We start from the raw sequence: 72,089 nt of genomic DNA, 5'->3' as shown, positions 1-72,089 counted from the left end.
GCACAGCGTAGCGCTAACCGTTGCACCACCGCTCCCCACACACAATACACACACTGATAGTGACACACACACACTGATACTGACACACACACACTGATAGTGACACACACACACGCACAAGCATCACTCATAGACTGACACACGACAATTAATGTCGTGTGTCAGTCAGCTGCACGCAAGCCTGCTGCTGATGATGATAATACTGCTGATGATGGTGAAGATGATTCTAATCTGATGATAAAGTTACTGATGATGCTGCTGCTGATGATGATGCTGACGATGATGCTGTTGGTAATAATGCTGATGAATACGATCCTGACGATGATGATGCTGCTGATGATGCTGCTTCTGATGATAATGCTGTTTTTTCTGCTGATGACGATAATGATGCTGCGACTGATGGTGCGGCTGGTGATGCTGATGTTGGTCCTGATGATGATGTTGATGTTGCTACTGCTGATACTGCTGTTGATGATGTTGCTGCTGATGATGATAATGCTGCAGATGATGATGTTGATCCTGATGATGGTGTTCCTTCTGATGATGTTGCTGATGATGATGATGCTGCTGATGATGATCATGCTGATGATAATGATGCTGATGATGATGCTGCTGATGATAATGATAATGCTGATGATGATGCTCATGCTGATGATGATGCTGATGCTGATGATGCTGCTGATGATGCTGCTGATGATGCTGATGATTATGCTGAAGATGTTGCTGCTGATGATGATGATGCTGCTGCTGATGATGTTGCTGATGATGATGTTGCTGCTGCTGAAGATAATGTTGCTCCTGCTGATGATGATGATGATGATGTTGCTGCTGCTGATGATGATACTGCTGCTGATGATGATAATGATGCTGCTGCTGACGATTATGATGATGTTGATGCTGCTGCTGATGATGATGATGGTGATGATTATGTTGCTGCTGATGATGATGCTGCTGCTGATGGTGCTGATGATGAAGCTGCTGCTGCTCTTGCTGATGCTGATAATGATGTTGCTGCTGATGATGATGATGCTGATGATGATGTTGCTGCTGCTGCTGCTGCTGATGATGATGATGATAATGCTGATGATGATGTTGCTGCTGCTGATGTTGCTGATGATGATGTTGCTGCTGATGATGTTGATAATGATGATGCTGATGATGATGTTGCTGATGATGATGTTGCTGATGATGCTGCTGATGATGATGCTGCTGCTGATGATGATGTTGCTGCTGATGATGATGATACTGCTGCTGATGGTGCTGATGATGATGCTGCTGCTCATGCTGATGCTGATAATGATGTTGCTGCTGATGATGATGATGCTGATGATGATGTTGCTGCTGCTGATGATGATGATTATGCTGCTGATGATGATGCTGATGATTATGATGTTGCTGCTGATGATGTTGATGATGATGATGCTGATGATGATGCTGATGATGATGATGATGTTTCTGCTGATGATGTTGATGATGATGATGTTGATGCTGCTGATGATGATGTTGCCAATGATGATGTTGCTGCTGAGGATGCTGCTGATGATGCTGCTGATGATGATGTTGCTGCTGATGATGCTGCTGATGATGCTGCTGATGATGCTGATAATGATGCTGATGATGATGTTGCTGATGATGCTGCTGATGATAATGCTGCTGATGATGATGTTGATGATGATGATGTTGCTGCTGATGATGTTGATGATGATGATGTTGATGCTGCTGATGATGATGTTGCTGATGATGCTGCTGATGATGATGCTGCTGATGATGATGTTGCTGCTGATGATGCTGCTGATGATGCTGCTGATGATGATGCTGATGATGTTGCTGATGATGATGTTGCTGATGATGCTGCTGATGATAATGCTGCTGATGATGATGATGTTGCTGATGGTGATGTTGCTGATGATGCTGGCCACTGTGGCTCGGCACGGCGCGTCCCGCTCTCTGCACCGGTACTGGATGTTCGGGTAAGGGGGGAGGGGTGAAGGGGGGAGGGGTGAAGGGGGGAGGGGGCGAGGGGGCGACGGGGGAGGGGTGATGGTGCTGAACCGCAGCTAATTCCACAAGCACGGAATGTCCTGGACACTGCCACACAGTCGGGGCTATTACATTAATCCCAGTGTGAGCCACCCCCTACCCACCCACCCGCCACCACCTCCTCCCACTTCCTCCCCATGTCCAACCTCCCACCTCCCCTCCCCCAACACCACCACCTCCCACCACAAGCATCCCCCACCACCACCATCTTCCACCACTACCATCATCTCCAACCAGCATCCCCCACCACCAACATTACCACCATCTCCCACCACCACCATCTCCCACCACCACCACCACCATCTCCAACCACCAACTCCCACCACCACCACCATCTCCAACCACCACCATCTCCCACCACCATCTCCCACCACCACCACCATCTCCCACCACCATCTCCCACCACCACCACCATCTCCCACCACCATCTCCCACCACCATCTCCCACCACCATCTCCCACCACCACCATCTTCCACCCCCTATTTCCCACCCCTTCCCTTCCACCACCATCGTTGACCCACATAGCCCACCGTGCTCATCGGAGGTGCCGGGTAAAGACAATAAACTAACACGCGCAAACATCTATTGGAAAGAAATTGGTGTTTAATCTAGATTATTTAAAAGTGAATACATCCAGTGGCTTACTAAGATCGGAAGGAAGAGCGTTCCAGACGGCCGCAGAAGCGCATCTGAAAGCGCGCGATGTGGTGACCACCGCATTTGTTCGATGGCCAGCAGCCAAAAGCCTCTGCTACTGCGAGGATGAGAGGAGTTGGCGTGATGGATTATTCTCTTCAGACATCTGTACAATCATCGTAACTTCAAATAATTAGGCTTTGCCCTTTCTGGCAATAAAACAGGAGGTGTTAAGATGGTCATACACCAAATAGACACCCATTGCAAGGCATCATCAAGTCTGCATTAACCACGCTTACCTGTGCGGCAAAACATGCGAACAAACATGGCAATATACGCGTTGTCTTTGAAACTGATTGGACGACACCAGAGACATCCTTCTGGTTGGCCTCCCTTGTCTCTGCACCAGTGTGAGACCGGAGAACGTCAAAAGGCGAACAGTGCAAAGGCAATGGAAGTATCAGAGCATTGATGGCTCGGGTTGAGCAGTGATATCCTTGGAACATTTTTTGCCAGAATCAAAAATGATGAAGGAATAAGAATAGGCTTCGCAGTTGCAAAGATAATTTATGTGTAATTAATTATCAGAGCACGTTTGTTTGTATGTTTTGCCACAAGTACGTGTGGTCAATGCAGAGACGCGATGCCTTGCAACAAAGGTGTGTGTCTGTTTGGAATTTGTTTACATCTTAGCACACCTCCCTGTGTTATTGCCAGAAAGGGTTTAAACCCAATCTTTCTTTTTTTTTTTACACTGGCAAAACAAAAATAGAGATTATTTCACTATCAACGATACTCACCTGACGTGGCGGACACCACGTGACACGGAAGATGATTGGTACCTAACGGGCCTGAAAGGGGATTGGTTCGAGAGGTGGTTGTGAACCTGGGGTGCACGCACCCCCTGGAGGTGCGAGATGCGGGCAGATTTTTTCAGAAAGTAAATCATCGAGAAGGTAAATCATCGAAACACAAATTAAGCACTGGCAACGTTAAGTACAACTTTGTTTCATAAAACCCCCGATGCAGTTATTAACACTATACATCTGTAACGAATGAAAACCAAAGGGGTGCAAAGGCTGCAGTAAAGGTTAAGAACCACTGGGTTATAGGCAGGGAAATTGAAGGTGGTTGGAGGTAAAACACGTAGGAGGCTTTCGCGACCAATATCATCCATAATAGAGGTTGTTGGGTTAGATTGCGTAAATATATACATGTGTCGTTAAAACCCGCCACCACCCCACACAGCCAACTAGTAAGGGTTGTCACGTGAACAGAACGTGGCCAATTCGTCACTAGTACAGCACACCGGTGTGTTGGCAGAGCCAAGCCACAACATTTACAATCTGAGTACGACGTTTCGTCAGTAATTACAACTAGCTTCATCAGGCGACAGCCAGATTTGTGGAGAAGTCTATAAGGAACGAAACAGTAAGACTTTAATGTGAGAGTCAATTTAATGTTAGAGTGAGTTTAATGTGAGAGTGAGTTTAATGTGAAAGTGAGTTTAATGTGAGAGTGAGTTTAACGTGAGAGTGAGTTTAATGTGAAAGTGAGTTTAACGTGAGCTGTCATGATGTATTTTGAGGGGTGGGGGCATGGGTTATCTTTTCCCCTCACATAAGAAATTGCGGGTGCATATAATGAATGAATGTTAAATCTTAATTATAAACTACTAAAAATAAAGTAATAAATGTGAGGCCATAAATAGGACTGGCTAACGTAACGTCACTTAACTCGTGAACAGATTCGTGTGTGGAATTAGACGCAAACACCGTGTCCACGGCTGCGTGTGAACAGCTAATGTCAGCATATCCGATCGTCACGTACTCCATTTGTGCATGAGGTTGTATCTGTTGTTTGTTTAATATATTTATAGAGCTTCGCATCTCCAACCTTTCCGCACACACACACAGTATATAACCGCTATTTGCGATCATCACCACGTGCCACGGGCAGAGAAATCCACGTTTTGTGTCAGCTGTGACATTTCGTCATTTGTTGTTTTCCACTTTCCTCTCTGTCTGCTCGTGTCAATGCCCTCAAGTCGTGGCCACGTCTTTCTGGCACCGATCTCTTGTGATGTCGTCGTCAAGCCACTCGCTGTTAGAAGTCTTCCTCTCTTTGCGGTGCCTTCCATTTTTCCGAACAATAACAACGACAGCAACACACGTTTTAATTTTAGCTGTTGTTGTCCGTCCTACCACACGTGTCCAAATAGTACCACTTACCTACTCATCACTGCCTGCATCATCAGCATCATCATCATCATCAGGTTGTCTTCCTGCTATGTGCAATCTTTTTATTACTTCTTGTTTGCGATAGATGGTTCGGAGGTGCTACCTTTCCACACACAGTAAATGTTATTTTGTCAATAGGTGTTCGCATATCCGACCTTTCCACAAACGTGTGTAGCTTATTTTCTCTAGGTTTGTGCATATCCGCCTAGACATCAATCCGCAGTCCATTGTAAAGCCAATTGAGCTGGACTAGTTTCGCGTCTTCATTGTGCAGCCCCAGGAGTAACGGCGTTGCCAACACCGAATGAATGAAACTCTCTGTCTCTCTCCCACATCCTCGCTCTCCATCTGCTTCAACGTCACACTCCACTGATGGTGAATTCACTCTGTTCACCGGTGGAATCTGCCCTCTGAGCGAATGCAATCACCCTCCCGGAGCTGTACATTTGTTTTTAACGGAGTTCCAGATTGATAAAACATTCGTTTGGCTATAATTGAAGGCGAAATTTCAGCTTTTCAAGCCCCTAACTGAATGTCATTAAAGATCGCATCAGCCAGCCACGATCATCGACGCCAGTGATCCTTAACCTGGGGATGAACGCTGCACCCCCTGGGCGTGCGAGATGCCCTTTCTGGGGGTGCGAGACACGGGCAGATTATTTTTGAAGGTAAATCGTCGAGCACACAAATTAACCACGGGCACGTAAGTACAACTTACTTTGTTTCACCAAACCGGATGAAATGTTCGTAACATTCTACGTTTTTTTACGATTGGGGTGCAAGGCTGCAGTAAAGGTTAAGAACCACTGGTCCACACGGACGCATCACATTAACCACTCGCTGGTCACGTTAAGCTCTGAGTGAGTCCACATCACCAAACAATGTTCTCTCGAGGTGAAATATACGTTCAAAACGAATGTTCGTTGTGCCCCAAGCGAATTTTAAAGTGGTTACGGGCACACCTACTCGTCTCGTGTTCTATTCCACTGGAGTAAAGTGATGGAAATTCCACATTCCTATGGCAGTACGAACGCGGAGAGAACGTGGGATTTCCGTTGGACGGTCGGACTGGATAATAAAAAGCAAAGTAGCGGAGAGTTAGAAGGTTGTTGAAGTTTAATACGTAGGCTTTCGCGACCAATATTATCCATAATAGGTTCATCACACCGGTCTGCTGGAGAGTAATTGTAAATGTTGTGGGTTTGCTCTCCAACACACCGGTGTGGTCAGCTCGTAACGAATTGGCATGTTTTGTTTACGTGACAGATCTTACTAATTAGCTGTGTCGGGTGGCGGTGGGTTTAACGACACATTCATATTTACACGATCTAACCCAAACAACCCTCACTTATCCTGTTTAAATCATTGGGTCCTACCGCCTGCTGTGATGCGGGTGTTCAGAAACAGCTGGGCAGTAACAACACAACAACAACATCATCATCGTCAACAACAACGTGGATCAGGATCTGCAAAGTGCACACGTAAACATGAAGAGACGCACTCTCGGGATTACCTCCTTGAGAGAGAGAGAGAGGAGGACCTGGATTAGAGAACGTGAACAGAGGTTGAGACGTCGTAATATCGGTCGTTAACCAGCAGTGGATATGCCATGGTGATCATGGTAAAAGCATGGGGAGACGCACGTTCGGGATATCCTCCTTGAGAGAGTAGCACGTTCATCAGAGAACGCACACGCGGGGGTGAAGGGGGGTTGACCGCCCCTGCTTGGTCACCGCGGATGGGTGAGGGGGGTGGGGGGGGGGCTCATGCAAGAAGGACCTGTTTAGATATCAATCGCCACTGATGTTAGCCGTGTCCGTGAATCGAACTCGGGGTCACCGGGTTCGTCACACTGCATGCTAACCGCAGCTCCACCCTTATACTCTCGCTATATACACACACACATACAAACATCCCCCATGTAGCCTTCATATACTGAGAATAGGTTTTCCCATTTTTTCTGGCAACAAAACAGGTGTTAAGATGTTAAAACACTGAACTGAAACCTTTTACAAGTGTAGAGGTGTTACGGGAGGGCGAACAAACACACCAGGGGTGGTTAAGCCCGAACGCGGAAGGATGCTTACATCCACGTCCGAACCGTTTAGCCTGGGGGGCTGAAACGGCGCTGTGATCCCCCACGGCCCCACCCCTCGGTGGGGGAGTTGCTATATAAGGCGGTGAGCCGGTGGGCTCGGGGGTCAGTGTTTAGCTTAAACCAGCGAAGAAGGAAGACCGGCTAGATAGGCCCTGGGACTCCCCTGGATCGCTGTCCTTCTAAGGACCGACCAGGGCAAGCCAGTGGCGTGGCCCTGAGAGCCCAGAACCGATGTTCTTGTAAGAGCCGCTCTGGGGACTCAGGGTGCCGTAATCCCAGCTTGACCAGAGCTGGGTCAGCTAGCCTCCCTTAGCTCTGTAGTGGAGGACCTGGGAGTAGGCTAGCCGAGATAGAGGTTGTGGGATCTCCCTGTTAGACGGGTGAAGGGGCCGATACCCCTTCGAGTGTTGTATACCGTGGCCTGTATATAGTGGAACGTTTAATAAATAAGTATGCCTCCGACTACGTCGTCCAAGTCTCGTTGAACCTACTACACAAGGAATCATGTCTGCATTAACCACAATACTTGTGGTCAGAATGCAAACAAAAAACATACTCAGATAATATATGCATTGTCTTTGCATCTTAACACCTGTTTTGTTGCCAGAAAAAAGGGGAAAACCTATTCTCATATTTTGGTACTGGCAAAGGAGGTCCCATGATGCCTTCATTATACTGTTGGGGCAAGTGTTGGGTGACAAGTGTAGTGAGTCCAACTGAGTCGCGGACGTTGTTCCTGTTTAGAGGCAACACATTTATTTGTAACATGTAACACAAAGGAGTAATTGCCCCTTCACCAGATACAGCCTAGGATAGTGACCACCCAGCTAATTACACTATACAGAGGAGTCATTGCTACGAAAGATCGGGTCCCTACTCGGGTCCGCGACCACGTGTTTGCCTCGTAGGACGTAGAGCTTCCAGCATGAGACGTGGAGCTCCAGCTGGTGGACGTGGAGCTACAGCTGGTGGACGTGGAGCTCCAGCGTGAGACGTGGAGTTCCAGCTGGTGGACGTGGAGCTACAGCTGGTGGACGTGGAGCTCCAGTTGGTGACGTGGAGCTCCAGCTGATGACATGGAGCTCCAGCTTGAGACGTGGAGCTCCAGCTGGTGGACGGGGAGCTCCAGCTGGTGACGTGGAGCTCCAGCTGGTGACATGGAGCTACAGCTGGTGGATGTGGAGCTCCAGCTGGTGGACGTGGAGCTCCAGCTGGTGACGTGAAGCTCCAGCTTGAGACGTAGAGCTCCAGCTGGTGGATGTGGAGCAACAGCTGGTGGACGTGGAGCTCCAGCTGGTGACGTGGAGCTCCAGCTGGTGACATGGAGCTACAGCTGGTGGATGTGGAGCTCCAGCTGGTGGACGTGGAGCTCCAGCTGGTGACGTGAAGCTCCAGCTTGAGACGTAGAGCTCCAGCTGGTGGATGTGGAGCAACAGCTGGTGGACGTGGAGCTCCAGCTGGTGACGTGGAGCTCCAGCTGATGACGTGGAGCTCCAGCTTGAGACGTGGAGCTTCAGCTGGTGAATGTGGAGCTCCAGCTGGTGAACATGGAGCTCCAGCTGGTGAACATGGAGCTCCAGCTGGTGACGTGGAGCTCCAGCTGGTGGACGTGGAGCTCCAGCTGGTGACGTGGAGCTCCAGCTGGTGGACGTGGAGCGCCAGCTGGTGACGTGGAGCTCCAGCTGGTGGACGTGGAGCTTCAGCTGGTGGAGGTAGAGCTTCAGCTGGTGATGTGGAGCTCCAGCTGGTGACGTGGAGCTCCAGCTTGTGGAGGTGGAGCTTCAGCTGGTGGAGGTAGAGCTTCAGCTGATGATGTGGAGCTCCAGCTGGTGGACGTGGAGCTTCAGCTGGTGGACGTGGAGCTCCACCTGGAGGACGTGGAGCTTCAGCTTGAGACGTGGAGCTCCAGCTGGTAGACGTGGAGCTCCAGCTTGTCAAATGCAGCGACCCCGATTCCTCTCAGGGACCCGCCTTATATCCCCCCACGGGTCGGGGCCGCCCCGCCCCTGGCCCCGCCCCTGGCCCCCGTGTATAATAGGTGACGTTTTGGGCAATTGCCCTTCTTCAGAGCTGGTAAAGAGAAAGAGAGACCTGGGGTTGGAGACCAATTTGATAAGAACAGAGAGAGAGACTATTGTGTGATCAAACGTCCATGGACGTGGTCGGAGTACCCAAACTTTGCCCCACCGCACCGCGACCTGCCGCTCGACTGAGTGCCTGCTGTGTCCCCAGTTCTACTGCTGGATCTACAGAGGTGGCCGGGGGGGTGGTGGCGGTGAAGGAGGAGGGTGGAGGGAGGGGGGTTACAGAAGACGCTTGCTCCATCGCTTCGACTGTGCCGGCTCCCTTGGATATGGAATGGAAATGGCGGCCCTGTGGGTTACGAGTCGAGCAAAGTTGCGACGAACCGCACGGAGACTGCGGCAGTCCAACGCGAGAGTGAGCGCCAACGTGTAGCGGTAGACTGTGCTGTGCACATGAGTGGTAGTGCAGCGGTAGTACAGTGGTAGACTGAGCTGTGCACGTGAGTGGTAGTGCAGCGGTAGACTGAGCTGTGCACGTGAGTGGTAGTGCAGCGGTAGACTGAGCTGTGCACGTGAGTGGTGAGTGGTAGTGCAGCGGTAGACTGTGCTGTGCACGTGAGTGGTAGTGCAGCGGTAGACTGTGCTGTGCACGTGAGTGGTAGTGCAGCGGTATACTGAGCTGTGCACATGAGTGGTGAGTGGTAGTGCAGCGGTGGACTGTGCTGTGCACGTGAGTGGTGAGCGGTAGTGCAGCGGTTTGTGCGCTGCGCTACAAAACTCGCATTCTGAGTTCGATTCCCGCTCACGGCCACCGACACGCGTGACGATTTGTCTGAAACGGTCTTGCATCCTCTGCTAGGTCGACTCAGCCTCAAATGAGTACCTGGTGCGGTGTGTAAGGCATCGCCACGCGGGGGACAAAGGTGGCCGGGTATAGGTGCTGGCCACCCACCCCCTCGTGTTCCGTGCCGGTCTTCATAGATGCTACTCGCGAACAGCACTTTGCTCCAACATATATTAAGGATGTTACGGGGGATCTTTGTCTGTGCTATACGTGCGAATATCGTATACTCGGGGGAAATAGCTGCTGAGCTTTTTTTCCTTTCGCACATTAGCCATCTCCATTGGTCTTTAATGATCGTTGTAATAATGAACACGAAGCTCTCTCTCTCTCTCTCTGCGGAGGAACAATCCCAGCAGCCGCGCCAGGCAGATTACCTTGTTGGTGAAACATAAAGACCCACTTTGAAATGGCCCAACTGGTCCTTTGTGAATAATAAAACATGATTTTAAAGGGAATGTTATACTTTGAAATGCCGCTGTACGGGCATGGAATGTTATACACGTTCACCCACATATTCACGTTGCTTCACGAGTATTATTGTTATCATCGTCATCGTCGTTGTCACCATCATCATCATGGTCGTGAAAATGGAGCACATCAAACAACGTGAGTTAAACAAATGTGCGAATGATTTGATAGTTGAGTGTTCGGGTGAGAGAGGGAAATTAACACGCGAACGATACATCATCAATTGCTCGCCCGCGATGAGATTGTAAATGCATTTTTAAATGTGGTAGGTCATATGTTTTAAAGAGAAAGGTACAGAGCTCAGTGGCCGCCTGCTTCCAGCAACGATGTGTCGGCTGTAGCATTTCTTTGATGCTGTTTGGTGCGGCCCGTGAGAGATGTGTGGACCGGGGACCGGTTCAGACGTCACCCCTCACCGGTGTTGGCTGCGACCCAGGACTCGAACTCGGGTCGCCGGTTCACGGCGCCAGTGCGAACAAGATGGCCGCCTGAGGCGCGCGCTCCCGGGGCTGGTGGGGCAGTTTGTGAGGGGGTCGGGGGGCCGACGGAGAGAGCCGATGGAGCCGAGGGGGGCCGACGGAGCCGGAGGGGGGGGCCGACGGAGCCGGGGGGGGGGTCTGCTGTTGGAGCCGGGGGGGGGCCGACGGAGCCGGGGAGGAGCCGATGAAGCCAGGGGGGGGCCATCGGAGCCAGGGGGGGAGTGACGGAGCCGGGGGGGGCGATGGAGCCGGGGGGGGGGGCCGATGGAGCCGGAGGGGGCCAACGGAGCCGGGGGAGGGGTCAACAGAGCCGGGGGGGGGCCGTGACGGGAAAAAAAGATGGCCGCCTGAGGCGCGCGCTCCCAGCGGCTGGCGGGGCCGCTTGTGGTGGGAAAGAGGCGCGAGCAGAAGGAGCCGACACTGAACTCACTCACACATCATACACTCACTCACACATGATACACTCACTCACACTACCACTGACTCACTCACACATCATACACTGGGAGTGTCATGCTGCCAGCTATGGCTGCAAGTTTGGTCGTACGTGCTGTGTATTTTGTTTTTTGTTAAATTTTGAATCACAGTTCCTATGATTACTGTTGTTACATTGTTTTTATAGCTTTATTTTGGTGATGGTTAATCTAAATTGTCTTATGGTTGTTATTGTTGACTTGCACCGCATTGGGATTTTTGCACATAGCGTTTTAATACGTTTTTTTAATATTTGCTGGTTTATTCCAGGATGTTTCTGTTACGCGTTGTCGCTTTGGGATGTTCTGTGTTCATATTTTGTTTGGTGCGGTTGCACCCGACTTAAGAGCCACATGGCTCACAGTGCTATACCTAATAAATGAACTTGAATGTTTGTGTTCACACCTCTGGTTAACCTTACTATATAGCCACTGTTTTGGTAATGACTACCGTATTTGCCGGATTATAAGACGGACCGGAGAGTAATACGCACCCCCATCGGCCCCAACGCATTTGTCAATAGCAATGTGGCCTTGAATAGAAAACTAAATATTAAATAGGGAAATATATATACTTAGCATGTAAAATACTTAAATCTTACCTATAAAAGTAATTTTTGTCTGTGTGTGTGTCCCTCAGTTTGCACGTCTGTCTGTGGACGCAACTTGCGAAGGATTTGGCTCGCAAACCGTGGGGTTTATGTTTTAAAAAAAGTAGCCAAGTACCACGCCATAAGCCCCGTGGTGAGCCAGCGCTATTCCGTTTTCCCATCCGTCAACTTTAAAGTAGTTAAATACGCAATTTAGCGCTATTTATTATTTTATTATTTCCTCACGCCGCTCCGCGAGCGACACAGCACGCATTTGCGCATGCGCGAAAATGCCCCTAGCAACCCACACACGATTGGGAAAAATTCTCAATCGCGTTCAAAATGCTATCAAAATACACTAAATGCCGAGGTAAATTCTTCACAGTGTGATGTCCTCCCCACCCCACCCCAATGTGTGCAGTTACAACTATCCATATGTGTGTGTGTGTAGGTCGATGTGTGCGTGAGTCGATGTATGTGTGTGTGAGTCGATGTATGTGTAGAGGTGATACGCGCTGGGATTAAGGATCGTATGCACAGTGCGTGATGATTGGCTGTGTAGGTGGTGACGCGCGCTGACGGTGGAGGATCAGGGGTCAGCGCGGGGTCGTGGGTTACGGGGTACCGATTGGCTGTGGGCGGTGACGCGCTGAGAGGGAGTGATCAGGTGGCAGCGCAGTGTGATTGGTGGAGTAATGTTAACACGCGCTGGGGAAAGCGGATCGTAGAGAGAGTGCGTCGTGATTGGGTCATTAAGGAACGACGCTCACGTCGACGCCGCATCAGCTCCGTCCCTCGCGAGCAGGGGCTATAAAAGGGGATGCACACAGGCGTAAGGGCAGTGTGTAACCAGCGAAGAAGGAAGACGGGGATGAAGACCTAGAGCCCTGCGGTACCTAGCCCCGCTGTCCTAAGGGGACCGGGACTCTGTGTAACCCAGAGGCGAGTGTAGTGGGTGTAGCCATAGGTCTACACGAGCCGAATGTACTATGTGTAGCCAGGGCATAGGGCTTACACGAGTCGAGTGTATTGTGTAGCCAGAGGCATAGGGCTTACACGAGTCGAGTGTATTGTGTAGCCAGAGGCATAGGGTCTACACGAGTCAAGTGTATCGGGTGTAGCCAGAGGCCTAGAGCTTACACGAGATTAGTGGAGTGTGTCGGAGGAAGAAGAGAGACCACACGTTGTATTGTGATACCTAAAGGATTTAATAAAAGTGTGTTACCCGTCAAGAAGTTCCTGCCGTCAATTCCCATACTTCAACTGGCGTCAGAAGTGAAACGGTCTTCCAAGCATGGATACAAGGGGGAGCCGTCGGACCCACGGGATTGACCACGGGGACAACCTCGACGACGCGGGCCAGCTGGCATCGGGGGGTGAGGAAGAGGAGTTGCCCACGGGGCAGGATCCGCCGACGGCGCCGGACGAGCGACGGGGGACTGACGCCGTGCTTCGCGAAGCGCTCTCCCGTCTGGCGGAGCTGCTGCTCGCCGCCGCGTCCATCCTGGCGGAGATCAGCTCGTCGGGAGGAGCGGGGACGGCGGCCGACGTTCTACAGGGTCGCCCTGCAGATTCCCGCCAAAACGATTTGGCGATTCCCGCCATTTCATCTGCACCGACTTTTGGCGGGAACGGCCATCACCACGTGGCAGCGGTTCTCCATGTGCGCCCGCTGACGTCACCAACGCGCGCGGCGGACCGCCATCACACACCCGCCGCTGGGGCCGCCATCTTACACACCGACGGGGCGGCAGAGAGGAAGCACGAGGAGGAGGACGACTTCATCTTTCAGCAGCGCCTTCCCACGTTGTCAGCATTCAAGGCGGAAGGCGGGGATTGGAGCCAATTTCAGCGCAGATTTTTGGCGCATCAAGAGATGTCCGCCTGGTCCGACGCTACGGCACTGCGGGCACTGCCTGCCATGCTGGACGACAACGCGCTCGCGGCCTTCACGTCCGCACGCAGGTCGGACCGCTCCACGCTCAAGGATGCGCTGGCTCTCATGGCAAAAGTCTACGGTCCTCCCTCGGCGTGCCGCCATCATTTCTACGCAAGACGGAAGGCGGACACGGAGACCGTGCTCGCCTACCGCACGGCGTTGCTCGCTCTCGCTGACGCCGCGTTCCCTCGTATGGACGAGGAGGGCCAAGATGCGATGGTTTTGGAGCAGCTGCTCAAGTTGGCGCAGGACCTGGGGGTCCCCATCAACACGGCCGACGAGACCGATATTTCTTCATTACGGGTCGCCACGAGCATGCAAGCGCACGAGGTCCTTCAACGAAAGCAGGGGGTCGTCTGCAACGCTGCCGTGGCCTCAACTCCGGGTCCGGTTGACACCGTGCCCCAAGTCGTCAGCCCACGAGAGGACGCGTTCATCGCGGGACGAGCGGGGGACTGGAGGTCGGGGGGTCGTTCGCCTCTGCGAGCGGCCCGCAAGCTGGAGCAACCGAGATCTCCGACTACTGTCATCACCTGCTATAACTGCGGCCTTCGTGGCCACGTGGCCTCCGGTTGCCGCGCCCCACATCAGCGCGCCATGGGACCTCGGCTGGACGACGACCAAGGCCCCAAGTCGTCCCTGCAAACCCCGGCAAGTCGCGGCACCTCACATGCTTGGCCCGCATACTCGACACATATGGGTCGTCGCGTCGCGGCGGGGGAGAGCCGAGTAGAGTTCGGGGATTCGGTTCGGCGAGGGGGGTTCGGCCGGGTCCGGGGAGACGTTAAATGGTCGGAGTTGGGGCACAGAATAGTGGCTGCCAGAGCGGGTTCATCCGTCGTTACGGGATCTATTGATGGGGTCGAGGTCAGGGTGTTAGTGGACACGGGGGCATCGGCGACTATTATATCGGATCTCATTTACAACATTCTCCCTGTACAATGTCGTCCGCTGCTTCCAGTGGATGTGCCATTTTACGCCGCTAATGGGGGATCGTTGGGCATTATCGGTCAGATTAGGGCGTCTATTTGCATTGGGGATATCAAATTGTCGGGACCCGTTTTCGTTTCGTCCTCCCTGGCGGTTCCTTGTCTATTGGGCACAGATTTTTTGGCAAAAATGCCCATCAAAATTCTCATTGATCAGCGTTGCATTGAACTACCATCGGGTCGCCGTATTTCATTTTTGACGAACCCTACTGAAATTCGGACGGCGTGCGCTACGATACAAGCGTTAGCAACACAGACCGTGCACGTGCCCCCGGGTTCACAAATGTTAATTCCCCTCCGGTTGCGGAAACCAGGGGAGAGGGAGACCTCGGATCAAGGCACGCTTTTGGGTCCTTCTAATAGGGCTGTTGGAGGTCTCGATTTGTCGGTGGCTCACACTTTGGTTGGGGCTGACAGGGATCTGGTTGTCAGGGGTTTAAACGCTGGGTCGCGGCCGGCCGTCATTCAGCAGGGCACCGTGCTAGCTCACGCGGCGCAGGTCCCTGCGGAAGAGCGGCTGGTTGCGCAGGCTGGTCCGAGCCCCACGCAAAACGTTAATCCGAAGGAGGACCTCGAATGGGTCGATTCGCTGTGCGCGCGACACACAAATGCTGATGCTCTGTCGCGATTGTTGCCTTGTCACAAATGTGCGTGCTTATCGGGATCGGCGCGCTGTAGACCGCCAGTTACGGAAGGCGAGGGGGCATTGGTTGCGACCGCGGGCACACCAATTGGGGATGGTCCCGCTACCCCAGGGGGTCACGACTCGCTGCTCTCACTGTCGCTGATTGAGTGGGGCCGTCTCCAAATGGCGGACAGCTCTCTGCTAGCATTGCGCCGAAGGACGGGGGGTTCCGAAGGCGACCATGAACGAACTGGCTCCTACGTACTTAAGCAAGGCCTGTTAATGAGATGGGACAGTTTGTCCCGGCGGCACGCGATTGTGGTGCCTTCTGCTGTGAAGGGGAAAATTGTCTTGGCCGCACACGAACGCCTCTTGCATTTGGGAGTTAGCAAAACGCTTGCCCTGCTTCAGCGTGACTATTATTGGCCGGGAATGGGGGGTGACGTGGTGATTATTCTGAAGGGTTGTGTTGAGTGCGCCAGACGGAAACCACCGCCCGTGGCAGCTAATCCACCGCTGCAATCCATCCAGGTCTCGCGCACTAACGAGCTCGTTGCACTCGATATTCTGGGGCCTTTTCCGGTCACGCCTAGGGGTAATAAGTACCTGTTGGTGGGGGTCGAATATTTTACCCGGTGGCCTATGGCGTGGCCACTCGCCAACCAGTCGGCGGCGGCTGTGACGGACGCCTTTGTCCAGGGCTACGTCCTGGACAAGGGGGCTCCCGAACGCTTGCTGACTGACCAAGGGAAAAATTTTTCGAGTAAATTACTGCAAGAGGTGTGCGACCTGTTGGGTACCAAGAAGGTGCGTACCTCCCCGTACCACCCGCAGACGGACGGGATGGTGGAGAGGCTTAACAGGACATTGACTTCTATGTTGTGCCAGCAGGTGTGTGGGGCACATGTTGATTGGGACCTGCAGGTCCCTGGGGTCCTCGCCGCGTATAGAGTGGCCCCCCATGCAGCTACGGGATTTTCCCCGTTTTATCTGATGTACGGTCGGGAAGCCGACCCGCCCATGGAAACGCAGCTGGGTCTGCCCGCACCACGAACTAATTCGAAATTGGCAGAGCATATTAAATTCAATATTCATAAGCTGACAGAGGCAAGGGAGGCCGCACGGCTTAATTCACGGGCTCGCCAAATTGCAAACGAGCGGTTGCGGGCACGGAAGGTGTCCGTGCACAATTGGGAACCAGGTGACAGGGCCTGGCTGCATTGCCCTCAGGCACCTTTGGCTACGTCACCTAAATTGTTGAAGCCGTGGCGGGGACCCGTGGAGGTCGTGCGGGTTGCACGCCCCCAGTGCGTTCAGATAAAATGGGGAAAACGCCGTTGGTACGTCCACCCCTCCCGACTGAAACCGTTCTCGCCTCCATATGGCCTCCCCTTGTGTCGTGAGGGCCGAGCATGTGACGTGACCGACGACCCTAAGGGGGAAAGGTCTTTGCTTGATCCTCACATGTCTCCGCCTGATCCGCTCCCAGGTGTCTCGGAACTGACAGCTGCCGACCACCGGCGGCCGGATCTTCACGGCGGGGCCGGTCCTTCCAGGCCCGACCCGTGCCGTCTAGAGCTGCCGGAGACACCGGACGGTCGCCAACGTCCCGTTCCATACGACGGACCGGCCAGACGGACTCGCGCTAGGTCGCGCTACTTTGTGTAACCTACCACGTGCGGAGTCGAGGCAGCCGGAGCGCCTCGGCACTGCGTGGGTCACAGTGACACTTGGCGCGTTCGTTTTACGGTGTTCGCTTTTATTGTGTTGTTCGTCGGGCTGTATATTGCTTCATATTTAAGGTTGTGTTATGTTGTTGTTGTTGTGTTACGGGGCACACTGGGATGTGGAGTTCTTTATTACTGCGTTGCGTTATGTTGTGTTGTAGGTTAACAGCCGGGCCGGCTGCAAGCTATGTGGGAGGGGGTGATGTAGAGGTGATACGCGCTGGGATTAAGGATCGTATGCACAGTGCGTGATGATTGGCTGTGTAGGTGGTGACGCGCGCTGACGGTGGAGGATCAGGGGTCAGCGCGGGGTCGTGGGTTACGGGGTACCGATTGGCTGTGGGCGGTGACGCGCTGAGAGGGAGTGATCAGGTGGCAGCGCAGTGTGATTGGTGGAGTAATGTTAACACGCGCTGGGGAAAGCGGATCGTAGAGAGAGTGCGTCGTGATTGGGTCATTAAGGAACGACGCTCACGTCGACGCCGCATCAGCTCCGTCCCTCGCGAGCAGGGGCTATAAAAGGGGATGCACACAGGCGTAAGGGCAGTGTGTAACCAGCGAAGAAGGAAGACGGGGATGAAGACCTAGAGCCCTGCGGTACCTAGCCCCGCTGTCCTAAGGGGACCGGGACTCTGTGTAACCCAGAGGCGAGTGTAGTGGGTGTAGCCATAGGTCTACACGAGCCGAATGTACTATGTGTAGCCAGGGCATAGGGCTTACACGAGTCGAGTGTATTGTGTAGCCAGAGGCATAGGGCTTACACGAGTCGAGTGTATTGTGTAGCCAGAGGCATAGGGTCTACACGAGTCAAGTGTATCGGGTGTAGCCAGAGGCCTAGAGCTTACACGAGATTAGTGGAGTGTGTCGGAGGAAGAAGAGAGACCACACGTTGTATTGTGATACCTAAAGGATTTAATAAAAGTGTGTTACCCGTCAAGAAGTTCCTGCCGTCAATTCCCATACTTCATATGTGTAAGTCGATGTGTGTGCGTGAGTGCCTGTGTGTGTGTAAGTCTATATGTGTGTGTCTTAGTCGATATGTGTGTGTGTGTAGTCCATATGTATGTGTAGGTCTATATGTGTGTGAGTCTATGTATGTGTGTGAGTCGATGTGTGTGTGTATAAGTCGATGTGTGTATGTAAGTCGATGTGTGTGTGTTAATCCATATGTGTCTGTGTAGGTCGACGTGTGTGTGACTCTATGTATGTGTGTGTGTGTGAGTCGATGTGTGTGTGTAATTCCCTGTGTATGTGTATGTCGATGTCTGTGTGTTTCAGTCCATATGTTTGCGTGTGTAAGTTGCTGTGTTTGTGTGTAATTCCATGTGTATATGTGTGTGAGTCGATGTGTGTGTGTAAGTCCATGTATGTGTGTGTACGTCCATGTGTGTGTGTAAGTCGCTGTGTGTGTTAGTCGATCTGTGTGTGTAAGTGGATATGGGTGTGTAAGTCGATGTGTGTGTTTAAGTCGATGTGTGTGTGTACGTCCATGTGTGTGTGTGTGTATATAAGTCAAGGCCGTAATTATAATATATATTGGGGGGGGGGGGACACATCCCCCCCCCCCCCAATATTCAAATATGCTCAAAATGTCACCCCTAATATTTTGGTATAAAAATTTTTATTGATATGCTATGTAAATAAATAGAACAATTTGCTATACCTTGGCCACAATATCTGGACTTGTCTTCATATTACTCAATGCATAGATTTCTGTTTATATGATTGTGGTTATGGTTGTACTTTATTAATCCCTAATCTCTGCCATTACATACAAAGAAACAAGAAATGGTAAAAAAGTAAAAACAGAGCAATGTAATACAATACACTATTCGACATTATTGTAAATAAAATAAAAAGTCCATCCCATGTGTTAGTGAATTTTTAATATTTTAGGCAGGAAATTATTTTTCAAATTTATGTTTATTTCTGGGTTGGGACCCCCAGACACCCTGGAAGATTTGGTCCCCCCCAATGTTGACTCCATGGCTACGGCCTTGATATAAGTCGATGTTCTGTGTGTAAGTCGATGTGTGTGTGTGAGTGGTAGTGTAGCGGTTAGCGCGCTGCGCTATGAACCCAACGACCCGGGTTCAATTCCCGTTCACGGCCAATACCAGTGACGATTATCTGAACCGGTTCTGGGCCTCCCCTAGGTCGACTCAGCATTAAATGAGTACCTTGTACGGTGTGTAAACATCGCCACTCGGGAGACCAAGGCGGTCGGGCGTGGTGCTGGCCACCCACCCCCTCGTGTACCGTTGCGGCCTTCATAGGTGCTCGCTAAGAGCACTTGCCCCTACAGTCTGTTAAGGCTATACGGGGGATCTTTGTCTTTGTTGTGTGTGAGTCGATGTGTGTGTGTAAGTCTATGTGTGTGTAAGTTCATGTGTGTGTGTAAGTCGATATCTGTGTGTGTAAGTCGATGTGTGTGTGTACGTCCATGTGTGTGTGGAAGTTGCTGTGTGTGTGTAAGATGATCTGTGTGTGTGTAAGTCGATGCGTGTGTTTGAGTTAATATGTGTGTGTAAGTCGATGTGTTTGTGTGTGTGGGTCGATGTCTGTGTTTGTGTAACTCGAGGTCTGTGTGTGTGTGAAAGTCAATGTGTGTCTCTTTTTCGCCCGGGCAACGCCAGTTACTTCCCGCTAGTATATAATAAATATAAACTTTTTTGTTACGGGCAATGGGTCTTCATCAAAGCACACAATTATCTAGATGTCATATAGATCATTAGCAGCAATCTAGATTCTCTGGTAATTGTCTTAAGTTCTGTAGTGCCGATCCCATTGACATCAGCGTGGCTTGGAGGAAGGGTTCCTTTGGAGGCCCCGTGTGGATGACTGGCGCCAGGGTCTCTCTCTCTTCTTTGTTACGGGTGGTGTCCGACGTTTAACAGCGTGGGCTTGCGAAGGGCCATCACTTCAAATGAGGATGGAATGTGACCAGAAAACAACGAACGGGCGCTTCCCGACTCCACCCCAATGCGTTGGGCAGTGGTAGAAGAGGGTGGAGGAGTTCCTGCGCCTACGAGCACGCCACTGGCGTAGCGAGCGTGGGGCGCCTTCCCCACTGGTGCCCAAAACTACGAGTTGGGTCCCCCCTTGAAAACCACAATGAGATATGGTGGTTGATATAAATAACTACGGTGGTGAAATGGTAACTACATCACCTGGTATACAGGAGGTCGTTAGTTCTCCCCGTAGTCGCGTGGATTTTTCTCTGGGTCCTCTGGGTTTTCCCTCCACATTTAGAATCAACATCATGCGTTTAGAGTATTTGGCTGCTATACATTTCCACGTGATGAGCCAATTTCGTTGAGCTATGAATTGGTGGCCAGGTCGCGTCTGAAAAAATATATATATATAGCTCAGTGGGCCTTACCTGGTGAAATAAAATACAAATGATAATATATCAACAACAGTGTTAAAAGAACAACAACACTTATTTAAAACGCAATTTAAAATTAATGAACATTATTCCATAGTTACGTTCCAAGTTTTATTTCAAAATAATTGAATTCAATTATTGCCCCCCCCCCCCCCCCCTGACCTGACCGATTGCCGCACCCTTTGAAGCTGACAGTGGAGTCATTACACCCAGCTGGCGAACACCGTAACGGCACCCACCCACCCACGCATCTCTCACACACAATATACACCCATCACACACACGTGCGCGCGCACGCAATCACATCTCTGTCTGGCACACAAAACAAGATCAAGATCCTCCATAATAATCTAGCCTTTAATAAACTCCGACGTGGTAAGTGCTGATTGCAAGAACCTATATATATATATATACCAAGACAAAGATCCCCCTGTTATAGCCTGGAGTGCACGCACCCCCTGGGAGTACGAGATGCCCTTTCTGGGGGTGCGAGACATGGCCAGATTCTTTTAGAAGCTAAATCATTGAAAACAAAATTAAGCATAGGGCACGAAAATGCAAATTGCTTCGTTTCATATAACCTATGTATTTATTAAGATTGTATTTTTTTACGATTGAGAACCAAAGGCGTGCACGCTTCAGTAAAGGTTCAGAACCACTGGCCTAAATAGACTGTAGGTGCAAGTTCTGTTAGCGAGGAGCACGATGAAGGACAGCACGGCACACGAGCGTGTGGGTGGCCAACACCACGCCCGGCCGCCTTTGTATTGCCAATGCTGTTGTTTTACACGCCACATTGGGTATTAATTTAAGGCCAGAGTTATCTCGGCAAGGCCCAGGAATCGAACTCTGGTCGCCGCAGGGCTGGATTATAGACCAAGCCAGTGGAGCCAATGCACCAGAACCTTGGACTGCCTGGGGGCCTCCAAGCCTCAGGCCGCACGCGGTGCGTGGCCCAAGACTTCCTAAGGAAGTTGAACGCCAGGGCCCTCAGTGTGCGCAGCGCAAGCTGACCACTAGGCCCCTGGGTGTTTATAGCGTGAACTAACCACTAGGGCCCCCCAGACCCCTCAGCGCTTACAATGTGAGGGACCCCAGGCCCTTGGCGTTTAAAACGTGAGCTAACCACTAGGGCCCCGGGCCACGCAGCGCTTACATGTGAGGCCCCTCGGTGCTAAAAGCATGAGGTGACCACTGGCACCCTCGGGCCCCTGGGTGCTTCCAGTGTGAGTTGACCACTAGGGCCCCTAGGACCCTCGGTGCATACATCGAGCGTAAGACCTGGGGGCCCCTTGGCACACACAGTGCATGCTGAAAACGAGAGCATCTCGGAGAGTACAGTGCTTCTGTACAACTGAGCCACTGGTTGGCACGCTACAATATTCTGTGACATGAGACAATATTCACAAACAAGTCAGTTCCTTCTGCATAACAGGACAGTTTGAAGGGCGTCATATTATGGCAAGCCGTTCGTTGTTTGACTTTATTTTATCTAGCTGCCCATTTTCCCTAGCTAGCTGCCCATATGATTCAGCTTGTTAACAGAGATTAGTTATTCATAATAAAGGTTAGTTAGCTCGCTGCCATTTTTGCCAGCTAGCTGCCCTTACAACCAAATTAGCTGCACTAAAAAGCCTGCTCGTGAGACCGAGGGCTCGTCGTTTGTTGAGAGCTTAGTTAGCCGTTGACAAATCAATTATTAAAAATACACCGCGGTTTTGAGAAACGTAAAAATATATACCAAAAGCTATAATTTTTCATACACTAACGCCTATATAAGAGATCCAATCCATACTTAAAGATTAAGGTAAACCCCATTAGTTTTTTCCATAGACCGTCTGTTTTTATAGCCACGGAAGTAGATAATGCTAACGTTGACATGCAAATTGTCGATAGCTCTTACGAGGTCTTTTTTCCCCCTCCCCATCGATGGGATGTGGCCTATGTGGATATGCTCCACAAAGTAATTTCAATGACTTATCAGAAATCTTTGTTGGTTGTTCAGCCAATGAAAAAAAGTTATGTTTACAATTTCAATCAACATAATTCTCTCTGTGTCTGGCAGGTTTATAAGACATTTCTTGGTAGGAAAAGCCACAGACAGATGCCTGTTTTCTTGCTTGGTACGCCACAGTAAATATATTCAGAGACTTTTTTCATCTTTTTCTAAAACAACATAATTTTTTAAGGCTATTTCAACGATCCCTCCTAAGGGTTATCTTCTAACAGCCTTTTTAAAGGGTTAGGGTTATTTTATTTTATGTGCTTTTCTATTATTTTCTTTAATGTATTCAAAGCTGTCTTTAGGTCCAAGTAGACTATAAAATACTACCACTTGATTGTATTTTCCAACAACAGTATTTTAAGGGTGTTGTAATTATTAATATATATTAATTCAATTATTATTTAATACGTATTGAGATATTTTATAAATATAGTCATATAAATAGCATACTAGTTCTGAAATATGGACCTCAAACGTTGGAATAGTGGTGCTTCCAAAAGAAAAGACAAAAAAAGAACAGGAGGCAAGAGAGGCAGTTTCACTTCAAAGTGTTCCACTCACTGCCAACTTCTTTCAAACACCCTCTGACAGTAATGATGATGGCAGCAGCACTATTGTCAGCTGTGAGGAAGGGACTAGCGCTATTTAGTTTCCAGTAATGTTGTCACTCCCCCAGAGCCATCCTTTGAAGGCGAACCCTCAACAGGTAATAATGGTATACAAGAACCATCATTTCCACCTCAGGAGCAGTTGGGCAGTTCACAAGAATCAAATCAGCAACCAAACCATTCCTGGTGCTATGCGGTCACTGGCCCTGTATTATGGCAAAGCACATTACGTCAGTGCTTATTGTAAGAGGAGCAGCCCCCTTCCAAAACCGTAGTAAAAAATACCCAGCGTTAGTCCGAGATAGAGCGCTTGGTGGAAAGACTCGAAGTTTCAACAATGAACTTCTGAACTGTATATTGCCAAATGGGCAGAAGGTTATAAGACAGTGGCTACTGTACTCACCCTCAACAGGTTGTGTGTACTGGTTTGCATGCAAACGGTTCTCCAGCGAGCTCGGTGGCTTTAGTCAGGGGTTTAGTGACTAGAAGCACTCTGAAAGAATAGGGAAACAAGAAAAGAGTGCAGAACACAGATCATGCATGCTTGCCTTGCACCAGCGAACAAAGGGCAGTGCTATAGATGCAGATCTCATTCAGCAACTTGATGGGGAACGTAAATACTGGAGGGACATTTTTTAAATAGTTGTAGCAGTGACAAAGTTCTTGGATTTGAAAGAGGACTTGCGTGTAGATGAGATGATGAACGGTTTGGGTCAACCCATAACGGTCATTTCCTTGGCATCCTAGAATTGCCATCACAATTTGACCCATTCTTAGCTGAACATATTAAAAAGTTTGGATGAAAAGAATCAGGCACAGTGTCCTATTTGTCATCGACAATATGTGAAGAACTAATTGAGCTAATGGGTCAGAAAACTCGCCAAACAATAGCAGATGAGATTCGGGATGTCAAACATTTTTCAATAATTCTTGACTTCACCCCAGACCTGTCACATGTAGACCAATGGACGTTCATATTCCGGTTTGTTAATAGCAGCGGGAATGTGGTGGAGCGATTCCTGGGCTTTGAGCCAATTGAGAGCCACAGTGGTAAAAGTTTAGCAGACTGTGTGACTTTGATGATGGAGGACCTCGGGGTTGACCTCTCAAACTGTATAGTTAGTCATATGACAATGCAAGCAACATGTCAGAAAAATACAATTGGCTACAGGCCCACCTGAAACAAAAAAAACCCTCTGATAGAGTATGTGCCTTGCGCAGCGCATTCACTTAACTTAGTTGGTATTATCACCTTAGACGGCAGTAGCCCAGAGGCTGACGAGTTTTTTTACATGTTGCAGTCACTGTACACATTTTGCTCTTCATCCACACACAGATGGGGGAAAGTCTTTCGGAAGACAGACGTCAGACTGACAATAAAATCGCTGTCCAGTACTCGGTGGAGCGCTCGGGCAGAGTCAACCAAGGCACTGTGGAGAAATTACACCCACATTAGAGAGGCCTTCGGTAGTACGTGCAATGATGATAATGAGTAAAGAGATACTCGGATTGAGACCACTGGACTATGTGCTAAATTGGACACATAAGAGATGGTGTTCATGGCACATTTCTGGGACGTTATACTTGACCGGTTCCACGCTACAAGCATGCACCTACAGAAAAGTGACATTGACATCTCTGTAGCAGCACAGCTTTTGTCTTCGTTGCGGGATTTTGTGGCGGGACAGCGAGACCAGTTTGAGGCTTTTGAAAGGGCAGCCTTAAATGTGACAGGTGTCTCAGTCATATAAGCACGATCTTCAGCGAAAGAGGAAACGCAAAACATTTGCAGATGAGAGCTCAGAGCCAGGTGTGACACGTGAGGGGAGGGAGAAGTTCAAAATATAAACATTTTATGTGGTCATTGATAAACTAGTGGCATGCCTTGAACATCCCTTGGACGCTTACAATCGTTTGACCAGTCTCTTTGGAGTTCTGTTTATGTCAGATCAGGTGTCTAACAGTGATGTCATAGTCGGAAAGGTAAATGCACTCTCCGCTGCACATCCATCAGACCTGGACATGATCTTTGCCAACCAACTCATCCAATTCAAGTCTTTCATGTCTGACTCTAAGGGTGAGAAGTGCCCAACAAAATTGCTTGATACGTTGCAGGCACTTACTCTGCAGTCAGTGTTCCCCAATGTTTTCGTGGCACTTCGGATTTTTCTAACTTTGCCAGTGACAGACTGCCAGGGTGGGCGGACATTTTCCCTTTTAGGCAGAATAAAAAATGAGCTGCGGAGTAGCATGTGAAAAAACACGTCTCAGCTCACTGTCACTTATGTCAATAGATTCAGACCTTGTCAGACAGCTCGATTTTGACGATCTAGTGGATGATTTTGCGAGGAGGGAGGCAAGAAAGACACCAATATAGGAAAGAGGAGGGGGCTCCAAAAAGCATGTGCCCAGCGGCCTCACGGGACCATGATCCGGTCCTGGGTAGCCGGCTTTGTAGCGCAGTGGATCATGCGGATGGCTAACTGATAACCCCCCGTATAGCCTTAACAGACTTTTGGTGAAATCATTGTGAGCGAGCACCTATGAAGGCCGGAACTGCCCACGATGGGGTGGGTGCCCAGCCCCACGCCCGGCCGCCTTTGTCTCCCCAGTGGTGACGACCTAGGGGAGTCCCAGGACCGGTTCAAATAATCGTCACTGGTGTTGGCTGTGAGCGGGAATTGAACTCGAGTGGGCGGGTTCGTGGTGCAGCGTAGCTAACCGCTACCCTACCACTCCCCCCACACACACAGACACACACACGACCATAACACGGAGGGGACGCAAACATCGCGTCTGTGTGTTCAATTGCCGCTCGGCTCAAAGCAGCGGAACAAATAGTGAACCATTATCCAGGCGTCCTTGGCTGATTACGCTTTATGGGAGCGGGGCCTTGAACCCGGCCGTGTGGCTCTCCGCGTGGTTCACGGGGCGGGGGGGGCTCGTGGGCTGCCCCCCCCCCCCCCCACCGGATGGCCCAGCCACAGCGGCGCATGCCCTCAAAATATTTCCGAACATACACGGAGTTCGCGATAGGCGCGTGGGTTTGATAGCGGGGGGTCAGTGCCATCCCTTCTTCCTATTCCTGTTTTTACTTATTTTGCAGTTCTGCCGTCCGCCCTGGCGCCAGGCTTCTTCGTACTAACAGTCGAAGCAATCACCACCGTCACCACCGTCACCATCATCGAGTGTCGGTGCACACAGCACGCGTTTATCCGGCTGTTTTTCCCTTGGGTATGGCAGTACAGCAAGTTGATGAATCTCCATCTGTGTTGGAATCTGTGCGGGGACTGAGTGTTGCCCTTCCCTCGGCACGCTCATGGTTTTTTTTTCGCGCTTCCTCCGATGAATGAATGAGTGAATGATACACAGTCATTGTTGATGGAGTTGGCCAAGCATCCCAATATGTATGTACTGTACGTTGCACTTCTATGGCACCATACGTAGCCAACCGTGCTAATCGTAGGTGCCGGGAGGGGGTGTGAAAGACAACAACATTAATCACGCAAAAATATAGGACCGCAGATCTTGGGCAATTGTTAGCGCCACTTCTAGCTGCCTTGCCGTTGGTCCGTAGTTCTCCCCAGCGCCTCCGATCCACTTCACATGAATGACGCCGCCATGCATCAATAAATTTGACGTCGTCATTATTACCATCAGCCATGCTCAATCCACTGGTATCGCTACCGCTCGCGATCCTGCCATGTAGTAAACGACGCAGCAAGCACCGTGCCGACGAACGGACTTCATCGCTCCATCTCCCTGTTCGGCGTCCTCTGGTTGACAAGCTCCGTTTGGAATATGGAGCAGATCAAACAAGGCGAGATCGACATTTTACCAGTGTTTTCATAGTTTAGTGTTTGGGTTAGAGACAGAAACAACATAGAATATTCATCGCTAGGCCGCGATGTGATTGGAATGCTTTTTGAAATGTGATGGCTTACATGTTTGTATAAAGCGGTACAGAGCTCAGAAAGAGCATATTTGTGCTCACGCCTCTTGTTAACCTTACTATGGAGCCACTGCTGTGGCCGTGTTAACGAATATCGTATTCTCCGGATTCTAAGATGCCCCGGAAAGTAACGCAGCATCACGACTTGTACCCGGTGTCAATAAAGCTACACAGATCCGGGCTCTCACACCACGCACACAGCTACCGGATTATCAGACGCAACCCCCAAGATGTTTTGCTTTAAAATACCGGGAGAACTAGAGCGTCATAATATCCTGAAAATACGGGCATATTTAGAGGTATACGGTGGCTGTGTGCTGATGCAAAGAACGGGGGGAGACCTTCATCCAGCAGTGGATTGACAAAATATCTGTTAATGTAAAAATTACATCTAATACACAATTATATTAATATAAAGTGGTTTCCAAGAGTTACCAGCAAGCGCAAACAAATTGTGCCACGCGTGCAGAGCGCCCGTTATATATATTTTTTATTTTCACTTGTGGTTACTCGCGAGTTAGGATACCTCACAAAATGGACAATTGGTTAAAATATTGATGTTCATTATTCATAGATTGATTTCCTCGGAGCCATTGTTGGGTTGGGCAAGGGGGTACCAAAATTCAACAAGGGGGGTACAGTCGTAGTCAAAACAAGGTTGAGAAAACTGCTCTATTCTATGGAGAGGCGGATGAAGTCCAGCGCCAAGGTGACACCGCCAGCGCCAGGGTGATACCACCAGCGCCAAGGTGACACGGCCAGCGCTCTGGGGCCAGGGTCAATGCCATAGCAGCCTGAGCAGTCGGGGGTGGGGGGGTCAGGCGGCGGGGAATCACTGAACCAGCCCGGCAAAGCAAAGCGCTGTGAAAAAAACTGCGACGTTTGACGTTTTGGCAAGCGAGTGTCGGTGACCTCGTGGGTCGACTGACCCTTGGCCTACTGGCCACCGACGTTTGAGCAGGGCCACGCTGTATTTATGTAATTTAAGGGAGGCAGCTGTCTCAAGAAAGAGTCCCCACAAAAGGGCACGTGGGTGACACTTCCACGCTGCTGGCCAGACGTCTTGGAACAGGTGGGAGTTACCCACACTTTACCCCACTACTCGTGACCTGCCCATTGACTATGAATGGTAAAGAAGTGGAATAGGGTGGAATAGCAGCAGATAAACGGGAGCGCGAAGGTTCAGGAGAGATTCGAATCTGGAGCAGGAAGAGGCTACGCGAGGCGTCTGTTTTCACAGTGGGCGGAGAGAGCGATTCAAGCGGGGGTGGCCACGCAGAAGTCACGTGATTTTCGGGAGGATTGAGCTCATTCACGTAGAAATATGAGAGTGGGAGAGGGGGAGGATTCATGAGTGGAGGTAACAACAGAGAAGTCACGGGATTTTCGGGAGGATTGAGCTGATTCAGAGAGAGAGATAATTAAAATCATATATCTATCAGTGGGCCAAGCCCAGCTACCGGCTGCCAAGGCCATCCTGAAAGGGGCTTTGGGGCACAGTCAAACATTGCCCAACTTGCGGTGCTGTTTGTGGACCGCGTGGTCAAAATCCATATCGTATTTCCTCTCGCGTTCAGCAACAACCGTGCACTCCGCGTTATTAATTAACAAGTCCAGCACTCAAACACTAACACGCGCACACACACACACGTGTGTGTATATATATACACACACGTGTGTGTGTATATATATATACCCACACACGGATTCATTTCTCACACGAGAGGGACCTCTGACTGTAAACACCAGGCGCTTTGCCAGCATCGGTGCGTAGGTCCCGCCAGACTCCAGTCCGGCCGGGTGGATTGACTCAGCCCATCACCCCTTCGTGGGGTGGTGGGGGTGGATAAAATAAGTAACCGAATTTTCGGAGAAGTAACAACAGTGGTTGAGTTATGGATAGACTTGCTCCCCCAGTCGTTGGAAAGTGGAATTTCCACCAGCGACCTTCTGGGATATAAATAGGGGATGAGTAGCACCCCAATGCTCATGCGAGCAGGAAATCGTTTGGACTTTGACTCGGCCACACAGCCGGGGTAGTGGAGTTTCCAGACAGCGAGGGCACCATAGGAGAAGAGGTGACCTCCCATTGGTTATTTTTGTGTTATTATTATTATATCTGACGTTCGTTTGCCCAGGAAAGTGAAATCGTCAATGAGTCTCACGGCTCCTTTCAGGAGGGTCCTGCCAAGTTTGCAGGAGGGGGCCTCTGAAAGCTGCGTGTGTGTGTGTGCGACATCCCAATCGAGTACATTTCTGCGTGAGTTTTTTTTTAGTTGGTAAATATGCTTCGTTCGTCTTGTGGCTGATGTAGATGCAAGTGGGCATTGGTGTGCCAGTGGGGTGCGATGTTGCGATTGGGCTCTTACAAATTCAGTAATATCCCAGGTAAGACCTTCCCAGCGTTAATTGAGTCGGGAGAATCTCTGGCTTTGAATCTCATGTAATCGTGTCCATGAATATCACAACATGGCATTCTTCTTCGTCCTCTTTCGTATGTCTGCTGATGTCGACGCAGAGGAACGACGTCCAGCCAGACAGCCGCGTCAGGAGCAGCGGAGTATATGGCCGCTACAGCGTCTCCTTCGTATTTGTGGTTCGGGGCATCGAGTCGTTACCCGTTGCACGGTGTCTGTTCTGGATGACCCACGGTCACATCACTACTACTGGAGAGTTTTACATTTGTACCGTGACACACGACTGCGCCTACTCTTCCCGAACGAACCCACGTGGGTCTGTACCTTTGACTGCGATGCGGACGGCGTGTGGTATTATTTGGCCTGTTAACAACCAAAGACAAATATCTCCCGTATAGCCTGCATAGACTGTTGGGGCAAGTGTTGTTAGCGAACACCTATGAAGGACCGGATAGGTGGCCAACACCACGCCCGGCCATCTTGAGTGATGTTTACACACCAAACCAGGTACTCAATTGAGGCTGAGTCGACCCAAGATCGGTTCAGAAAATCGCTACTGGTGTTGGCCGTGGGCGGGAATCGAACTCGGGTAACCGAGGGTTCGTAGCGCTGCACTGCTCACCGCTCCACCACCGCTTCCCACGGCTAACAGCGCGCACTTACCCGGGGAGGGACCGCTCGATTCGAACTCACGGGCAGGGGGGGGGGCTGAGAGAGTCGCTGAGAGTGGTAAAGCGCCTTGTGTACTCACTCGGTCGCCCATCCACCCGGCACGTGACACCACAGCCTGATAAGACGCGGGGCTATAAGCGCCCAACAGCCTTGATGGCTGCTGCCGCCGCTGCTGCTGCGGCTGCTGCAGCTGCTTTATGACAGCGCGACCATCGGGCGCTTGCTATTGTGTCCAGGTTCGGACGCGACGAATAAAAGGAAAAGAGAGAAAACGCGTGGCCGGGTGCGTGTGACCCCCCCCCCCAAACCCCACCCGCGTGGGGGCCGTGAGTGAGCACGACGTCACGCGATTTTGGACGATTTTTGACCCCCCCCCCCTCGTCACACGGCGTCACAAAAAGTCAGACCCCCCCTCAAATATGACGTCACAAAGCTCTGCCCCCCCCCAAAAAAAACATGCTTCAAATCGCTTTAAACTATTGTCATTATTGTGCGTATTTAATGTGCCGCTGCACTCTGATGTTGTAGGAGAAAACATTGATCAAAAAGTCTATTTAACTAAGTAAAACGTATTGTCTATATTTATTTAAAGTTGCGCATTTTGATGTGACGCCACATTTCTCAACCCCCCCCCCTCGTCACGCATCGTTACAAATGTCTGACCCCCCCCCCCCTAGGTGCGTGGCGTCATTTATGGACGGCCCCTCAGCTCGTCGTTGAGTTGCTGGTGTGTGGGGGAGAGTCCCCAACAGTCTGTTAAAGGCTCTAGGGGGGAGCGAGTTTCAGCAGAAGATGCTTGTCACGTGTGAGTAGTCACATGATCGCTGCTCTGATGACGTGGTCACTCAATCGCACGCACTCAGAGTATAGTTTAAACAGACTGATGGGGCAAGTGCTGTTAGCGAGCACCGATGAAAGCCGGAACGGCACACGACGCGGTGGGTGGCCAGCCCCACGCTTAATCGCCTTTGTCTCCCCAGTGGCGATGTTTCCACCGCAGCCAGGTTCTCATTCGAGGCGGAGTCGACCTAGGGGAGGCCCAGAACCGGTTCATATAATCGTCACTGGTGTGAACCGTGAGCGGCAATCGAACTCAGTTCGCCGGGTTCGTTAACTGAACCGGTCCTGGGCCTCCTCTAGGTCGACTCAGCCTTTCATGAGCACCTGGTGCGGTGTATAAGAGGCCATCCAAACGTGTACGCTTACGTATGGGGGGGGTTCTGCTGACAATGTACGCATAGGAAACGGATGGGGAGGGTGAAGCCTCGATAATAATTTGTCGACATTGGCCTTCAAATGAGTTAGATAGTCCGGCGGTGGACTATCTGCTTGCTTAAACACGTCAATATTATTCATCCTTGGTCGTTTCTGCGTGGATTACATATCGGTCGTTATACAGGATTCGGGGGTGGGGGGCGTCAGGCGAACCTACGCAGGTGGGGGTGGGGGAGTAAAAAGTCCGCGTGCGTACAGGGAGGGGGTGAAGGGGTCAAGTTTGACAGATTGTTGCGTGCCTACTCACAGTGGCGTCACTCGGGTTGGTGTCACCCAGTGCGCTCACTCAAGGTGTCACCCCACATGGACCTTCGCCCGTAGCAGACCATACCGAATCCTTGGTAATGTTTTTTGTACTAAGGTTACCCGTAAATCGTAATTCCCGTATATATCACTGAATATAATGGCAATAGTAGTGATGTAAACTAGCTACATTTAAATAACACCTTTAAATTACAATATTTCCTTTAATTACGACTTAATTCTCAAAAAAGTGATTGATGTAGGTGCACAAATACTAATTTACCACACTATTGTAGATAAAACACCAGAAAGATTGATAAAATCAGCGACTATAAAAACACGAGCAGCGACGAACACAACAGCGCGTGCTTGTAGCGCATGCAGACGAACCCACGTGACTCGAAGCGTCACTGTAGTTGGGTAACAATAACAGCTCTGACCGGAGCGCATGAGAAGGTTAGTAAAAGTTATTTAGCACAGAGTTTTAACCTTGTAGGTTTAGTGATGCAGTACATGTAAGCTGGGCTTACGAAAACAGATTTTATTGTTAAAACTAACTACAGGGATATTTTTATTTAAAAAAATAACAAATTTCTGTTGAAACACTGCACAGAAATAGTTTAGAGAGTCATGTTGGTGTCACCCCCTCTGTTGGTGTCACCCGGTGCAGTCCGCACCGCCTCAGTGACGCCACTGCCTACTAAATGGATAGGCCCCGAAACATCAGCACTGGGAGTGAGGGGCAGCCAGGCGTGATGCTGGCCAAACACCACCTCGGGTTCTGGTTCCTGGTGTAATAGGTTATCGATAAGATTAGTTGTCCCAACAGTCCGTTGAAGGCTATACGGGGTATCTTTGTCTTTATGTTTAGCAGGTGCTCGCCAACAGCAATTGCCCTAACAGGCTGTTGAAGGCCATATGGAAGATCTTTGTCTTTGTTTATGGGTGCTTGTTATTAACACTTGCCCAAACAGTCCGTTGGAGACTATATGATGGGGGCAATGGTTGTGTTTGTGTGTGTATGCTCGTGCCACCGTGAGCGCACTACGCTCATGAACCCAGCGACCTGAGTTGTATATCCGGCTGTGACACAAACCCCAACTTGCACCATGGCGGTTATGATAGGGTGCTCGCTGATAGCCCTAACTCGACCAGCGCGTTTGTTAAAAGGCTAAATTTGGAAATTGTGTCTTTATCTTTGTGTGCGCGTCAGATGGAGATGAGATGTGATCGTGAGGTGTGTGCGTGTGTTTGTTGAGAGGTGTGTGTGGGGAGCGGTGGTGCAATGATTAGCGCCCTTCGTCGCGAACCCGGCGACCCCAATGCGATTCCTGCTCACGGCCACCACCACCAGTGACGATTATCCGAACCGGACCCGGGCCTTCCCTCGGTCGACTCAGCCTCAACTGAGTAACTGGTGTGGTGTGTAAACATCGCCACTGGGGAGACAAATGCGATGGGGCGTGGTGCTGGCCACCCACCCCCTCGTGTGCCATTCCGGCGCTTGCCCCAAAAGTCTGTTAAGGCTACACGGGGAATCTTTGTAATTTTGCATGAAGTGGGTTCGATTTAGGCGCACACTAGAACTGGAGGCAACACGTTTCTTAACTAACACAACAGATAACTCTTACCGTTAACAGGATAACAACATAGGGTGGTAACCACCGCTTGTAACTTAGCTAACACACGGGGGATACTATACTACCGGACCAGGACAGCTCAACACGCTGCCTGGTCCACTAGCGGAGACCCGAGACCGAGGATCGTAGATGGCGGCTACCAGGGGCGGTTTCTTCATTAGGGCGATTGGGCGACGCACCACCAATGTCATTGAACCACAGAGTCACGCTAGCCGTCACTGTCAGCCTCTGGATATAGTCCAATCAGCGTCATGTCACGTTCTGTGGAGTACCGCCTCTTTTTGGGCGATTTCACTCCGGCTGAGAATCGCCCCGAGTGGCCCCATAGACTTACATTGAAAGATGTATTTTTCTCGAACGGCGGGCGCTCCAATGCATTCTCTATGGCTTCCGGGGGGCTTGCACTAACGTGCTTACGTCATCATACGTGCTAACGTCATCATACGTAAGCACGTTTCATCCAACAATATAATTTATCGCCACCTAGTGGAATCTTTAATAAAATAAACTTGAGTGGTTTGTTTTAATAGTGAGTATAGAAACAAACAAGATGTATTGTAAGAGTCACTTTATTTTTCATTAATATTAAAGAAGTGAAGTTGCCTTTACATGTGAAGTATTGGAAATGACGGCAGGAACTTCTTGACGGGTAACACACTTTTATTAAATCTTGTCGTGTCACAATACAACGTGTGGTCTCTATTCTTTTGACTATAGACTCCACATAACTCGTGTAGACTCTATGCCTCTGGCTACACACAATGCACTTGACTCGTGTAGACCCTATGCCTCTGGCTACACACAATGCACTTGACTCGTGTAGACCCTATGCCTCTGGCTACACACCATGCATTCAACTCGTGTAGACCCTATGCCTATGGCTACACACAATGCATTCGCCTCTGGGTTACACAGAGTCCCGGTCCCGTTAGGACAGCGGGACTAGGTACCGCAGAGCCCTATCTCTTCGATCCCCGTCTTCATTCTTCGCTGGTTACATACTGCCCTTACGCCTGTGTGCATCCCCTTTTATAGCCCCCGCTCACGGGAGACGGAGCTGATGCGGACGTCGAGGTGAGCATCGCTCCTTAGTTAACCAATGACGACGCGCTATCTCTACGATCCGTTTTCCCCAGCGCGTGTTAACACTACTCAACCAATCACACCGCGCTGCCACCCGATCACTCCCTCTCAGCGCGTCACCGGCACACAGCCAATCACTACGCGCTGGCACACGATCCCTACCCCAGCGCGTATCACCACTACACATGCTTAAGCTGTTAATTTATCCATTGCATGGGTGGACCTTATCCTTATCAATCATCCAGACATTTGCCCCCCCTGAGAGATTTTGCAGGAGCCGCCACTGGCGGCTACCTTCCCAGATCTTCTTGGTTCTTTCGGTAAAGTCACGTAGAAGGGAAGTAATAAAATAATAAAAATAAAACATAATAAAACAATTCTCACGACGTTTCGGCCACAACGCAAGCAGCCGTCCTCAGGTGAAAACCAGGTCCGTCGAGGCGACAGAGTCTGAATGAAACAGCACACGGGCTTGGAGCATATATATAAGCTGGGCGCATTGACAAAGGAATTTGCATATCAACAGGAATTTAGCATATTTATGGGAAATGCAGGAATGTAATTAGTACTGCATATGCATGTGCATTATGCAGGATTAACATCATCAAAGGGAGCTGTAGTCACTGCTGCTGCAGTAGTTGCTGCTGCTGCTACAGTTTCTGCTGCTGCTGCAGTTGCTGCTGCTGCTGCAGTTGCTGCAGCTGCTGCACTTGCTGCTGCTGCTGCACTTGCTGCTGCTGCTGCTGCAGTTGCTGCCTTATCCATTTTAATATAACACTATGTATTATTCTACCCACCCTAATGTGTATCATACTGCTATATGTTTACTGTACAATTACGACACCATACATTACTCTGCACACTGCACCATGCCAGTGAGTGGAACGCGGTCTGAAAGTCACCGTTAACGTGAACACAATCAGTTAAGATCCGAAATGGTTGATTACGTCCTTCCAATGATTGCTAAGCCAGAATCCATCTTCTCGGTTGAAATTGTCTCTGTGTTTGTATATGTGGATCGCCTCATGAACGAATCTCTCATGATAGCCAGATGGCTTGCAGAGAACCTCTGTCTTGGAGAAGTCAATGTCATGTGAGCCCACTGAATTGTAACAGTGATCTGCCACGGCTGAGGTGTTTGTCCTACCGTGTTTCAGGTCTGCCTTATGTTCACGGATGCGGTCCGAGACATGTCGTTTGGTTTCTCCAATGTAACTGCTACCACAGAGGAAACTTAGTTTGTAGACGCCAGGGTACTGTATGCCTGGAACCACATCTTTTACAGACGGGACCAGATCACGGATTTTATGTACTGTGTTGAATCGGACCTGGATCTTGTGTTTAATCAGGATTTTGGAGATCTTTTTTGTGACCCCAGCAATGTAGGGTAAGGTGATGGTCTTGAAAGGCTCCTCAACAGGATCCTTCTTGATGGTTGGAGTGATGGCTTTGCATTTCCCATAAATATGCTAAATTCCTGTTGATATGCAAATTCCTTTGTCAATGCGCCCAGCTTATATATATGCTCAAAGCCCGTGTGCTGTTTCATTCAGACTCTGTCGCCTCGACGGACCTGGTTTTCACCTGAGGACGGCTGCTTGCGTTGTGGCCGAAACGTCGTGAGAATTGTTTTATTATGTTTTATTTTTATTATTTTATTATTTCCCTTCTACGTGACTTTACCGAAAGAACCAAGAAGATGAATCCCTGCAGTCACGAAAGCTTTAAATCGATACCTTCCCAGAGTTGACCCAGCAGAACAGCCTCCACGAACTCGGCTTCTCGCCCCTGCGGCGAGGCCGGCTCCGCCCTTGGCCACGCCTCCTTCCAGATCCTTCGGGAGGGACCCTGGGTCCACATCACGTGACCCTCACACCCCCATCTGGGGGTCTCCTCGCCAACTCGTCCGGTCACGTGCCCTCTCGGGTTCACCCTGCAGGCTATCACGTCCTGACCCCACCTCGGTGGCACTCGGACCCTGCCCTCTCGTGAGCCATTCCGTGCCATGCTCACGCTGGTGCCATAGAGCGGCACCACGCGTACAGTACAACTCTTCACTCGGTACTGTCGCTACACAGGAGTGGCACCATTTATGTCACTACATATGTACGTGTGTATTACCGAGGTGTGTGTGTGTGTATTATAGGGGTTTGTGTGTAGTATTGGGAGGGGGGGGGTGTTATAGGAGTGTGTGTATTACCGAGGTGTGTGTGTGTATTATAGGGGTTTGTGTGTAGTATTGGGGGGGGGGGGTGTTATAGGGGGTGAGTGTGTGTTATAGGGGTGTGTGTATTATAGAGGTGTGAGTGTGTGTTATAGGAGTGTGTGTTATAGGGGTGTGAGTGTGTGTTATAGGGGTGTGTGTGTTATAGGGGTGAGTGTGTGTTATAGGGGTGTGTGTGTGTTATAGGGGTGTGTGTTATAGGAGTGTGTGTTATAGGGGGTGAGTGTGTGTTATAGGGGTGTGTGTATTATAGAGGTGTGAGTGTGTGTATTATAGGGGTTTGTGTGTAGTATTGGGGGGGGGGTGTTATAGGCGTGTGTGTTATAGGGGTGTGAGTGTGTGTTATAGGAGTGTGTGTATTACCGAGGTGTGTGTGTGTATTATAGGGGTTTGTGTGTAGTATTGGGGGGGGGGGGGTGTTATAGGGGGTGAGTGTGTGTTATAGGGGTGTGTGTATTATAGAGGTGTGTGTTATAGGAGTGTGTGTTATAGGGGTGTGTGTGTTATAGGGGTGAGTGTGTGTTATAGGGGTGTGTGTGTGTTATAGGGGTGTGTGTTATAGGGGTGTGTGTGTGTGTTATAGGGGTGTAAATGGCAATTGAACTCGGGTCCCCGGGTTCGTAGCGCAGCGCGCCAACCGCTACACTACCGCTCCCCACGACACAACCGCACACACCCACACACCTACACCCACACACACCCACACACCTACACCCACACACATCCACACACCTACACCCACACACAACCACACACCTACTCCCACACACACCCACACACCCACACACATCCACACACCTACACCCAACACACCTACGCCCACACACCTACACCCACACACACCCACACACACCCACACACCTACAACAACAACAACCGTCATTCGCCACTAAGTGGCGGTGACGTCACCACGACGCTTGTGCCAGGCCATGTGCACCTTGAGGCCACGTGAAGTGTCGAACGCCCGCTGGCAGGAGGTCACGGGGCAGACCCAGTTGCCACGGGTCGACTGACCGAGATGACCGAGATGACTGGCTGATGCACCACCTGTGCCCCCTACCGTACCAACTTGCTGTGCTTTAGCCACCCGGCGATCCGCTCGTTGTTGTGAGCGTCGCTCCTCCGCCCTCCTTTGTTGTTGGAGGGCGACTGCCTCCAACTGCCCAGTAGCATCCTTCACGAGCCTCCTCCACAGAGGCCGATACACACCTACACACACACCTACACCCACACACACCTACACCCACACACACCCACACACCTACACCCACACACATCCACACACCTACACACACCCACACACCTACACCCAACACACCTACGCTCACACACCTACACCCACACACACCCAACACCTACACCCACACACCTACAACCCACACACCTACACCCAAAACGCCTACACCCACACACCTACACCCACACACAGCCACACACCCACACACACCCACACCCCTACACCCACACACCTACACTCACAAACACACACCCACACACAGCGCTGACTCGCGTAACGATTGGTTGTTTTGCTGCGTGTAGCGAACGGGACATCACGATTGGACCGAGTTCCAGGTTCACCGGCGCCTCTCGTCTTGCTCGAATGCGTGGGGGGTGGGTGGGTGTGGGTGGGTGGGGGTGGGTGGGGGTGGGTGGGTGGGTGGGGTTGGTGGGGGTGGGGGGGTCTCCTCCCGTCGCCCCCCCCCCCCCCTCTTGTATTCGCGGGATTAGCGCGCATCGTGCGGACGATCGGGCGCGGTGAACGGAATGTTCCGTGGGGGGCTCCCCATGGCAACGGGCGTGGACCACGCGCCACGAACCCGAGCCGCAGTGACACAATAAGGGGGGGGGGGGCGGCACCTGCCGCCACACCTGTCGCCACACCTGTCGCCACACCTGTTGCATTCAGAAGAAGTGAAAGGAATGGCTGGGTGCTCACGCTACACCAATGCCTCCCCCCCCCGCCGCCACTCCGGCTCACTTCAACCAAAGGTCACGAATGGTGAGCGCATAGGTGGGCTTGTAGCGATGATCTGCGGTGGTGATCGGTCTCCCCCTAGGTCGACTCAGCCTTACACGAGTACCCGGCACGGTGTGTAAACATCAGCACTGGTACGGAGAGGCGGCCAGTCGTGTTGCTGACCACCCACCCCATAGGGGTGCCGTTCCCACCTTAATAGGTCAGAGCAGTTGCCCCAACGCTTCGTTAAAAGGCCGCACGGAATATCGTATCTCCGTGTAACAGGTCCAGGCCGTAATATTATATATATTGGGGAGGACACCCCCCCCCCCCCCCCCAATATTCAAGTATGCTCAAAATGCCTGCCCCCCAATATATTGCTATAAAATAGCTGTTTAAATGATTGTGGTTATGGTGGCACTTTATGATTCCCTAATCTCTGCCATTACATACAATGAAAACAAGGTAAAAAAAGAAAAAAACAGAGCAATGTAATACAATACACTATTAGACATTATTGTAAAATATTAATAAAAAGTCCATCCTATGTGTTAGTGAATTTTTTTTCATATTTTAGGCAGGAAATGGCAGAAAATTCGTTTTCAAATTAGAATTTTTTTTTCTGGGAGAGAGGACCTCCAGACCCCCTGGAAAATTTCCCCCCCCCCCCCCCGCCAATGTTGACTGCATGGCTACGGCCGTGTAACAGGTGCTCGCGAACAGCAATTTCTGAGTGGTGAGCGCACCGCTCGACTTGCGATCCGCAGAAGGGGGGCCGCATAGGTTCTACTCCGGTCCTCAGACACAGCGGTTGAATTACAACAGTGCAAGAACTTTATTTTTTAATCTGGCCTCGGCTGGAAGGTCGCGTGTGTTGGGGTAAAGTGTGGGTACTCACACCCCCTTCCAGCACGTTTGGCCGGTGTGTAAGAGTTGGACAAATTAAAGATGATTTTTATTTTACCAGGTAAGGCCCCACTGAGTTATGCAGCTCTTTTTCAGAAGCGACCTGACCGCAAATGATAGCCCAACGAATTGGCGTATGTATACATCTGTAGTAGCCAAATACTATAAATGTGTGATGTTGATTCTAATTGTGAAAGGAAAACCTGGAGGACATGGAGAAAAATCCGCGCGACCACGAGGCGAGCATACAAACTCCATCCAAATATACAACAGGCGTCAGGGTCGGGATCGATACCACGAGCTCCTGTATATCTTCAATACCCTCTCGAAAAGTTCTCGAAAGCTCGTTCTGGTAAAGATGCCATTCAGCCAGCGGTGACTTCAGCAAGACGTCGCAGGGCTTCGCATCTACTTGATGGAGTCTTCCCGCACTGGGCCGGCATGGCATTTTAATAAAACATCTAAAAGCAGATCTCACTCACAGTTGCTCAATGCAAATACACAACCATACTATACTATATTTGTGTGTCTGTATATCACAAAGGTAGAAATAAAGACCGTAGTGACAAGCGCTGTTAGCGAGTACCGATTCATGCTGGCATGTTAACTACGTTTTCACGTTGGCAAGACGTCTTGGAAAGGATAGGAGGCCCCACACTTTACACCATCACACATCATGCCATGTTGATCTACTAACCGTGGGCGGAATACATTTACAGTGACGCTGGGGCGGGGGGGAGAATGGGGGTGAGATGGGGGAGGAGGGGTGAGGATTGGGGAAACAGGGGGCGGTGTGGGTGATTTAATTAACTTGCACCATTATTGCAGCTGCCGCGCCGGGAGACAACCTCGTATGGTGCCCATAACCCTGACCCCGTGTGCTGCTATCACTTGCGTCATGCCGAGCGATGCAATAATCTTGATTCCAACTGACTCAGACCAGACTTGGATTACGGCCAATGTATGAATTTGGCCTGATTAATTTTAAAATTATCTCACGTCAGACGCATTTTAAATACACGCGTACGCGTTCCTAAGCTTGCAAATGGGTAGATTAGCGTTGACCTTGAAATCAAACAGAGGTAAATATGATTATGTGACTTTGTCTAAATATTATACGTGTATAAAACTTCAGCACTTTAGATTTTACTTCATCCAAATATAATATAGGTATATCCAAATAGACATATAAGATCGCTGCCACAGTGGTGCAATGGTTAGCACGTAACCCAGAAGACACCTGTTTGATTCCATCTCTCGGCATGGCAGTTGAAACAACAATGCAAGTTTCTCAAATCCCCCCTCACCGCCTCCCCACCCGCCTGGGATGGGGTAAAGTGCAGGTTCTCCCACCACTTCAAAGAAATCTGACCAGTGGAGAAGAATATGCTGATTTGCCATCCTAAGGGGCTGCTGAGAGCTGCCCCGAATGCAGGTCCTTCCTTCAGGAAGTCGCTTAAGCACGCAATTGCAGGGCTGCACCTTGACACTACTGCCGGGGTTTTAACACCACTGCCTAGGTGTTAGCGCCACTGCATGGGTTTTAATGCTACTGTCTGGGTTTTAACGCCACTGCCTGCATTTTAAAGCCACTGCCTGACGATTAACGCCACTGCCTGAGTTTTAACACCACTGCTTGAGTTTTAACGCCATTGTCTGGGTTTTAACGCCACTGCTTGAGTTCTAACGCCACTGTCTGCGTTTTAATGCCACTGCCTGGGTTTTAACGCCACTGTCTGGGTTTTAATGCCACTGCCCGGGTTTTAATTCCACTGCCTAGGTTTTTACGCCACTGTCTGCGTTTTAATGCCACTGCCTGGGTTTTAATGCCACTGCCCGGGTTTTAATTCCACTGCCTAGGTTTTTACGCCACTGTCTGCGTTTTAATGCCACTGCCTGGGTTTTAACGCCACAGTCTGGGTTTTAACACCACTGTCTGGGTTTTAATGCCACTGTCTGCGTTTTAATGTCAGTGCCCGGGTTTTAATTCCACTGCCTAGGTTTTTACGCCACTGTCTGCGTTTTAATGCCACTGCCTGGGTTTTAACGCCACTGTCTGCGTTTTAATGCCACTGTCTGGGTTTTAATGCCACTGCCCGGGTTTTAATTCCACTGCCTAGGTTTTTACGCCACTGTCTGCGTTTTAATGCCACTGCCTGAGTTTTAATGCCACTGTCTGCGTTTTAACGCCACCATCTGGGTTTTAACACCACTGTCTGGGTTTTAACGCCACTGTCTGGGTTTTAATGCCACTGTCTGCATTTTAACGCCACCGTCTGGATTTAAACGCCACTGTCTGGGTTTTAAGGCCACTGCCTGAGTTTTAATGCCACTGTCTGCGTTTTAACGCCACTGTCTGGGTTTTAATGCCACTGTCTGAGTTGTAACGCCACTGTCTGGGTTTTAATGCCACTGTCTGCGTTTTAACGCCACTGTCTGGGTTTTAATGCCACTGTCTGCATTTTAATGCCACCGTCTGGGTTTTTACGCCACTGTCTGGGTTTTAACGCCACTGCCTGGGTTTTAATGCCACTGCCCGGGTTTTAATTCCACTGCCTAGGTTTTTACGCCACTGTCTGCGTTTTAATGCCACTGCCTGGGTTTTAACGCCACAGTCTGGGTTTTAACACCACTGTCTGGGTTTTAATGCCACTGTCTGCGTTTTAATGTCAGTGCCCGGGTTTTAATTCCACTGCCTAGGTTTTTACGCCACTGTCTGCGTTTTAATGCCACTGCCTGGGTTTTAACGCCACTGTCTGCGTTTTAATGCCACTGTCTGGGTTTTAATGCCACTGCCCGGGTTTTAATTCCACTGCCTAGGTTTTTACGCCACTGTCTGCGTTTTAATGCCACTGCCTGAGTTTTAATGCCACTGTCTGCGTTTTAACGCCACCATCTGGGTTTTAACACCACTGTCTGGGTTTTAACGCCACTGTCTGGGTTTTAATGCCACTGTCTGCATTTTAACGCCACCGTCTGGATTTAAACGCCACTGTCTGGGTTTTAAGGCCACTGCCTGAGTTTTAATGCCACTGTCTGCGTTTTAACGCCACTGTCTGGGTTTTAATGCCACTGTCTGAGTTGTAACGCCACTGTCTGGGTTTTAATGCCACTGTCTGCGTTTTAACGCCACTGTCTGGGTTTTAATGCCACTGTCTGCATTTTAATGCCACCGTCTGGGTTTTAACGCCACTGTCTGGGTTTTAACGCCACTGTCTGGGTTTTAACGCCACTGTCTGGGTTTTAACGCCACTGTCTGGGTTTTAACGCCACTGTCTGGGTTTTAACGCCACTGTCTGGGTTTTAACGCCACTGTCTGGGTTTTAACGCCACTGTCTGGGTTTTAACGCCACTGTCTGGGTTTTAACGCCACTGTCTGGGTTTTAACGCCATTGTCTGGGTTTTAACGCCACTGTCTGGGTTTTAACGCCACTGTCTGGGTTTTAACGCCACTGTCTGGGTTTTAACGCCACTGTCTGGGTTTAACGCCACTGTCTGGGTTTAACGCCACTGTCTGGGTGTTAACGCCACTGTCTGCGTTTAACGCCACTGTCTGGGTTTTAATGCCACTGTCTGCATTTTAACGCCACCGTCTGGGTTTAACGCCACTGTCTGGGTTTTAACGCCACTGTCTGGGTTTTAACGCCACTGTCTGGGTTTTAACGCCACTGTCTGGGTTTTAACGCCACTGTCTGGGTTTTAACGCCACTGTCTGGGTTTTAACGCCACTGTCTGGGTTTTAACGCCACTGTCTGGGTTTTAATGCCACTGTCTGCGTTTTATTGCCATTGTCTGGGTTTTAACGCCACTGTCTGAGTTTTAACGCCACTGTCTGGGTTTTAACGCCACTGTCTGGGTTTTAACGCCACTGTCTGGGTTTTAACGCCACTGTCTGCGTTTTAACGCCACCGTCTGTGTTTGAATGCCACTGTCTGCGTTTTAACGCCACTGTTTGGGTTTTAACGCCACTGTCTGGGTTTTAACGCCACTGTCTGCGTTTTAACGCCACCGTCTGGGTTTTAACGCCACCGTCTGTGTTTGAATGCCACTGTCTGCGTTTTAACGCCACTGTTTGGGTTTTAACGCCACTGTCTGGGTTTTAACGCCACTGTCTGCGTTTTAACGCCACCGTCTGGGTTTTAACGCCACCGTCTGTGTTTGAATGCCACTGTCTGCGTTTTAACGCCACTGTTTGGGTTTTAACGCCACTGTCTGGGTATTAATGCAACTGTCTGCGTTTTAACGCCACTGTCTGGGTTTTAACGACACTGTCTGGGTTTTAATGCCACTGTCTGCATTTTAACGCCACAATGTGGGTTTTAACGCCACTGTCTGGGTTTTAATGCCATTGTCTGGGTTTTAATGCCATTGTCTGGGTTTTAATGCCATTGTCTGGGTTTTAATGCCATTGTCTGGGTTTTAACGCCACTGTCTGGGTTTTAATGCCATTGTCTGGGTTTTAATGCCATTGTCTGGGTTTTAATGCCATTGTCTGGGTTTTAATGCCATTGTCTGGGTTTTAACGCCATTGTCTGGGTTTTAATGCCATTGTCTGGGTTTTAATGCCATTGTCTGGGTTTTAATGCCATTGTCTGGGTTTTAATGCCATTGTCTGGGTTTTAAGGCCATTGTCTGGGTTTTAATGCCATTGTCTGGGTTTTAATGCCATTGTCTGGGTTTTAATGCCATTGTCTGGGTTTTAAGGCCATTGTCTGGGTTTTAAGGCCATTGTCTGGGTTTTAACGCCATTGTCTGGGTTTTAATGCCATTGTCTGGGTTTTAACGCCATTGTCTGGGTTTTAATGCCATTGTCTGGGTTTTAATGCCATTGTCTGGGTTTTAATGCCATTGTCTGGGTTTTAATGCCATTGTCTGGGTTTTAATGCCATTGTCTGGGTTTTAAGGCCATTGTCTGGGTTTTAACGCCATTGTCTGGGTTTTAATGCCATTGTCTGGGTTTTAATGCCATTGTCTGGGTTTTAATGCCATTGTCTGGGTTTTAACGCCATTGTCTGGGTTTTAATGCCATTGTCTGGGTTTTAATGCCATTGTCTGGGTTTTAATGCCATTGTCTGGGTTTTAATGCCATTGTCTGGGTTTTAACGCCACCGTCTGGGTTTTAATGCCATTGTCTGGGTTTTAACGCCATTGTCTGGGTTTTAACGCCATTGTCTGGGTTTTAACGCCATTGTCTGGGTTTTAATGCCATTGTCTGGGTTTTAATGCCATTGTCTGGGTTTTAACGCCACCGTCTGGGTTTTAATGCCATTGTCTGGGTTTTAACGCCATTGTCTGGGTTTTAACGCCATTGTCTGGGTTTTAACGCCATTGTCTGGGTTTTAATGCCATTGTCTGGGTTTTAATGCCATTGTCTGGGTTTTAACGCCATTGTCTGGGTTTTAATGCCATTGTCTGGGTTTTAATGCCATTGTCTGGGTTTTAATGCCATTGTCTGGGTTTTAATGCCATTGTCTGGGTTTTAATGCCATTGTCTGGGTTTTAACGCCACCATCTGGGTTTTAATGCCATTGTCTGGGTTTTAACGCCACTGTCTGGGTTTTAACGCCATTGTCTGGGTTTTAACGCCATTGTCTGGGTTTTAACGCCATTGTCTGGGTTTTAATGCCATTGTCTGGGTTTTAATGCCATTGTCTGAGTTTTAACGCCATTGTCTGGGTTTTAACGCCATTGTCTGGGTTTTAACGCCATTGTCTGGGTTTTAACGCCATTGTCTGGGTTTTAATGCCATTGTCTGGGTTATAAGGCCATTGTCTGGGTTTTAACGCCATTGTCTGGGTTTTAACACCACTATGTAAGTGTTTGCGCCACTGGCTGGGTTTTAACGTCACTGGCTGAGTTTTAACGCCACTGCCAAGGTTTCTGTGATGTGCTGCTTTGCAGTTCTCTCTTGCATTCCCCCTTTCTAACCGCATGTTGTTCAACGTGTAATTCCCCGTGCTGAGAGAAATCCATTAATTGTATTCACAACAGTAGTTAAAGATTTTTGTTATTTCAAAAACATTTAGTCAGAAAATGTTCTAAATTTTAGAAATGTTACTAAGCAACGCACGATCACGATGCAGTATGATATATTTAGAAAAACGGACGACACGAGTATCGTGGGGTCTAACATGGTACTATCCAGTGCATATTATCGCAATGCTTAACTGGAGGCAGTCAATCTTGCTTGTGGTTTACACGTCTCAAAAGACCTGCACAGTGTGAACTGGTGTTGGGCCAAACATTCCAGAATGTGGAAACATTACCTACGAATTACTCGATTGTGATCACACAGCAGCAGCGGCCGCGGCAATATCGCCAACTGCAGGAACACTCAAGTACTCAGCTAAAAACAACAACCACGATACACAGACTATGCTATGCCTCCTGTGTGCGAGAGATTTATTCAGTGGCGTTTCTGTGCACACCACGCCGCGTGTAAAAATCGGGTCTGTGTTTTAACGCCAATAGGGAGACAAAAGCGGCGGGGCGTAGTGCTGGCCACCCACCCCCTCGTGTGCCGTTCCGGCCTTCATAGGTGCTCGCTTACAGAACTTGCCTCAACAGTCTGTTAAGGTTGTATGGGGGGTCTTTGTCTTTGTGTAATAAAATCCATTTTTTTTTTCTGGAAGCATCAATAAAAGTTTTTATTTTTCAGCATTTTCAAAAGACATTTTGCATCTAGTCCGGAATGTAGACATACGCCACACGCGCGCACTTCACAAAGATGAGCAACACAACACGACGCGTGCATGGCTTTTACGTTCCAGATATTTAAAAAATACGGAATAGTTTATGGGGTTTTTTTTCAAAGATAAAGGCGCAGCTCTGCAATTGCGTGGTCACCCCACTGCTGGCGGAAAGGCCTCCACTTTGTGTCTCAGTGGAGTCGCTCTCCCATCTGGATGTCTCAGTAGAGACACTCTCCCCCCTCAGAGGATATTTGGCCTACTCTTCCACTCTGATCAGGTTAGATTACTCGCAACCTCTCACGTTCCCGCGATGCAACAATCCACCCAGCCACGTGCACGTGAGTCAATTCCATCGCCCCATTTCCCCTCGACTGGACGTTCCCTGTCTGAGACGCGTTCCGTTCCGTGGCTGCCGCTCCGTGCTGAGTCTCGACCCTCGGCCATCGCCGTCCCCTTCCAGCCGTCACGCGCCCTGCCCAGCAGCCCCGCCTCTTAACTATGACGTCACGCACCTGCCGTCACGCGCCCTGCCCAGCAGCCCCGCCCCCCACTCACGCCTCTCAACTATGACGTCACGCACCTGCCGTGATGCGCCCTGCCCCCCACTCCTCTTAACAGCTGTGACTATGACGTCATGCACCTGCAGCGTTTGCGTTCTCTAATCCGCGTGCTCCTCTCTCTGTAATTCCAAGTGTTTTGATATGCGTTCCACACACACACACACAGGTATAGTTTATTAATGGGAGTTCTCAATAAGTAATGGAGAGAAACCTGCCGACCGGCACGCAGACGCATAACAATAGAATATAGCAACAGGTGATAGGGTAGTGAGGAACAGGGGGGTGGTGCCACTCCCGTTGGAGTAAGGCCGCCTGAGATTGGCTCATTAAAGAGCAAGAGATCCAGGAGTTTAAAAGGGGCTGGGCTATGTGCTGCGTAGTCTGTATTATTTTAAACAAACGCTTCTATGATGAACTCCGAATCTACTGTTGTCGCTTTGGCGAGCTCTGAGCCAAGCATTGCATCCTCTCCACACGTCTTTGCGCACGCATCAACTTTTGTTCCGTATTTTTTTTATTAATGGCCGTGTCCCTGAACTGTATACCACAGCGGGTAGTGCTGCACGCACTGATTTAAAACTCTCTTCGCGAGTCCCATTGCTACGTTTCTTTTCGTGACCAAATTCATTATTCCATATGCACTCCTCCTTCCCACCCGCTCGCCGATCAGCTTCCACTGATTCAGAAGATTCGCGCTGCCCATGCATGGGTCTGTGCAAGGAGGCGTGAGAGAGAGGGGGAGTTGGGGGGGGGGGGAACGTGTGAAAGAGTCGTACGGACCTTCGTGTTTATGTCGCTGGTTACGATGCATATCAAAGGAAGAAGCCGCTGCCACACATGGCTTGCGTTTTGAGAGTCCTCGTAAAGTGGCACAGGGGTGGGGAACCCTTTTTCTGCCAAGGGCCATTTGGATATTTATAACATCATTCGCGGGCCATACAAAATTTAATTTATGTTGCTGTGAAAAAAGCACCTAGATTTATTGTATTTCGAGTCGTACGGTTGTCTTGACAGGGCCAGACCAAATGATGTTGCGGGCCTTATACAGCCCGCGGACCGGACGTACCCCACCCCTGTTTACCGGAATCACCATGGACTTCCGTAACAACCCCTGCCACCAGTACGCCGACTTCCCTGCAGTTGATCCATAATAGAGGTTTGCTTTTTGGTTACATCGCGTAAATATAAATGTGTCATTAAACCCGCCAATTGGCAACTAGTTCAGTACTTACCGGTGTGTTCGAGAGTAACCCCACAACAACCACCCTCGTCAGGCGACAGTCAGAGTTGTGGAGAAATCCTCCGATTTCAGTCTTAGAGGGGTGAATGTGATGTCGTTACTCATGAGCCAATCAGGTGTGAGGACCAGAGGTACAGGGTTAATGTACAGTCATATAAATGACAATGGATATCTACTATTGGTTGGATTGTTCACAGTTAATCAAAATGCATAATGTACATCATGCATGTTCATTATGTATGCACATGCATGCATGGTGTGCATGCATGGTGTGCACTTTCTTCCCTTTTTGTCTATTTACATTGACGCGATCTGACCCAAAACACACCTCTATTATGGATAATATTGGTCGCGAAAGCACCACTACTACTACGTGTTAAACTGACTAATCCCTACAATCGATCATTCTGTGTAGCCGCGAGGGATGTCGAAGCACAGACGAGAGCTCAGGTTAATTAGCAATCACCCCCTCCGCGAGCTGCATCATTATCCGTTTTGCAGCTGGGGGTATTTTGGTTATTTATTTATTTATATTTTACTGCCCCCGTGTCTGGCACTGGTTTTGAACTTGGAACTACGCTTTATTGCAGTCGTGGGGCTAATCTGCTTTACAATATGCCGAGCACCTGTGATATCGAGCACACCGACAGGTGGGTGGGTCACGACTCATCACAACCCCTGCCTCAGCAAGGTGCAATTTCACCGCTGACTCAGGAATGCCCAGGCTTGTCAATAACAGTTCTTAGATATACCTGACAGTAGAGAGAGTCTCCACTGAGACACCCAGAGGGGAGAGAGTCTCTACTGAGACACCCAGAGGGGAGAGAGTCTCACTGAGACACCCAGAGGGGAGAGAGTCTCACTGAGACACCCAGAGGGGAGAGAGTCTCACTGAGACACCCAGAGGGGAGAGAGTCTCACTGAGACACCCAGAGGGGAGAGAGACTCACTGAGACACCCAGAGGGGAGAGAGTCTCACTGAGACACCGAGAGGGGAGAGAGACTCACTGAGACACCCAGAGGGGAGAGAGTCTCACTGAGACACCCAGAGGGGAGAGAGTCTCACTGAGACACCCAGAGGGGAGAGAGTCTCACTGAGACACCCAGAGGGGAGAGAGTCTCACTGAGACACCCAGAGGGGAGAGAGTCTCACTGAGACACCCAGAGGGGAGAGAGACTCACTGAGACACCCAGAGGGGAGAGAGTCTCACTGAGACACCCAGAAGGGGGAGAGACTCACTGAGACACCCAGAGGGGAGAGAGTCTCACTGAGACACCCAGAGGAGAGAGAGAGAGACTCACTGAGACACCCAGAGGGGAGAGAGTCTCACTGAGACACCCAGAGGGAGAGAGTCTCACTGAGACACCCAGAGGGGAGAGAGTCTCACTGAGACACCCAGAGGGGAGAGAGTCTCACTGAGACACCCAGAGGGGAGAGAGACTCACTGAGACACCCAGAGGGGAGAGAGTCTCACTGAGACACCGAGAAGGGGAGAGAGTCTCACTGAGACACCCAGAGTGGAGAGAGTCTCACTGAGACACCCAGAGGGGAGAGAGTCTCACTGAGACACCAGAGGGGAGAGAGGACTCACTGAGACACCCATAGGGAGAGAGTCTCACTGAGACACCCAGAGGGGAGAGAGTCTCACTGAGACACCCAGAGAGGAGAGAGTCTCACTGAGACACCGAGAGGGGAGAGAGTCTCACTGAGACACCCAGAGGGGAGAGAGTCTCACTGAGACACCCAGAGGGGAGAGAGTCTCACTGAGACACCCAGAGGGGAGAGAGGCGCACTGAGACACCCGAGGTGAGAGAGTCCTCACTGAGACACCCAGAGGGGAGAGAGTCTCACTGAGACACCCAGAGGGGAGAGAGTCTCACTGAGACACCCAGAGGGAGAGAGTCTCACTGAGACACCCAGAGGGGAGAGAGACTCACTGAGACACCCAGAGGGGAGAGAGTCTCACTGAGACACCCAGAGGGGAGAGAGTCTCACTGAGACACCCAGAGGGGAGAGAGTCTCACTGAGACACCCAGAGGGGAGAGAGTCTCACTGAGACACCCAGAGGGGAGAGAGTCTCACTGAGACACCCAGAGGGGGAGAGATCTCACTGAGACCCACGAGAGAGAGAGAGAGACTCACTGAGACACCCAGAGGGGAGAGAGTCTCACTGAGACACCCAGAGGGGAGGAGAGAGTCTCACTGAGACACCCAGAGGGGAGAGAGTCTACTGAGACACCAGAGGGGAGAGAGCTCACTGAGACACCCAGAGGGGAGAGAGTCTCACTGAGACACCCAGAGGGGAGACGAGAGTCTCACTGAGACACCCGAGGGGAGAGAGTCTCACTGAGACACCCAGAGGGGAGAGAGTCTCACTGAGACACCAGAGAGGGAGAGAGTCCTCACTGAGACACCCAGAGGGGAGCGAGTCTCACTGAGACACCCAGAGGGGAGAGAGTCTCACTGAGACACCAGAGGGGAGAGAGTCTCACTGAGACACCCAGAGGGGAGAGAGTCTCACTGAGACACCCAGAGGGGGAGAGAGTCTCACTGAGACACCCAGAGGGGAGAGAGTCTCACTGCGACACCCAGAGGGGGAGGAGAGTCTCACTGAGACACCCAGAAGGGGAGAGAGCTCACTGAGACACCCAGAGGGAGAGAGGATACTCACTGAGACACCCAGAGGGAGAGAGCTCTCACTGAGACACCCAGAGGAGAGAGAGTCTCACTGAGACACCCAGAGGGGAGAGAGACTCACTGAGACACCCAGAGGGGAGAGAGTCTCACTGAGACACCCAGAGGGGAGAGAGTCCTCACTGAGACACCCAGAGGGAGAGAGATCTCACTGAGACACCCAGAGGGGAGAGGAGTCTCACTGAGACACCCAGAGGGGAGAGAGTCTCACTGAGACACCCAGAGAGGAGAGAGTCTCACTGAGACACCGAGAGGGGAGAGAGACTCACTGAGACACCCAGAGGGGAGAGAGTTCTCACTGAGACACCCAGAGGGGAGAGAGTCTCACTGAGACACCAGAAGGGGGAGAGACTCACTGAGACACCCAGAGGGGAGGAGAGTCTCACTGAGACACCCAGAGGGAGAGAGTCTCTACTGAGACACCCAGAGGCGAGAGAGAGAGACTCACTGAGACACACAGAGGGGAGAGTCTCAACTGAGACACCAGAGGGAGAGCGTCTCACTGAGACACCCAGAGGGAAGGAGTCTCACTGAGACACCCAGAGGGGAAGAGGTCTCACTGAGACACCCAGAGGGGAGAGAGTCTCACTGAGACACCCAGAGGGGAGAGAGTCTCACTGAGACACCAGAGGGGAGAGAGTCTCACTGAGACACCCAGAGGGGAGAGAGTCTCACTGAGTACACCCAGAGGGGAGAGAGTCTCACTGAGACACCCAGAGGGGAGAGAGATCACTGAGACACCCAGAGGGGAGAGAGTCTCTACTGAGACACCCAGAGGGGAGAGGTCTCACTGAGACACCCAGAGGGGAGAGAGTCTCTACTGAGACACCCAGAGGGGAGAAGTCTTACTGAGACACCCAGAGGGAGAGAGTTCACTGAGACACCCAGAGAGGAGAGAGTCTCTACTGAGACACCCAGAGGGGAGAGAGTCTCACTGAGACACCCAGAGGGGAGAGAGACTCACTGAGACACCCAGAGGGGAGAGAGTCTCACTGAGACACCGAGAGGGGAGAGAGTCTCACTGAGACACCCAGAGGGGAGAGAGCTCTCTACTGAGACACCAGAGGGGAGAGAGTCTCACTGAGACACCCAGAGGGGAGGAGAGTCTCTACTGAGACACCCAGAGGGGAGAGAGTCTCTACTGAGACACCCAGAGGGGAGAGAGTCTCTACTGAGACACCCAGAGGGGAGAGAGTCTCACTGAGACACCCAGAGGGGAGAGAGTCTCCACTGAGACACCCAGAGGGGAGAGAGTCTCACTGAGACACCCAGAGGGGAGAGAGTCTCACTGAGACACCCAGAGGGGAGAGAGACTCACTGAGACACCCAGAGGGGAGAGAGTCTCTACTGAGACACCCAGAGAGGAGAGAGTCTCTACTGAGACACCCAGAGGGGAGAGAGTCTCACTGAGACACCCAGAGGGGAGAGAGTCTCCACTGAGACACCCAGAGGGGAGAGAGTCTCACTGAGACACCCAGAGGGGAGAGAGTCTCACTGAGACACCCAGAGGGGAGAGAGTCTCACTGAGACACCCAGAGGGGAGAGAGTATCACTGAGACACCCAGAGGGGAGAGAGTCTCACTGAGACACCCAGAGGGGAGAGAGTCTCACTGAGACACCCAGAGGGGAGAGAGTCTCACTGAGACACCCAGAGGGGAGAGAGTCTCACTGAGACACCCAGAGGGGAGAGAGTATCACTGAGACACCCAGAGGGGAGAGAGTCTCACTGAGACACCCAGAGGGGAGAGTCTCACTGAGACACCCAGAGGGGAGAGAGTCTCTACTGAGACATCCAGAGGGGAGTGAGTCTCTACTGATACCCCCAGAGGGGAGAGAGTCTCCACTGAGACACACACAGGGGATGGTGTCTTTTCTACTGACCAGTGTGGTGGTAGTGGGGGGGCTCGCTGTTGAGATGTCCAACAGCAAATGTTAAAGGTACATGTGAATATACTTCGCCATATGACACCATCTCCTTATCTCGATTCATAAAGGGTGACAGATAAAGCAAAATGAATCACAGATAAATAAGAGATAGGGTAGAGACAGATTTAGCTCGACATAAAGATGAGTCAGGTGGAGATATACGAGAGTTTAGAGATATGGACCGGACAGGTAAAGATTAAAGGTCACGTGTAGAGCGAGTGTGATGTCACATCGCCCAGCGATATTGGGAAATCATCACTGCGATGCCACCCGACCCGCCAGCACACGACAATGTCATTTGAAGGCCAAACCACAAGCAGAGCATAAGGAGTCTGGCTTCGTGCATTCTTCATAAGTGGCGATAAAACGTCGGCAGTGGCGTTAACACTCAGGCAGGGGCGTTAAACCTCAGGCAGTGACGTTAAAACCCAGCCAGTGGCGCTAACACCTACATAGTGGCGTTAAAACCAAGACAGTGGCGTTAAAACGCAAGCAGTCGCGTTGAAACCCAGGCAGTGGCGCTAACACCTACATAGTGGCGTTAAAACCAAGACAGTGGCGTTAAAACGCAGACAGTGGCGTTAAAACCCAGACAGTGGCGTTAAAACGCAGACAGTGGCGTTAAAACGCAGACAGTGGCATTAAAACCCAGACAGTGGCGTTAAAACGCAGGCAGTGGCGTTAAAACCCAGGAAGTGGCGTTAAAACCCAGACAGTGGCGTTAAAACGCAGGCAGTGGCGTTAAAACGCAGGCAGTGGCGTTAAAACGCAGACAGTGGCATTAAAACCCAGACAGTGGCATTAAAACGCAGACAGTGGCGTTAAAACCCAGGAAGTGGCATTAAAACCCAGACAGTGGCGTTAAAACGCAGACAGTGGCGTTAAAACGCAGGCAGTGGCGTTAAAACCCAGGAAGTGGCATTAAAACCCAGACAGTGGCGTTAAAACGCAGACAGTGGCATTAAAACCCAGACAGTGGCGTTAAAACGCAGACAGTGGCATTAAAACCCAGGAAGTGGCATTAAAACCCAGACAGTGGCGTTAAAACCCAGACAGTGGCATTAAAACGCAGACAGTGGCGTTAAAACGCAGACAGTGGCGTTAAAACCCAGGAAGTGGCATTAAAACCCAGACAGTGGCGTTAAAACGCAGACAGTGGCATTAAAACCCAGACAGTGGCGTTAAAACGCAGACAGTGGCATTAAAACCCAGACAGTGGCGTTAAAACGCAGGCAGTGGCGTTAAAACCCAGACAGTGGCATTAAACCCCAGACAGTGGCATTAAAACCCAGACAGTGGCGTTAAAACCCAGACAGTGGCGTTAAAACCCAGACAGTGGCGTTAAAACCCAGACAGTGGCATTAAAACCCAGACAGTGGCGTTAAAACGCAGACAGTGGCGTTAAAACCCAGGAAGTGGCATTAAAACCCAGGCAGTGGCATTAAAACCCAGGCAGTGGCGTTAAAACGCAGGCAGTGGCGTTTAAACCAAAGCACTGGTGTTAAAACTCAGGCAGTGGCGTTAATAGTCAGACAGTGGCTTTAAAATGCAGGCAGTGGTGTTGACACCCAGGCAGTGGCATTACAACCCAGGCAGTGGTGCTAAATCCCAAGCCAGTTGTGTTTAAACAAGGCAATACTCTTCTTGGTTCTTTCGGTAAAGTCACGTAGAAGGGAAGTAATAAAATAATAAAAATAAAACATAATAAAACAATTCTCACGACGTTTCGGCCACAACGCAAGCAGCCGTCCTCAGGTGAAAACCAGGTCCGTCGAGGCGACAGAGTCTGAAGAAACGTCGTGAGAATTGTTTTATTATGTTGTATTTTTATTATTTTATTACTTCCCTTCTACGTGACTTTACCGAAAGAACCAAGAAGATGAATCCCTGCAGTCACGAAAGCTTTAAATCGAAATTCAAGGCAATACTGTAAAGGTGCAGTCGTGCAATTCCCTGTTCACGCTACTGTCGGCAGAAGGGCCCCCACTAGAAGGTGCCCAATCTACCACACTGGGCAGACGTCTAGGAAGGAGCGGGCCTACCCAAAATCAAAAGACTTGCACCACTGGGTCGTAATTCCGCTCCACCGTCCGACTGTAACACCGCCATGGTGGTAACCTCTCAAATGTGAACTCAACAGTTACAACTTGTCCACAAATCCAACTTTCATCCGAAAGCAAAGAGTGTTCATAGACATCAGCACCATTACGAAAACTGACCAACAACGACAAAGATCCACCCTTATAACTGTTGGGGCAAGTGCTGTTAGCGAGCACCTATGAAGGCCGGCATGGCACACGAGGGGGAGGGGGCGCAGCACCACACCCGGCCGTCTTTGTCGCTCCAGTGGCGATGTTTACACACCGCACCAGGTACTCACTTGAGTCGATCTAGGGTGTTCATATAATCGTCGTTGTTGTTGGTCGTGAGCGGGAAACGAACCTGGGTCGCCAGTTTTGTACTTCAGTGCGCTTACCGCTACACTCCCTCTCCCTAACCACAACACAGAAACAAAGGTCCTCCGTATAGCCTTAACAGACTGTTGGGGCAAGTGCTGTTAGCTAGCACCTTTTCAGGTCACAAAATATGACTGAAATAACAATAATTTAATTATAAATGTTTAAAATTGTTCAGACCGATCAATTCAATGGGTGCTTAGTAAAATGTTTTCTCGGGTGTTTTACATCGTCAGTGTTTTTTGACATCATCAAAAAACACTGACGATGTGCGTGTTACATACCATTACGGATTGTAAAGTTGTAATCATTGGGATGGTTATGGAAGGGACTATCTTGAGTGAAATGGACCGTGCAGCCATCAATCCAAGCAACTAAACAAACGATTCAACGTGAATCTGAAATGCTGTTGAACATTTGTGGGAGACATATATGGCGGTACTTGTCATGTTGTTAAAAAATATTTTTTGTAATCGCGAACACGAGGGGGTGGGCGGCCTGGATCACCCCCGGCCCCCTTTGTCTCCCTAGTGCTAACATTACCGGTTACTCAATTAGGGTTGAGTCGACCTAGGGATATCCCAGTATTAGTTGAGTTTATATTTATTATTTTTACCAGGTAAGGCCCACTGAGCTGTATACCTCTTTTTCAGAAGCGACCTCGCCACAAATGATAGCTGAACGGAAGTGGCTTATCTTGTGGAAATTTATAGAAACCAAATACTCTTAGCGAGTGTGTTTAACTGTGGAGGGGAAACTGGAGACAAATCAACGCGACCACGGGGAGAGAGACACGCAAACTCCAATTATACAGGCGTCAGGGTCGGGATCAAACCCACGACCTCCTGTATACCAGGCGAGGTATTTAACATCTAAATCGCCACTGATGTTAGCTGTGCCAGGGAATTAAACCCAGGTTACTCGGTTCGTAGGGCAGCGTTGCTAATTATTGCGCCACTGCTCCTCCACTCTATCGCACAAATTGACTGATTAGAAGTCAAAGGTCCCCCGTATGGCCTTGAACAGACGCTTGAGGCACGTGCTGTTCGTGGGTAGCACCTTTGAAGGCCGACACGGCTGCACGAGGAGGTGGAGGGCCAGCACCACACCCAGATGCCTTTGTCTCCCGGTGCTGATGTTTGCACACCACACCAGGTGCTAACTTAAGGCTGAGTTGACCTAGGGGGGGCTATTACAAAGACAAGCACACACGCGCAATTTACCACCTACGCATTCACCTATCATATCCCTTGCACAAACACGCATGCAAACACACATACAACACATATTACACATACACGCATATCACACGTACACACACATATCTCTAAAACACGCGCAAACACAGACTTATAAAACCTCTCTCGCACACAAATACCACACTCTCAGTTCTCATATCTACAAACGCACACACAAACGTATCACACACACCTGTAACATTATACACACACGCAATCTCCGTGCACGTACAAACATCATAAACACACACCAACAAAGGTGCCTGTGCCAGGCTAGGTGCACGTAACGGCCGTGGATCAAAACCTGCCAACAACAAGTCCCAATAACAGGTTGGGACACCCGTTTAGAGTGCTGTATTTGTCTGCCATAAATGTCCACGTGATGACGATAAGCCACTTCGTTGAGCTATCATTTGTGGCCAGGTCGCTTCTGAAAAGGAACGACATAAATCAGTGCGCCTTACCTGGTAAACTAGAAACAAAGTATAGTTTAAAAGTGGCGGGGACGTCACCAAAGCTTGGCGTACCTTGAGGCCACGTGAAGTGCCGAAGGCTCGCTGCTGACAGGTCACGGGACAGTCCCTGCAGGTGCCATGGGTTGATCGAGATGCCTGGCATTTTCACCAGCTGTGCGCCCTACTGTGAGGGACTGGTGAATCAATTCATCACACACATACAGATCCACACACACAGATCCACATACGTACAGATCCACATACGTACAGATACACACAGATCCACACACACACAGATTCACACACACACAGATATGTACAAAGACAAATATCTACGTTATAGCCTCAACAGACTGTAGGGGCAAGTGCTGTGAGCGATCACCTTTGAAGGTCGGAACGGCACGCGAGGGGGTGGGTGGCTAGCACTACGCCCGACCGCCTTTGTCTCCCTAGTGGCGATGTTTACACACCGCACCAGGTACTCATTGGATGCTGAGTCGACCTAGGGGAGGCTCAGGACTGGTTCAAATAATCGTCACTGGTATCGGTCGTGAGCGGGAATCAAACCCGGGTCGCCGGACTCATAGCGCAGCGCGCTAACCGCTACACCACCGCTCCCCACATATGCACGCGCACATACATATGTAGGGGTTATTACGGGAGAAACGGCGGACAACAAACACAGGGCTGTCGGCACTCACATACACGGGGGGTCACACCGACGTCCGCATCAGTTATTGCCCACGCCCCCAGCCCTCGGAGGCGATCCCTATAAAAGGTGGAACCCAAAGAGCTCGAGGCAGTTCGACACGAAGCTGACCAGTGAAGATCCAAGACTCGGAGATTAGGCCCTGGGACTCCCCGGTCTCGCCGTCCTTATAAGGGCCGAGCCGGGTAAGCCAGTGGCGCGGCCCAAGAGCTTCCAGACCGCTGCCCTTATCAGGGCAAGGCTGGTTAGCTGGTGCCGAGATCTGTGCTTGCCAGGGCCAGATCAGTCAGCCTCCCGTAGCCCAGTAGAGGAGGACTGGGGGACAGGACAGAGGGCTTAGTACTAGGGTGGGTTTCCCATAGTACGGGTGAAGGGGCCGATACCCCTTCAACTATTGTATCTGTCCCGGAGTTAATAAACAGTGTGTCTCAACTTACTCATCGTCTCCTCATCAACTTACTACATCTGGTGTTGGAAGTGGGCCAAGCATGGATACGAGACGGAAGACTTGTGCCCAAGACCCAGGAGAGGATGACGACGAGGGAGGGGCAGTGCAAGACATCGCCGCCGACGTACCTGCACAACTGCTGCCGGCTCCGACATCGGCGGGGCCGTCGGAGAGGGCCGGGACGTCGACTGACGAGTTGGCGTTGGCTCACTCGCGGCTGGCGGAGCTCTTGTATGCAGCGGCCGCTATGCTGGAACAAATAACTCGCCTGGGGCCGGGAGGAGCGACGCGGCGGGAAGATGGACAACGCCCGCCAGAAACTCCCGCCTTTACAACAGCGGGGCGACTCGAAAATCCCGCCACGAAGACAGTAGGGGCGGAGGGAGGAGTCCCAGCTCGTCACGCGGGAGACGGTGCCCAGCCAGCAGCCGCCACGTCATCGGCGGAGGCGGGTCGCGGTGGCAGCCTATCAGGGGTTGAAACGTCACCACCAGCTGACGCCAGCACCGACCATACAGTACGGGGACGCGCTACGGATGCTGCAAGAGACGCTGCGAGAGGATCGGAGACGGAGCCGACATTCCAGCAACGCCTGCCGGCCCTGCAGGTATTTGTTGCAAGCGACGGCGATTGGGGGGGGTTCCAGCGCCGGTTCTTGGCCCACCAAGAGATGGCAGGCTGGTCGGACAACGAGGCGCTGTGTGCTCTCCCGGCGTTATTGGACGGCGACGCCCTGGGCACCCTCACTGCTGCACCCAAGTCGGCACGCTCCACCATTCAGTCGGCGCTGCAGCTGCTGGCCACCGTTTATGGGCCGCCCTCCGATTGTCGCCAGCTCTTCTATGAACGGCAGAAGGGTGATAAGGAATCGCCACTCGCTTATCGCACGGCCCTGCTGTCATTGGCGAAAGACGCTTTCCCGCGTATGGATGAAGAGGGGATCGATGCGATGGTGGCCGAGAAAATTTTGCTGCTGGCTGACGATCTGGACTTCACCATCTTAGCGCAGGACGATGCGGCTATGTCATCACTGCGGGCTGCAAGGCACATTCACGCCAATCTCATCTCCCAGCGGAGGAAGGCGAACAAAGCTGCTGCACGACACACCGTGGCGGCAACCTCTTCTGGAATGGAGGGAGCCTTCGCTGCGGATCGTTCTGCAGGATGGCGATCTGCCGAGCGACCGGCTCGGGACGTTCCAAGCCACCGAGACCAGCCCAAGTCCTCTGGAACGCTCGTCGTCTGCTATAATTGTGGCCTCCGGGGCCACGTGGCGTCCGGATGCCGGGCTCCTCGACAGCGCGGTGCGAGACCTGGAGCTGCGGACGGCCCTCCTCACAAGCCTTCGCAACATCCTCGGGCAAGTCATGGCACCCCACATGTTCGGCCTGCACACACACCCACTTTCCTATCACATGGTCCGATACACAATTCTCGGGGGTTGGGTGCTGGTGCGTCGGGTCGCGGCATGTCGGGGAGGGCGCTCCAACCGGGCCAATGGTCCGAGTTGGCTCACCGAGTTGTGGCTGCATCAGCGGGGTCGTCCGTTGTCGCGGGGCATATTGACGGGGTGGAGGTACGGCTATTGGTCGATACGGGAGCTTCGGCAACTATCATTTCAGATTTGATTTATAATATCCTGCCCGTTCAGAGTCGCCCGTTGCTCCCTGTCGATATACCGTTTTACGCTGCGAATGGGGGCTCGTTGGGTATTATCGGTCAAATTCGAGCGCAAATTTCGATAGGGGACATTAAACTATCTGGCCCGGTGTTCGTCTCCTCCTCGCTGGCTATTCCGTGCCTGTTGGGAAAAGACTTTTTGGCCAAATTGCCCATCAAAATTCTGATTGACCAGCAATGCATCGAGCTTCCATCGGGCCGACGTATGACGTTCCTACCTGCCACCCCTGCCGTGCGTGTTGCCTGTGCTACGGTACAGGCGCTTGTTGCTCGGACGGTGCGTGTACCCCCGGGGGCACAGATGTTGGTACCCCTGCGCTTGCGTCGACCGTTCGATAAAGGAGTCTCTGACCGGGGCGTTATTTTGGGACCATCTAGAGCCGGGGTGAGTGGGCCAGATCTGGTGACGGCCCAGACTATTGTTAAAGGGGATGGGGACCCGTTTATCGCGGTCCTCAATGTCGGGACACGGACGGCAGTGGTTTCGCAAGGTACCGTGTTCGCACATGCGGTTCCGGTACCTGCGGAAACGCCGATCATTGGCCAGGTGGCCACCGATTCTCAAACGCGATTAGCCTCAGACGCTGACGAGGTTTGGCTGGATGCGTTGTGTGCTGAGTCACCTGACCTGTCTGATGCACAACGTGCTAGATTACGCGCCTTATTGCGAGAATTTTCCGACGTCTTCAGTAAACACAAATACGATATCGGATGTACCAAATTGCTACGCCACCATATTGACACCGGTGACAACGCTCCTATCCGCCAAAATCCTTTTCGGTTAAGTCCCGCCGAAAAGGATCATGTCAAATCGGCTGTAGATGACATGTTGAAATCGGACATCATTTCTCCCTCGACCAGCCCTTGGGGTGCACCCATAGTGTTGGTCAAAAAGCACGACGGGTCCCTAAGGTTCTGCGTTGATTTCCGGCGATTAAATAAGATCTCGGTGGCCGATGCTTATCCGCTTCCTCGAATGGACGAATCGCTGGATGCCCTCGCGGGATCGCGATTCTTTTCCACTTTGGATTTGCTCTCAGGATTTTGGCAACTTCCCTTGGACGACGAATCCAGGCCCAAAACAGCTTTCCGAACGCCGCACGGCCTCTTCCAATTCAATCGCTTACCCATGGGATTACACTCTGCTCCCGCGACGTTCCAGCGCCTGATGGAATTGGTCCTCGCTGGCTTGCAATGGGAGGTGTGTTTGATTTACCTGGATGACGTTATCGTATTCAGTAAGACGTTTGAGGAACACCTTGATAGGCTTCGGGCCGTCTTTCTCAAAATGCGCGCTGCTAATTTGAAATTCAAGCCACAAAAGTGCCATTTGCTGCGCGAATCTGTTAAATATTTGGGTCACATCGTCGGCCGGTCAGGTATCTCAACCGATCCCGCCAAAACGCGTTGTGTCAGCTCCTGGCCTATTCCCACCTCGGTGGGGGAGGTTAGAAGCTTCATCGGCTTTGCTTCATATTACCGCCGGTTTGTTGCGGACTTTGCTTCCATCGCTAAGCCACTACATGCCTTGACGTCAAAAGGGGTCAAATTTCATTGGGGGCCGGTGGAGAACGCCGCTTTTGTCTCTCTTCGGGATGCCCTGGTGGGGGCCCCGCCGTTAAGCTACCCCGATTTTTCCATGCCGTTCGTGCTCGACACGGACGCAAGCAATACCGGGATTGGAGGCGTGCTGTCACAAATTGTGGGTGGCGTGGAGCGCGTTGTGGCTTATGGTAGTAGAGTACTGTCCCCGGCCGAGCAGCGGTACTGCGTCACCCGCCGCGAACTGTTGGCTATCGTGTTCTTTATCCAACAGTACCGGCCATATCTGTACGGCCGGCATTTCACCGTCCGTACAGATCATGCAGCGTTGCAGTATGCCCTACGAATTAACCAGCCATCGGGGCAGTTGTCCCGATGGCTCGAGATCATGCAGGATTTCGATTTTGAGACAACTTACCGGAAGGGGATTCGCCACACCAACGCCGATGCCCTATCACGCCTGCCGATCGCCCCGGATTGCACTTGTTTCTTGGGTTCGGGCCGTTGCAAATCGGCAAGTGACGGCCGGGATCGGGTTCTTGCGGCCGCAGTTGATACTCCTTCGGACGCTGGTCCTATTTCGGAGGGTGGGAGTGATTCCCTACTTGGCTTGTCAAGTACTGAGTGGGGTCGCCTCCAAATGGAGGATGCGACCCTCCTGGCGCTACGACGTCGCGCGGAAGGATCAGGTCAAGGGAAGTCGGGCGTTGACTCATGGGGGTGGTGCCAGGGCTTACTCATGCATTGGGACGGGACGATCCGCCGTCACAGGCTGGTGGTGCCTTCCACGTTGAGGGGTAGGGCTGTATGGGCTGCTCATGAACGGCTCCTGCACCTGGGTACCCTCAAAACACTTGCCATGCTCCAGCTTAATTACTTTTGGCCGGGCATGGCAAGAGACGTGGACGATCTGCTGCGGTCCTGTACCCAGTGTGCACAACGGAAGCCGCCGGCGAAGGGAGCCAGTCCACCGCTCCAGTCCATTTCGGTCACCCGGGTTAACGAGCTGGTCGCCCTTGATATTTTGGGACCGTTTCCTTCCACGCCGAGGGGTAATAAGTACCTGCTGGTTGGCGTGGAATATTTCACGCGATGGCCTATGGCTTGGCCCCTCGCCAACCAGTCTGCAGCGGCCGTTGCGGAGGCTTTTGTTCAGGGCTACGTCCTCGACAAAGGCGCTCCGGAACGGTTGTTGACCGATCAGGGAAAGAATTTCACTAGTACCCTTTTACACGAGGTATGTGGCCTTCTGGGTACAAAGAAAGTTCGTACCTCGCCTTACCATCCACAAACGGATGGGATGGTGGAACGCTTGCATAGGACTCTTACGTCCATGCTATCCCACCAGGTATCTGAGTCCCAAAACGATTGGGATCTACGGATCGGGGGAGTCCTGGCGGCATACAGGATGGCTCCTCACGCGGCGACCGGGTTCTCGCCATTTTTTTTGATGTATGGTCGCGAGGTTGACCCGCCTGTCGCGACTCAGCTGACGATTGCCGCGCCTCATGCTAAGTCGAAAATCGCCGACCATGTTAAATTTAACATCCTTCGCTTGGCGGAGGCACGGCAGGCGGCCATGCAAAACTCTGACTCTCGCCAGAAACAAAACGAGAGATTGCGGTCGCGCCGGACTCACACGCACGAATGGCACCCGGGCGACCGAGCATGGTTGCACTGCCCTCAGGTGCCATTGGCCACCTCGGCTAAGTTGTTGCGACCATGGAGGGGCCCCGTTGAAATTGTGCAGGTTGTGCGGCCTCAATGTGTGCGCATTAAGTGGGGGAAGCGTCGGTGGTTTGTGCACCCTTCACGGTTAAAGCCATTTTTTGCTCCGCACGCTTCCTCCCACGTAAATGGCCGAACATGTGGGGAGTCCTCTGACTCCGGGGGGGCGGGATCGATGCCAGCCTCTGATCCACTAATGACTGTCCCGTCTTCAGGAGCCCCAGGACTGAAGCCCTCTGGGCTGCCAGCCTCCCCCGTGGGGGGCGGCGCTGGCACGTCCGGGAAACCGGACGACCAGGCACCTGCTGATGCGACACCTGCCACTGACTCTACCAAGCCGGCCCCTTGTGACGGGCCCGCTGCACGGACTCGCGCCAAAACGCGCCGGTTGTTATGATTAGCTTTCCGCGCGTGTTCCGTTGCTGCGGAACCCGCTCATTGTATATATGTTTTTTTAATGGTTGTATGTGTGTGTAATAACGATGACCACGCTATCTGCTTGTTGCTTGCTGTCCATGTAAGTGTGTGCGTGTGTTGGGAATGGACGGAGAGTCTGCTGTGGTTGCTGAGTTTCAAAGGGAGTGTGTGCGCTGCTGCGTGGAGTTGTTATCTTGATGGTAAAGTTAATTATTAACGTGGGAGCGTCGGGTATCCTGTGCTGTACCATCTCGTGGGTCACCGTGCGCGATGGGCTTAATTGAAAAAAAAAATGTTTTTTTTGGGCTGTATTATGCTGCGAGGTGCTGTGTGCGATGCGGTCGTTGCATGAGAGGGAATAACTGTGTTGTGGTTGAAAAGTTACGACGGGATTGATGGTGTGTTGGTCGCCTGCAGATTTGCTTGCTATTGTGCTTCAATGTACGCGTGTGATCGCGATATGCTGATCGCATGTGCTGTTATACCGTTCTGTATATGTGTTGCGGTTCCGGGTGGGGGGTTTTTTTTTTTAGGGAACCATCGGTTGATGTTACGCTTGTTCTTGTTATTGTTACTGTTACGAGGCACACGTGTATTGACGGTGTTAATCTTTATTCTTGGGGGTTGAGGGATTGTTGCAGCCGGGACGGCTGCGAGCTGTACAGGGGGGGGTGATGTAGGGGTTATTACGGGAGAAACGGCGGACAACAAACACAGGGCTGTCGGCACTCACATACACGGGGGGTCACACCGACGTCCGCATCAGTTATTGCCCACGCCCCCAGCCCTCGGAGGCGATCCCTATAAAAGGTGGAACCCAAAGAGCTCGAGGCAGTTCGACACGAAGCTGACCAGTGAAGATCCAAGACTCGGAGATTAGGCCCTGGGACTCCCCGGTCTCGCCGTCCTTATAAGGGCCGAGCCGGGTAAGCCAGTGGCGCGGCCCAAGAGCTTCCAGACCGCTGCCCTTATCAGGGCAAGGCTGGTTAGCTGGTGCCGAGATCTGTGCTTGCCAGGGCCAGATCAGTCAGCCTCCCGTAGCCCAGTAGAGGAGGACTGGGGGACAGGACAGAGGGCTTAGTACTAGGGTGGGTTTCCCATAGTACGGGTGAAGGGGCCGATACCCCTTCAACTATTGTATCTGTCCCGGAGTTAATAAACAGTGTGTCTCAACTTACTCATCGTCTCCTCATCAACTTACTACACATATAGAGACGCAACCATGCACAAGTATAAGGATCATATAAAATATGTTAACCCTTTGTTACCTCGCTTTGTGTAGAGTTCAGTGCCCTCTTACCACGGTTACTGGAAGCCACGCGGAGTTAAAGAGTTGATGGCAGTAATGCTCGAGTGATTACAGGCGATTGTCTTCGATTGTCTTAGAGGGCTGCGATGCTCCAACGCAGCTGGTGTCGAGATCCAAGGCCATAGACGCACCTATGAAGCCATAACCCCAGAGCGGCAGATAAGGAACTCTGCTCATAAAAGATAACGTGATTGCTGTGAATTCTGCGGTTTTTTTTACGTTTGTCTATTTGTGTTATACATATTTATTTTGGGGTGTGTATGTGTAGATGTCTGTATGTGTGTGTGTGTTCACATATTCACATACACAGACGTCTACACCTGTGGGTGAGCGGTAGTGCAGCGGGTAGCGCGTTCCACAACTCACCTGACAACCGAGTTCGATTGCCGTTCACGGTCAACGCCAGTGATGATTATTTGAACCAGTCCCGGGCTTCCCCTAGGTCAACTCAGCCTCAAATGAGTACCTGGGAGACAAAGGAGGCCGGGCGTGGTGCTGGCCACCTACCCCATATTGTGCTGTGAGGGTCTTCGTATGTCCCGGCTCAGATTTCTTGGCCCTACAGCATGTGAAGGCTATACGGGGGATATTTACTTTTGTTGCGTGTGCAAGGTGGCACAGGTGCGAGCCAGGTAGAGCAATCAGAATGTTACGAGTTCAAATCCTGGTTCGTGGTTGACTCAGCCATCATCCCTCTGGGGTGGATACAATTAGTACCACTTTGTGGAAAAGTCATTTGTGGTTGCATTGGGGATATACTCACCCTTGTCATAGTGATGTGGAATGTCCACCATTGTCTCAGTATCACTGTGAACAGGAGGCGAGCAGCATTCCCCCAACGCTCGTCGAGTACTTAGAGATCACTGACATTTTCTGACAGCGGGGAGCACAGGTCCACCAATCAGAATCAGAATATGTATTTGTGCTGGAGGAAATCCATTAACTATGCAGCTTTTTCACATATTTCCAGTCAAATCAAGGCACCTGGGTCTCTCCTGTGACCTCCTGTCAGCAGCGACCCTTCCACGCTTAGCTCGATACCCTCGGCGTGCACATAGCCTGGAACAAGCGATGTAGTGATGTCACCGACACTTAGTGGCGATTGGCGGCTTTGTTGCTGTTGTTGTGTGGGGATCGGTAGTTTAGTCGGTAGCGCACTCCACTATGAACTCAACTACCTGAGCTTGATTTCCTGTCCACAGACAACATCAGTGTTGGCATCAAAACCGGTCCTGGGCCTTCCCTAGGTCAACTCAGCATTAAACGAGTGCCCTGTGCCGTTTGTAAACATCAGCACTGGGGGTTTTGCTGGCCGCACCACTACCATCTCTCCCTTATTAGGTGCTCGCTAACAGTACTTGCCCCAACAATTGTTATGGGGGAGCTTTGTCTTAGTTTGCACATGTGCATGTAAGTGTGTTCATTGTGTGTCATTCAGGTGGTGCATCGGTCAGTCATTTCAGTCAACCCATGGCAGCTGAGTCTGTCCCGTGACCTGCCAGCAGGCGTTCGACAGTTCACGTGGCCTTAAAGTTCACCTAGGCTGGCACAAGTGCTGTGGTGACGTCACCGCCACTTGGTAGCGAATTGCGGCTGTTGTTGTTGTTGTGTGTCATCACAAAACGACAGGGAGTGTCTGATAGAAAGTCTGGCCCCTGTCCGTGGCAATGTGGAATTGCTGTTGGCATTCTTTCGGCTGCCAATGTCAATGAGTTCCATCCCATTGCTTGTTGACGCACGGATGACCTCTTTGCCTCGCCCCTTGAAGTTGTGGCGAGCAACGCTGCCCTTGGCACAACGTGATTCTCACGTTCGGTCGATCCCAGGCGGACGAGAGCCAGGCTTTCGTGCCAGGGCTGTGGGACTGTATGCTCTAACCACCGCGCGTCCCGCCACACGAATGAGGAGTGGCAGCAGGTGAGGCGGTGCAGTACCATTATCACAATAATTGCCTTTCACCCAAGTGAGCCCCATCAAAGCCCGCAGACTCACTACTTTTTTGTTCTTTCAGGAGAGATCTGCAGCCATTGGGATGTTTAGTTTAAATTCCAGTCGCGAGCGTTTGGCCTTTGACTTTGTGGCAGGAAAGCCGGAGAAGTCGGAGCCAACCCCACCACGTGCACGAAGGGAGACACATGAAGCCACTTGCTTTACTGCAAGGTGCAGGCCACGTCATGCCCCTGAGAGAGTTTCAAGCGTGACAGCGCACCGGCGATCGATCCTTCGAGTGATCCGCCGACCCCTTTTGCTCCACGTGCGCACCAACGTCGCATCGCATCCGGGTCGTAACGGTCCGTTCGGAACACTCGCATGCAAATCCGTTTGCTTCGTTCTGTCCCTGACAGGGCGAGCTCACGTCACAATTACAACATCAACCCAGTAGCTGTGGGCTTATCGCAAGCCCGGCAGATAAGCAGTGTAAATTGACCTTCAATAAGGAAAAGTTTTTTTTAGTTTATTAGGCCAAAAGTCAAACTGCCTCCCTTCTCAAGCAAGCAATGCGGCAGTTTCTTATCATCAGCGGTGGCCCTGAGCCACCGGTGGAAATTCCACGTGCCCATGCCAGAGGTCAGTCTCTCCGTGCACAGTCATGCCACTCAAGGTGGCCGTGTCACTCGGAGGTCACGAGCGCGGAGTTGCCACCTCTGGGATCCTGAGTTCGGAATCCGGGTGTTGACTGCTGCCCGCGATTAAACTGGGAGCTCTCAAGCGCACCGAGTTGTCTCAACCAAGGTTCTGAGAGTTAAAATGAGCACTGTCCTGTGACCAACATCGCTCTGTCTCTCTCTCTCTCGTGGCAGTCTCCAATCCTGGTCATCGGCCAGCCCCGCTTGTTAACGCAAGCCCACTCACTCAGTCCAAACGTACGTCTCTCCGTCCTTCTTTGCGTACGTTATCAGCGTTAGTTCAACGTTCTCTGTGAGTATCTCTCCGTGTTTCTGATGCGGCTGTCGAACCGTGTAAAGTGCACTGAATTCGAAATCCCCTTCTTCGGGCACTTTCCCATGCCGGTTTTTATACCTGAAATTCATATTCGATCAGCGCGGTTTTTGCTACGTACGGTGCGAAAGAAGTTCAACATAGAGTATGTTCTCCTATATTGCGGAAGCAGTTGCGTTCCTGAAGAACACCGCGGAATGGAAAAATCGCGTTATAATAAATGTTGAAGGTAAAGCACAGTCCGTGATACCACGTGAGATGTGTACGCTGGCTGAACAATGACTGAGGCGCGTGGGTAGCATCTAGAAGCATCCAGCAGCATCCCAGTGCCTTGCGCGATGCTACGCTGAGGCAGCCGTACACCCGCGTATTCCTACTCGCGCGGCGTAGTTCCGTTCACTCGATCGATAGGTATCTTTGTGATGTTATGGGCCTCAGGGTCTCCGTATGAGTCTATAGGTTTATTTGTAAATAAATGAATCCCTGGGTCTCTGTGTGAGTATGTGTGTCTCTGTGTGAGTTTGTGGGTCTTTTGTGAGTTTGTGGGTCTCCGTGTGCGTCCATTGGTATCTGTGTTAGTCTGTGGGTCTCCGTGTGACTCCGTGGGCCTCTGTGTGTGTGGGTTTGTGTGAGTGTGGGTCTGTGTGAGTGTGGGTCTGTGAGTGTGGGTCTGTGAGTGTGGGTCTGTGAGTGTGGGTCTGTGTGAGTGTGGGTCTGTGAGTGTGGGTCTGTGTGAGTGTGGGTCTGTGAGTGTGGGTCTGTGTGAGTGTGGGTCTGTGTGTGTGGGTCTGTGAGTGTGGGTCTGTGTGAGTGTGGGTTTGTGTGAGTGTGGGTCTGTGAGTGTGGGTCTGTGAGTGTGGGTCTGTGAGTGTGGGTATGTGTGTGTGGGTCTGTGAGTGTGGGTCTGTGAGTGTGGGTCTGTGTGAGTGTGGGTCTGTGTGAGTGTGGGTCTGTGTGAGTGTGGGTCTGTGTGAGTGTGGGTCTGTGGGTCTGTGAGTGTGGGTCTGTGTGAGTGTGGGTCTGTGAGTGTGGGTCTGTGAGTGTGGGTCTGTGAGTGTGGGTCTGTGAGTGTGGGTCTCTGTGAGTGTGGGTCTGTGAGTGTGGGTCTGTGAGTGTGGGTCTGTGTGTGTGGGTCTGTGAGTGTGGGTCTGTGTGAGTGTGGGTCTGTGAGTGTGGGTCTGTGAGTGTGGGTCTGTGTGTGTGTGGCGAGTTTAAGGGCCCCGTCTCGACTCGGAGTCCTAGGCCAGGAGTCCCCTCTCGCGCCGGGAGCTCCGCATGTCGCCCCCCCCCTCCGGCCGCTCTCTGCTGCTCCCTTTCCCACTCCCGCTACTCGTGTTTGTTAAATATTAGCCCCGCCTGTCAAACGGCCAGAGCGCGTTGTTTGGCAAAACGCACGTTTGAGGTTTGGCTGCGTGGCAATTTTTTGGCTGTTGTATTCGCTGCTGGCTTGGGGCGGGAAAGAGGTTTTTTGGTCTCAAAGAACAAAGGTTCGTTCGCTTGGCCCCTTTGCCAAACTCTTCACCGATTTTATCCCCACCCCCCACCACCATCGGCGTGGAGCTGTTCGGCCCTGCCAGCTGTGCAGATAATTCACTCTCTCCTCCTCCTCCCGCCGCACCAACCCCTGCCCGCCCACCCGCAGTAAGCAGGCGTCAGCACGGACACAAACAGCGCGCAAGGCAAAGGAGGCGGCACCAGCTCGAGGAAGAGTCATCCGACTCGCGATGACTCGGTGGGGGAGAGGTGCGGGGTGGGGAGGTTATTCTTCGTCTCTCGCTCGGAGCCCACAACCGTCCCAGCGGGTTACGGGCTCACACGATGGGCAGTTTGAGGTCGGTTCTCTTCCTCAAGCTCAGAGCTGGTGGTGGAGATTCCACATTCGTATGACAGGGACGAGTGTGTCCATGGGACACAGCCTCTTGTTGACAACTCCACCAAGTCGTGCTCACATTTTAGGGCCATCCATAAATGACGTCACGCGATTTTGCCCGATTTTTGCCCCCCCTCCTCCTCCCCCCTCGTCACACGGCGTCACAAAAGTCAGACCCCCCTTAAATATAACGTCACAAAGCTCTGCCCCACCCCCCCAAAAAAAAACCATAATTCCATTTTGAAAATAAAACATGCTTCAAATCACTTTTAACTATTGTCATTGTAGTGCGTATTTAATGTGGTGCTGCACTCTGATGTTGTAGGAGAAAAAACGTATTAAAAAGGAGGCGTTGGAAAGCTGAAATTTAGCATAAAATTCACTTGAAAATACTGAACGTCTAAATAAAACTGCAGATTTTCAGAATATTATATTGAAATTCTCTTATAATTATAAAATATTAAAAGTAATTATAACTAAATATTTAAAACTTTGTAGTAGAACGAAGCAAAATGGAGAGTACAATTATAACAATCATATATTCATTCCACAGAATGAAAAGCCCTGGTAGAATCATTCAAATCAAAATGTTTAATAACAATAATTATTTTTTTTTACAAAATGTATGCTTCTCCATTCTCCCATAGAGAAACAAAATTCTCCTTCATGGAATAAATGAAAGGTGACCTTAGTAAATTTTAATAATCAAATAGTCAATAATTAAAATGTATCAAAATTAGTGTTGTTATAAGAATGATATTGTTTATATGTATTTCAAGTTGCGCATTTTGATGTGACGTCATATGTCTCAAACCCCCCCCCCCCCCCTCGTCACACATCATCACAAATGTCTGACCCCCGCTCCCCCCCCCCAGGTGTGTGACGTCATTCATGGACGGCCCCTTTTTAAAACGACTCCCGAAGGGATGATGGGCGGAGTGAACCCCCCACCCGCCCCAATCTGGATGTCAACTCGCAACCGACCTGGGACGTGCGGTTAGGGGAGGCAGGGGAGGCAGAGCCCCACCTACCATACTCCAATGAAAATAGCTGTTACGAAAAGTAAAAGGAATAATCAAATAAAATAAATATTAAGATTTTTCCACTGATCTGTGTTATAGATGTCATTTCTGTACGATTCCAATAATTTTTATAGTCAAAATCGTCAAATTTGCGGAGCTTCGCTGTAAATACAGGAAGAGACGAGAGGTGAGGCAGCGACGAGCTCAGCCTCCCCATTCATTGCGCAACCCCTCAGTAACTGGGTGGAGCGCGGGCAATAAGCGCGTGCCTGTTACTATCTCCGTATGTCACCAATGTAATGTTTGTAGACCACTTCATTTCATGTCCTCGCCTTCCATACTCCATGTAACTTATTTCACGGATGTGTATAAAGATATTTAGCCTCGCTGGTCTCGGCATGAAACTGCAATGAAAAAGCACCAGGGGAGGCAGCTATCACATCTGCCTCACTGAGGCAGACGTGTCTAACACGCCGCCCTCAGTGAAGCCACGCCCCCCTCCGTGAGGCCACGCCCCACTCAGTGTGTGAACCTGGCTCTGATACGAGCCAGTGCCTCCCCAGCCATTGACCTCACCGCACGTCACTGCAACCTACACATCGCGAGCCCTCGCAAGCCAGCAGTGGTTCATGAGTAACTCGATTGCACGCCTACTGTGCGTACTGCAAAATGACTCGTCAATCAGTTGCAAAGATTTCCGCAGGTAACCGCGCCCGGGCACCGAGTCAACGCGTCCATCACGATAGTCACTGGCTGAAAAGAGGTAGATAAATCTACAATGGGTGACGTTTCGGGCGATGTCCCTGCTCCATGGTTGATATCTGCTATGAAGAAGGGCAAATGGTGGAACGTTGAGTCGTGAATGTGTGTTTCCTCTAGGTCCATGGTGTTGACGAATGCCCTGGGTTTTATAATTATTGTTACATGTGATTTATATATAAGATATGTGATATATATAATATATATTATATACATGATATATATGATATATATGTGATAATTATATATTTCTATACGTGATTTACATTCATATGATTTATATATGTACACGTTATTTATATAATATTATTGTATGTGATTATTGTTATTTGTGATTGTGCAGCACTGCATCACTGCCAGTGCTGTATCGCACGTGTTTGTGAACACGGCCGCTCTGGCTAACACTGCGGGTTGATTCGCCCCATGGCGGCGAGATGTCAACTACCTCGCCCGGTATTCAGGCGGTCGTGGGTTCTATTCCGACCCTTACGCCTGTGCGTGTCTCTCTCCCCGTGGTCGCGTGGCTTTTTATCCGGGTCCTTTGATTTTTGCCCTCCACATTTAGAATCAACGTGCACTTCGAGTATTTGGCTACTGCTATTCATGTCCACGTGATGACAAGCCACTTCATTGAGTTATCATTTGTGGCCAGGTCACTTCTGACAAAAATAGGAACTTAGCTCGGTGGGCCTAACTTGTTTTTTAATTTGATATACGAACGTCATCGGCGTCACAATGGACGTTAAATATCCCCCGATGAATGTATCGATGTTGAACTACTTTCGCACCGCACGTAGCAAATCGTGTTAATCGGAGTGTGGGTCGAAGGTCAACAAAACTAACACACACAAAAGCTGTTC

This window comes from Lethenteron reissneri, chromosome 5, assembly GCF_015708825.2.
Source record: "Lethenteron reissneri isolate LAM-NWPU_2019-01 chromosome 5, ASM1570882v1, whole genome shotgun sequence".
NCBI lineage: Eukaryota > Metazoa > Chordata > Hyperoartia > Petromyzontiformes > Petromyzontidae > Lethenteron > Lethenteron reissneri.
The sequence above is the reverse complement of the archived record's forward strand: the minus strand, read 5'-3'. Positions refer to the sequence as shown.